Source organism: Ahaetulla prasina, chromosome 3 (assembly GCF_028640845.1).
Source record: "Ahaetulla prasina isolate Xishuangbanna chromosome 3, ASM2864084v1, whole genome shotgun sequence".
NCBI lineage: Eukaryota > Metazoa > Chordata > Lepidosauria > Squamata > Colubridae > Ahaetulla > Ahaetulla prasina.
The window spans coordinates 32902352-32974440 of NC_080541.1; the positions used below are offsets into that span (position 1 = coordinate 32902352).

Here is a 72089-nt window from a genome sequence, read left to right on the forward strand (position 1 = left end):
ATTGGCAGCAGCAAAGTTTGCTCATTCCTAGTCTATGTCCTTCTTAGCCTTCATTCTCTTCGTAGAAATCTCTTTGCGCCAGACCTTTCTTTCCCACCCACCCCTCAAAAAAGGCAATCCAAGGTTCCCCCTCCAAAATGACAGGTAGAGCAGTATAGCAATGTCCACAAGAATAACACTTTTTTAAAACAAATAATTCCACATTTAAAAAGTCATTCAAAAACAATCACAATGAACTGGATCGTACACTAATCTACAAACTTTTAAAATGGAATGAGGCAACAAGGGAGTCAGAAGGCAAGTCTAGAAATCTACAAATGGGAGCAATTCTGTGTCTTCCAGAATTCTCAGTATAAAGATAATAGCAGTGTATCTCTTCAATTCAGCAGCAGTGAAGAAAACACGTGGATCTGACAGATCTGATTCAGAATACACAGCTTCCTTTATTTCTAGCAGCCTAATTGCCGTGGAAAGTAAAGCACAAGTACATCATCCTTGCAGGCTAATGATGCTTTGAGGCAACGTATTTCATTAAAGCTAACCAATACAGAAAAGGCCATGAACGAAGAATCTGAAAAGTGGAACAAAACTTAACATGAAAGTGTCAGATCACAGATGTCCTTCCTGTCCCTGAAAAGAGTTAAGGAGTGTTCATCTACTCAGCTTTGTCATGCATCTTTTAACATGCCATATTTATATATTTTAAAAATATTTAGGCCAGAATCCAAGCTGCGCGCTGAAGCATAACAAGAATGTGGAGATGTGGTCACTGCTGATGGTCTTCCAAAGGCATATCCCCAGATCCAATATTGCAGGAATTAACCAAGAGATTGAAAAACGTATCCCCATACATGGAGCACTCCATCTCACATGTTAGAGAATATTAACACAAACTCTATTTTTGTAAGGTAGATATGGATGCCAATCCGGTGTGCAATAAAGATACCCATAAAGATATGTCATCTATCAGAGTTGTGTCTATGTATTAAACTCTGTTGTAAACCTAATGCCTAACTCTAGCAAGGTGAATAGGAATCTTATTATTGAGTTTAGCAGAGCCAGGATCCTGCAGGTTCCAGTATTTGTAAAACAAGAAAGGCTCTTTGAAAAAGTGAACATTATTAACCTCAAAATATATATATATTTTTGAAAAAGTTTCCAAGACGGTAAAATTGACCAGCTTTGGGTCTTGAATATAAAGGGAGGAAAACAAGTGGTCAGTCTTTCTGCAACTGACAAACAGTAAAAAAATGGAACTTAGTGAGGGAACCAATGTTTGAGAATTATGTAAATATGTGTATGGAATGATCAGTTCACAATTTTCAAAATATGAATGAGAAACAAGCTTCGGTTGAATCCCACTGCCCCGCCCCAACATGCACAGATTTAGCAGAGTTGCAGTAAATAGGTTAAAGCAGTTTTAATGCAAGGGTCACACATTTATGAGGGGTGGGGGGGGAGGGAGCTTTCCACAGCTTAGCAGCTGCAGTGTGATTTACTCAAAGAAGCAGCTCTTTTGTAGCACGTAAGGTGGTGCGGATTGTGGTGGCCTTTTTCTATGTACAGTCCTTTGATTTGTATGCTGACGCCTTTACAACAGATCAGAACTTGGGTGCGTAGCCTGTGGCACTCTCAAAGCTAGCAATACCTCCCAGACAATGGCAAAGGTGTGGGTTCTTGTTTAATTGATCACCATGGACAAGACTCTTGGCATCATCTGCCCCACAGCTCACATGGGACACACAAAGGAAGCCAAGGCAAAGAAAATGCAGAATTATTTCACTTCTGACACCTTAACATTTAATACTTCATTTCTTTTTCAGGCAATGTCTAAGAACTGACATTAAAAGTTTATTCGATTATTATTTCCTAAGAAACAAAGAGGAGGATTAAAAATGCCTAATTTAAAACTGTATTATGAAGCAGTTGTTCTTTTGGTAATAAGTGATTGGTTTAATTTGACGGAGGAAAGGATTTTGAATATAGAAGGTTATGATTTATTATATGGTTGGCATGCATATTTATTGTATGATAAGAAAGTAGATAAAGCTTTTAAGAATCATGTGTTGAGAATTTCTCTTCTGCATGTCTGGAAAAAATATTATTATAAGTTAAATTATAAAATTCCCATATGGGCAAGTCCTCGGCACGCAGTAGAGAATATAAATATAGAACAGGAACAAGAAATGATTACTTATAAAGATCTTTTATATAATGAGAGGGGAAATCTACAATTAAAATCTTTGGATACATTAAAAGAAGAAGGGAGGAATTATACTTGGTTTCAATATGGACAGTTAAAGGCTAGATGGAAAGAAGATCAGAAAATTGGTATTATTCAAAATGAAGAAAATTTGGTTAAACAAATTAGAAATCAAACCCAGGGGCATATAAAGAGATTGTATACTGTGTTGATAGAAATAGATTCTGAAAGAGATTTAATAAAGGATTGTATGATAAAATGGGCACAGAATATTCAAGAACCAATAATGTTGGAAACATAGGAAAAAATTTGGATTAGAAATTATTTCCTAAGAAACAAAAAGGGGGGGGGGGGAATCCAAGAAGACTCTGTGTGAGTTTGTATACAGTTCCTTGTTTTTCTTTTTTCTTTTTGCTTAAATAGCAATGCTGAATGGTGCTTTCCTGGAACAAGCACTTTATCAGGCCAAGGAGACTATTGTAAAAGTGTCAGCATGTATTTGGCTTCAAATCGAAGGTCAAGTTTTACTATTATTGGTCAGAAGGCCTACATAATATACTTCAAAGAAGGAACAATCTGTAAAATACTCTAGCCACCAGAAAACAAAGGGCTATACGCTTACATAAATACCTGTTCCTGTGTTAATAAGTACCGTATGGACACAATCCATACATAATAGGATTGTGAATTCAAGGCATTCAACAGAATTAAATATTATTTTAAAAACACTACAAAAATTTGGAATATGCTTTGTAATACTCAGCATATTCGGACTCAAAAATGGAAGTGCTGCTTGCTAAAACTGAATATAGCACAGAAGGGCTTAGTTACCAAAAAAAAAGCAAAGGCAGTATAGCAATCAAAAAGTTATGCTGAAGAACGCAAAAATACAAAACAAAGGTAAAAACATACAGCCACGGGCATATAAACCAACTGGCTGACAGTTAACTTTGGATCATACTTCTCAACTAAACCAAGATCTTCATAAGGCCTTCTCACCCTACCACAGGGCCCCTCCAGAGCAAGCAACTGCTTTGCCTTTGAAACCTTTTCAACTGTCGTGAGTGTCAAATGCAGAGAGTCAAGCCAATTAATGGCAAGGGACAGGCAGCTAATGATTTGCAATACACAGATGAATTCCCCCTTAACAAAGTCCAAGGCCTCCGATGACTGAAGAGTTTGTTTCCTTCAATCTCCTCCTCACAGCTTGTTGACCTTCAAGTAGGGAATTCAGATCCAGGCCCAGTCTTCCTTCTTTGCTCTTAGGCACGATTCTGGGAGAAATCTAGAAACTGACAAGTCTCTCTCGCTCTCTTTCTTTCTTTCTCTGTCTCTTTCTTTATCTCTTGCCAACCCCATTCGTTACTTTTGTTTTTGAATGACGATTTCTCCTCCTGGATGAATGGCTGTCACTGTTGCTTGAGTGTTTGGGTGGACTGTCTTCCATTCCTAACAAGTAATTGGGCACATAAGCAAAAGCACATAACAGATAATCACTTACTGGTTTGGTTTTTCAGTCAAGGGAAATTCTGGACTATGAACGCATATTGAAAGTTTAGTTGAAACCAACATGCCATCTAGTGGTTAAGCTGCCTTCTAACTAATTTTACAAGTCATTAAGTGAGCTACCTTTTAAGCAACAGCATGAAAGGTACCTTGAAAGGCCAAACTCCTGCTGGACAGATGTACTTGATGTAATTTTATATATTACCAAATTTTATATAATTTTAAATATCATGGTAATCTACATACATTTTAATTATTATCATATTTTTGTAATGTGTATGAAACAGTATATAACCTAGATATATTTTTCTCCTTTTAGACTTAACACACAGTTCTAGACAGGTTTTTTTATAGATGTGTTTTAAATATCATGTTAAGAATACATCAGTTCCATCACATATACACAGGAGAGCATCTTTGGAAAGATGCCACTGGCATCCTTCAACTATCCAGAAAGGCTGAAACAAAAGGTGAATTCTGGTACTCCCTTCCCTGCTCCTGTTAATGTAGATATGGAAAATGCTTGAATGCTATGATGTTGAGAAACTACTTTAATCATTCAAAGAAAATTTGAATATTTTTTCTCAGAGTTTTTCACATTGTTTTGGTGCAAAAACCTACTGCTGAAAACAGATCCTTCCACCTACTGAACATGGGGCTACAGCAACTATTTAAATTATTAAGTATATTTCTAGCACCTTCATTTATTACTGCATAAAAAGTTTGGGAGTCACAATAACTCCAAAAGCCATAGAATAAGGTTTCCATGCAGATGATAGGTCTGACTGACCAGGACCCACAAATGTTTACATAATAATACATTAACCTTTACAATTCCTCAAAATCTTCTGGAACAGACTGATCAGGACAGTCCTCTAAATTTTCTCAATAGATAAAATAATGCATAGTTAGATACAGCTCTTCTTAAATCCCTTTAATTCTTCAGATAATTACAATATATCCTAAGAATAATATAGAGATCATCAGGTAGCAAAGGGGGTATGAAAGCAGATTGTGTGAATTCACAAGTGATTCATGAAAGCTTGAATTAAATGGAATTCTGGTGTTATTGATATGATAAATAAATATACCAGAGCAAGCAACAGTACCTCTAGTGATTTTAGGGTTATGCCAGGAAGCATCCGGGATATACAAACTATCTTCACTTTCCGACAATGTCTGTTGAGATAAATATAATAAGATATGTTTGATAATACTTGTAGCAAAGAAACACTATCAGTTTAATAATTGAGATAACTAAGTTAATATTTGGAATTTACTTTTTTATTCCTTCTTCAATTATATAAATTTAATCAACAAGTGAGGAAGGAACCCTTGCTCTCATCTGTAACTGTATGCAGATGACCAGGTTGAGCCCGAGGGAGGGGTCAAGCACGTTATAAGTCATGAATCCCTTGCATGCTCACAAGAGATCTAAATCCAGCTCAACTTGAATGTCTTAATTCCTGCTCATTTCCCTTGACAGTTAGTAGCTCAGATTCATGTAGGAGCTTAAGCTTGCAATAAATCTTTATACTCATTTGAACTTGCCTGAATCTCCTCTTGACCACAATTCTGTTTGACATCTCCTTTTGCCCTTCTGTTCAAACACAAATCACTGATCATTTCCTCTCTAACTCTATTCTGCAGGAAAAAGTACGTGGAATGCAGAAAAAGACAACCAAGGACAGATTTAGACCTAAGAATTCTGCCTCAATCACAGAAGAGAGCTCAGAAATGGTGAATTTGCATGTTTGCACATCAACCAAATAACCATTTTCCTCCATTTTTGTAGTGCTTGGAACCATAAGCCTTCAGGAAGTTAAAAGCAGAGAATGAGAGCAATAGCCCTCTGACTATTGCTCCTCTGTTGCATATTGTTGCTGAACATTTTTATTTAATGCATGTATAATCTAGTCTCCCTTCCCCAAAATAGTAATAAAAATAAATTAAATTTAGTCAGAAATTATGTCTCTATATGAAAGTTCACCTAAATGTTGATAAATTATGGCTAACATGTTTACCCAGAGGGCAACAGTCTATCATGCAAGAAATCTCTTGAGCCAAGTTTAGCATTTCCGTAGATATTACCTTTTCTCGTCCATAATGGTCTGCATACCACACCATCCCATACAAACACAGAAAAGTAGTAACCGCCTATAACAGAAGAAAAAGAAGATGGCCTTGAGTTGCTCTTTTAATACTTATTTTTAAAAGGGAATTTATGCCCAACCTCTGATCGTATGACATGGCTTGCTAAAAGAGACAGTGGCGGTATTAAAAATGGAGGTCCTTTTCTACAGCAGTCGGAAAAGCCGCTAATATTGCAACAGTTTTTTTAAAAGAAATGTGCACTTTTCTTGTCTGACCTTGCTTTTACTAGGTAGTAAGGCTTCTGATGTATGTGTAGACCTATGTTTGAATCTAAGGTCATTTAAAACACTGAAACAAATACAGGACACTGTATTGCAACCCTTTATACTGACTTTAATATTGTCAGTTGATTTATGAGCACTGAGTTTTGTTCTCTGTGCCATGCAAATATATTTGGACAACTAGCTTTCTAAATAAGTTAGTCAAAATCAATGATTAGAACAGATTCAAGAAACTAACACAGATTAGAGCTTTGAAGACTGGTTGCAAATCTACTTTTTCAGCACAAGACAGTCATTAACAGAGGACTATCTGATTTCACAATGCTGGCAATTCTGTGCTTTGAATGCTCAACTGCTAAAATGAAGAATCCGACAAAGAGACTTCATAAGGTCAGCAATATGACGGAAGCTTTCTATTCAACTGCACCACTATGCAGATATTCAAGAAGGAAATCTGCAGATTGTGAGATCTGTACTGGAAACCAGAAGGAAAGATCTCATTTTCAATAAAGAAATCTCATTCTGATTTCCTGCTGGGTTTTAGTGCCAAATTTTGGAATGAATGCTCTCATTTATGCTCTCATAAAATGGCTACCAGGTTGGAATTAGTTTATCATGAAGAAACAATTTTTACAAAGCACAGATTTATCAGACTTCAGTAGTACCAATTTATTTTACTCCTGCTTATGTTATTACCTGAAAAAAAATAAAATTATGAATAGGTCTATGATTACATTTCATAAATTGTGTTGATCATGACTTCGATCCAAATAATTGATCACCCCTTTCATTGTAAAAATTTGCATTTTGGTCTGTAGACTGTTGCATTTTTAATTTTTGTTCTTATTTATTGTTTATTGTAAGCCACTCAAAATCTGCTTTGTGTTAGGATGTAAACATATAAATAAATATTGAAGAAATAAAGAAAATCTTTGTATACATAAATTTCTAGATCAGATATAAGCAGGTTTTTGTATTCTGGTTGTTTTGAACTCCCACAATTTCTATCCTGCCTGGAACTGTATCTGCAGGATTTATTGTCTTTCATCCTGTCACAAAGGTCTTTCCCCTGTTACGTGAGAGACTGAATATTTGGTGACAGAATGTGCCATTGTAATTGCTGGTCTATATTAAACATTACAATCCTATTATGAATTTGTCAGCATGTATTTAGTAAAATAAAATCTAGTTATTTTGCTATTTAGCCATCTTAATTAATGAAAGCAACTGAGAAAGATGCTATTGAAAAAGAAAAGTGTTATCTAAAATAGGTTATTGCTATCCTAGCAAAATTTGATATAACATTTTCCTATAGCAAGGGAATGAAAATAGCATTTTTCCTGGTTATCACAACCAAGGAGTTAAAAACAACTTGTCTTAAATAGGCATGTGATTTCTGGGAGGTATAATCCCACTAACTCTGCAAGATGCCAAGTTAAGAAACTGGGTTAAAATATAAATGTGTGCAATCTAAATGAAAAAAGATGCACTTACCACACAAAGAAGCCAAAATACAACATACAATATTTGTGTTTTGGAGAAGAGATCTTGACCAAATTTTATGCACACAATAGCTTCAAGGAAACCAATAACTCTAGAGGGATGACAAAAAAAATTAATCAAAATATATTTAATTTCTGTTTGAGACTCTATTTACCCTAACAATCTCAACTTGTTTTTGCCGTATTTTGAGAAACATTTTCTCATCATTTTCATGTTATAAATCAGAAAGTAAGATGCAGGGATCTCCTAAAAAAATACATCACACAACTAATTGGATCACAGTGTTTTATACTGAGCTGGCACTACCTTTTTTTCTTTCCTTTTTCTTCCACAACATACTTTCTCATACGTTTATGTTGGCCTCTTTCAGTGTTTTAGCAATGTAATATTTTCTCGCTCTGTAATGAAGCTAAACTATCTATACTGACCAGAATATTCATACCCATTTTTAAAACCTCTCTTCTTGATTTTCAACAGATGCCAATATAAAGAATCTGCTTTCCTTCTGATGATACAGTCTGACAGGACAATAAAATCAAAGGCAATAAAAAAAAAGTCTTGAGTTCTGTAGGCCATTTGTCACCATTTGTCCAGGAATTCCAATGCTTAGTGCAGTCTTGTTGTTGGCAAAGATCCCATCCAATATGGATTTCTGTAAATTATATCTCACCGTATTGTTTATGGGAGAGACACTCTTTACCTGACCCCTCTGATGTGACCTGCCCAGTATGGTTGAGCCTCTGGCATAACTCTCATCTACTTTACAGCAAAAAACCACTATCTCACTGGGAGATTACTGTTTAATAATTGATTTTAATCAATAAAAATTGATTGTTTTATCATATACGATGAGCTGCCAAGAGCCTGCTAATTAGACTGCCTCAACTGTCAAAACATTACTTTGATCTAGCACCTCTCCATTCTACATCATTTTAAAATCATTGATACTATCCAACAAAGATTCACTCCAGAAAGCAAGAATATTCTTTGACGGTGAGTCTTTTTTCTCTCTATCTTTTTTTGTCAGAAGAATGAGTAATAGCTATTCTGAATATACTGACAAAAGGCCCTGAGGGTAGATCAGAACAAAGCAAGTGATGACAGAAAAATGTTTCCAACTACCTCACGCCAGCTGAAGAAATCAGCATGTTTCTACCATATCTAGTGTGAAATAAGCTTTTCCAAAAAGCCAGAGCATGCTGATTTGAACCCTGCTATTTCTGTAACTTTATTATATGAAAATCTTTTGAAAGGCTAACGTATTTTAGATGGGTATTGTTTGCTTTCCTCTCTTGTATTTGCACGTAAAAAAGAGAATATTGGTTTTAAACAATTAGCCTGAAATAGATCTAGATATCACACAATTCAGCCCAAGCTTTCACATCTTTCTCCAACAAATGAGAGGACATTTGGCGATTCCAACAAGCAGCCAAAACCTATCCAGGTTATTGGGCTGCCCTCTTTAGCGATTGATGTGGTTCCAAAAAAGAGAGCCAAATCACATACTCTTGAAGTATATTTGGGAAACTAATTCTTCTTCAGTGCTCAAAGGGTGGGTTTTTATATTTTTGCTGAAATCAGAACACTGTTACAGTCCTCCTTACAAATGAGTACAGTACATGAAAGTTAACAACAGAAAGCCTACAAGTTTGAGAACCACATGCAGAAGTTTGAAAAGGGGGTTGGATCCTTCCTGCAGCCACTTACAGACATGGAAAACCATATCTGGAGAGTCAAATGACTCCTCAGCATGGTGTCCAATGGGGAATAGTAGCATGGAAAAAGGAAATTGCTCAAGCTCGAAACATATGCAAAAACACACGGTGAGTGTTATCCTATCTCTCCACATGCCTTAGAATTCCTTTATGCCATTGTAGGTCATACGGATACTACAAAATACATACAAGTAAAACGAAGTGAAGTATAGTGTGGTAAAATACTACTACAAAAAAAAAAATTCACAAGAAACTTTCTAACCACATGATTTGAGGGGAACTGTTTCCTCTTCTTAATTAAATAGATTCACAGATCATGAATTATTTTTAATTATCGTATATTAAATAAACTATCATTAGTAGTTTATAAACTATGTTTTCCAAACCGGAATGACCAAGCTTACACAACATGCTAAGCCAAAATCATCTGATCGCTTAAAACAATGCATGAAACCAGCCAGAAAGTCAGATAATCAGAATTTCAAGAATTCTATATTCAACAACTTACCCAAATACCCAGCACTGAGTTCCTACTCTTTTGCACTGTGTGTCTGTGAGATAAGCGTAGTACTGCCTGTAACGACAAAAACAATAATGTTTTAGGAAATAGACAATGGCATATTAACTGAAAATTATTTAACTGGTTGCCTGTAAATCTGTTTTACAGGTAAAATTACGACTATTTTTTCAGTGACTTTTCAAAATTACAGCCATGCTGAACAAATGGCACTTATGCCTAGTCCTGAAGGTATGGCTTTTGCAATGCCCCTGTGGTCACATGATCAAAATTTGGGGGCTTGGTGGTGCCCTGCAGGGACGCTTCAACTCTCCCACACATCTCCTCCCATCTCTGCCCTTTTGCCCCATACTGCAGCCAGCCACGACAATACTAAGTCCCTGCCGCTCCATCTTTCTACCTCTGCTGATGAGAAGCATCCAGATTGATCGTATGTGACGCCATTGCTGGCCTTTTTCCTTCCTTGTGTTGTTCTCCAAACAGCATGCCCCATTCTCTCACTTCAGAGAGTCTTCAGAATGCATCTGAAGTCTTCTGAAGCATCACAAGAATGGGATGTGCTATGTGGAATGCTAGGCTGCATTTATTTATAGGATCAAATCAAAGGTTAAAAATAAGGAACTATTAATGTTAGCCACCAAATTAATAACTGTGCAATGCTGAAAATGTCTAGATAACATAACAATTGAGTTGTGCATTAATAAGACCTCTTCAATTACTATATTAGGGGGGGAAATCAGACAAATTAATGAAACATTAGAGGCAAGAACCACAATTATATCAATCTTGGATGGTTTTTATGATTTATCTCAATAGCAGTAGACTATAATCTGGTATACGCCATACATATGGCAAATTTTCAATTGTATAATACCTGTCTCTTTATTTACATTCCAGTAGATCTCTTTGGCATTCTGGATATTTATGCTAAACCATCATTAATGTTTTTTTTTTCCTGTAGCATGCTTCCATCTCTACATATGAAGGAACTAGGTAAAGATTTACAGTGATGAACATAAAACAGCCAAAAATTACCTCACAGTTGGCGCTGTAATAATTCCAATGAAGAGAATCCTACACCAGCTTAAAGGGTGACTTGCTTGAAAAACAAATATATGTTTCAAGAAAAAGGTGTTCAACTCTGTCAACTAAAAAGAAAAGCAGAGAGAAAAATCAATATATTCATCTGGACAAACAAGATGAAAATAGAGCCATAGAACAAGTTTGACTTATTCCAGAACAATAATATATACTTAAATAATAAATGCATAGCTCTTTAATTATATAGTGACTTGGTTAGCTAAAATATGATATAAATGAAATCAACATATAAGCATTTATGTAGCAGCAAATGAAGAATTTGCATTTTATTTCTCTCCATTAGAAGAATGAGATTTTAAATAGTCCCATTTTACCCATAAAAGAAAACACATTCATTTTTCTGTTTTATTACTAAGGAATTGTGAAATTATAGATGTTCTGACACAATACAAAAATTCGCTGATATGGGGGGGGGGGGGAGGTATGTGCCAAAGACTGGAAGCCCCATCCAGGAGGGATGCAGGCAGCACACGAAACCACGCCCCCTCTGGTATATGGAAAAATTAAGATTAAGAATATAAATCTTCAATTTTTGCGTAATAAAAGTAGGAATAAATACACGCATGTGGAAAAAATAATAAACATTATTTTTAGGAAAATGCTAATGTTGTGACCTAGGCTTACTGAGTTATTATAATACACAATTAGTCCCAAAAATCCTATTTTATTGTAACAGCTGAGAATTATGTTCATTCCCAGCTGAGTCCCAAAATTAGTTGCAAAAAAAGTCCTTTGGAAGAAGTCTGTTGGGATAATTATCAATCTTTATCTTCTTTGACACCCTGTCAAGGCCTTACTTGGCAAAGCCCCACGGAGTTCAGAAAGAAACAAGAGATGCTGGAAACAGAGTTTGCAACTTTGCTTTCCTGCAAAAGGCCCAAGTGCCTTTGTTTCTCATTTAAGCTTTATGGGAGGAGCCAATCATCTCCTGGCCTTACTCCCGAGTCGTCCCTTTTGCTTTAGCTGCTCTTGCCTTCTGGAAGCTCTGCGCATGTTTGCATTAGAAACAGGCTCCTCCTGTTTCTCTGCCTCTCTGCTGTCCGACTCTGAGAGCTCCGGAATCCGTGCATCACTCCCAGATGGCCCTGGCCCCATCTCTGCCTCCGACGCAAAGCCCTGGGCCTTCCCCAGACTCCAGGACTGGCCTATGTTCCTCCCCAGTCTCCTCACTGTCCGACTCCGCTGCCAGCTCTGTGGCAGCAGGCTGCTGGCGGACCACAACAGCTAAGTAGTTGCATGTATTATGTAAGTACAGTATTTAAGTACAGGTAGCATTGCTTCCTGTATGAATAATTTGCATAGTTAGCTGACCAAGTTAGCAAATTATCTCACAAGGAGCTGATAATCTTATATCTTTTGTAAATACATTTCCCTTTGTATTTATCTGAAGATAATTCTCAGGCTTGAATCATTCCTTATATGCATATCTATGGCACTGCTGCTTTTTAAAAAATATATGTATATCTAGCAATTCCCTGGAATTCAAGACAGCAAATGATATTATTTCATTTGGTTATGCATTAACAAAACAAATATAATCTGCTTCCCTACAAAACATCAGCTAAAATTCCCTAAGTCTTCATTTGTATTTTACCTGCCATATGATCATGAAAAGGTATGTCCCAGCTACACGTTGAAAGGAGGACTTGGGATCAAACCAGCGAACGTAGGTCCAGCTTGCTGGAGTGAACTGTAAAACAGCTCTCTTGATTTTACCTGTGGTAGTGTGAATGTCCCTAAAAGCAGATAAGGAAGAGATAAATGATGCATTTTTGCTTAACAATCATAATTCAAAATGTTGTTATATATTGTGATATTATTGCAGACTTAGGTCCTTTAGTCCATTAAGCAAGCAGTTTTCGCAATAGAAATTTGCAATAAAATGCTCATTCGCACAAAGGCTTTCCTCCCTAAATGTATCAAAGCTGAAAGGACAGTCCCCTATGTTCCCCAAACAGACACTTCTACTAAACAATACCACCTTTTAAAAATTGCTTTCGAAGAAAAGATTTTGAAAATTCTAGGCTTTCCCACACAACTTTTATCATTTGACAGATGTTCTTAGAATTAAGAATTAGAATTAAGGATAAGTGAATAAAAAGTCAGTGATTATATCAATGCGAATGTTAGCATTTGCAGAAATTTCTGTTTGCTTTTTATGTACACAAACAATTTCCAAGTACATTTTAAAGAGCCATATGTGAGGTTCCATTTCTATTCTACAATGGCAACTTCTATTCTAGCCTCTTCCAATTCTATAGGACTTTCCAGTCCTGCATTCATATTCCTGATCCTGACGATCTGACATCCCCTGGAACAGCAACAGTATGGCTGAAGGAAGTGGAATTTCCTCTAAATTACCAGGATAAGAAACTTAAAAACATCCCTTCTTAATGTCTTTCACTATACCTGGGGCACAAAAATAACTAAGGATATCCATTATTATTTTTGTACTTGTCAAAATGGCATTCAGGGAAATTTCTCCCTCTTACTTCTAGCAGGACACAATCAATAATAAAACTTCAAACACTAATTTGAAAATCATCTTTCTGCATTCTAGCATCTACAACATGAAATCAATTTTACTTCAAGCTCTATGGATTTACTGTTACATGGATAAATGATTGTATACATAGTTGAGAAGTATATCAAGAAAGACAAATCTGTTCTTCAAATTCTATTGCCAGGATAAAATACAAGGATTGTAACCAGAAAGGAAAATAGATAAAACCAAGGATCATATAAATGGAAATCATTTTTTTCAGGCACAGCTCTCAGTAGATAGCACTAACTCACTTTTAAAAAAATGCTCTTACACCAAATTCAACATGGAAAGAAACAGGAAACTTGGGAAACCATTTCCCAACCCATTTCGTAATTTTACTCTTCAATGGTCTACTTAATAACAAGCAATATGAAAACAATTCATTTTCATGCTCCAATTCCAATCCCACAGAATTAATCACACAATAGAAAGGACTTCCTTGAGTCCAGTTAATGTTTGCCATTACCATCTCCTGCACGTGACGCATCCGGCCCGTGGGCCGCAAGTTTGACACCCCTGATCTAACTTCTAATAAATTAAAAACTAATAACAAAGGTTCTTTTTTCAAAATTTCTTAGATTACTCATGCAGATGAATCTGTAGGTGAGTCCATATCTCAACACCCACTAGTAGATATAACTGGAAAACTATTCCAAATTACAATTCCTAGGACAAGTACATGTAGTATTTTCAATAATATAACAAACATAAATATGAGCTTGAACACTTCTATTTAAGTGGCCTATAATTAAATTATCCTTGTAATTGGCAACTTTCACTATACTGGCAGTCCTCGACTTACAACAGTTTGTTCAGTGACCGTTCGAAGTTACAACAGCATTGAAAAATGTGACTTATGACTTTTTCACACTTATGACCATTGCCGCACCCCCATGGTCACGTGATCAAAATTCAGACACTTGGCAACTGGCTCATATTTATGACAGTTGCAGTGTCCTGGGGTCATGTGAACATTTTTTGCAACATTCTGACAAGCAAAATCAATGGAGAAGCCAGAGTCACTTAACAATTATGTTGCTAACTTAACAACTGCAGTGATTCACTTAACAACTGTGGGAAGAAAAGTTGTAAAATGGTGCAAACTCATGTAAGAAATGTCTCATTTAGCAACAGAAATTTTAGACTCAATTGTGGTCGTAAGTCGAGGACTACCTGTATTCCTATGAAACTCTGCTATATAATATCCCATTAAAACAATGTTCATTAGATAGTACTTGAGACCTACTTGAAGCTTGCCCAGTGATACGTCCTCATCTCCAACCAACGGCAAACCACCATGCCCAACCAGATGCCACCTCCATTACATAATAGGATGTCCAAAATAACTTGATCCCACCAGCATTCAGCAAAATTAGGCAGCAGATGCATGAAGAACAGCTACAGATTACAGCAGAAATTTTGATAAGAAATTCATTCTGATTCTTTTCAACATAAAAATACAGATTTTGACAATATGAGAAAGATTTTAATACAATAAATTAATATGACTAAAGGCCAGCCTATGATTTCAGAAATAAAGGAAACTTTATTATATTTGAATTTTAAAGACCCTACGTTCAAAAAAGACAACTGCTTCCGTTTCGCCTTTCAACTCCAATTCAGGAGCCCTCAGGCAGTCCCTTTCACGACAAACTATTTTGTACCAAATTTGTGTTTTGCTGATAAAGAAATAAAGGGAGACTAATACAGATCTATTTCAAGCTCTTTAGCTCTCATTTTTTATTTATTTATTTATTTTTAGCTCTCATCAGCTAGCCATACCCTTACTTGGATTCAAACTTGAACGAGCCCAAGTTCGAATCCAAGTAAGGGTACGGCTAGCTGATGAGAGCTAAATAGCTTGAAATAGATCTATACTAGTCTCCCTTTATCAGCAAAACACAAATTTGGTACTATATATATTTGTGTGTATACAAACAAACAACACACGACTGTATGTATATACATACAAACATGAATGTATGTATATATACGCATACATATGTTTAATTTTGCCATAAATTATTATATGATAGTGATAATTTATTTATTTAATGCCCGAAAGACAAATGTATTGTATTTTCAATAGTGTTCTATCCTTTTATCCATGGCATACAAGTAATTCACTGATTACTATGGAAAAGATTTGAAGGCTAGCAGCTGTATAAACCTGGACTTAATTCAATTAATTTAATATGCAGATGGATAACATAGAATATAATACTGAAGTAGATAACATTTCACCTCCTGTTTTAAGTCTCAATATGCTCTAGAAAATAAGATTTTAACAAGTATTCAGAAGAAAATATTGGGCACTTGGGAAGGGTGTGTCAGAAATCCTTATAATCTAGAGACACTGAGATTTTTTGAAAGATTATCCACCTCTGTTGGATAAAATCACATTCTTGCTGAGTTCAAGAATGAACTTGCTGAGTTGGCTTTAGTGTAATCTATCGGACTACACTAAGGCACTTTAGGATAGGACTGCCCTTGAAGAATACTCAGATCTGCAGTTAAGCCAATTCTACAGAAAAGATTTATTTATTTGCCACATAAACTAGCCGCAGGGACTTCACGTTTATGTCACATACATGCGTAGGTGTCATATATGAATTTCTTTTCTTTATAAATGAAAAAGTGGACACATTTTGCCACATCTGACTCAGGCTGCCAAATATATGTTCCTCCTAAAAGACAGGATAGATAGCAATAGCAATAGCACTTAAGACATATATACCTCTTCACAGTGCTTCAGAATAGAATAGAATAGAATAGAATAGAATTTTTTATTGGCCAAGTGTGATTGGACACACAAGGAATTTGTCTTGGTGCATATGCTCTCAGTGTACATAAAAGAAAAGATACGTTCATCAAGGTACACAGCCCTCTCTAAGCAGTTTACAGAGTCAGCGTATTGCCCCAACAATTTGAGTCCTCATTTTACCAACCTCAGAAAGATGGAAGGCTGAGTCAACCTTGAGCCTGGTGAGATTTGAACTGCCAAATTGCAGGCAGCCAGCAGGCAGCAGAAGTAGCCTGTAATACTGCACTCTAACCACTGCACCACCATGGCTCATGGCTCTAGATAGAGATTTCACTCCGAAGATATCCCTTTTATCCCAAAGGTGCTTTTCCATATACCTTTTATTTCTGAACACCACCACTGGGAAAGCCTAGTCTACAGTCTCAGTTGCAATGCAGCTCACAGGATTCTTTGGCACATTCAAACATCAAGTCATGGCAGGTGCCCCATGCATTTATCTTTTTTCAGTGCCTATTACCCACCTACCTCTGTCAGCTCCCAAGTGATGCTAATAGTCCAACACAATCCATAGCTGCGAATCAACAAAGCCTTCATCGCCCAGCCCCAGAAATGTCCAAAAGCAAATATGTCAAAATGACTTAGGATTCTCTCCCAGGTAATAACATGGCAATTCACAGCATAATCCTGTTGATGGTTACAGAGAAAGGATGTAGAGAAGAGAGACAAATAAGGCAACAGATTTATTTTAGAATAATTTTAGATGAAATAGAATGCGCTATTAAAATACATTCTTTTCTGTAGCTCAGCCTTGTTCAGAAGCTCAGCTATGTATTAGGATAACATCACAAACAATTAGACAAAACTGACTTAAGATGCCTCTTTATACAATATTAACTGACAAATTTGCTCACAAAATATAAACATGGCTTTAAAAGAAAAAGTGTGAGGATTAATCTAAATAATTCTGGCTATGACTAACGAAATTCACACCAGGATAAAGAATCTCGACCAAAAATAATTATTCTTATTCTTAGATAAGATTAGGTTGCAAGTCAACCCTGACAAGGCTGGGAGACTTTCCATCTTTTGGTCCAGGATGGCTAATACTGCCCTGTTCAGACTCAGTATGCAATCTGAAGGTTCTCCTGGACTCACAGCTCCTGCTCTTTGAGTGGGGAGTGGGGGCTTTGCACAACTGCATCACATGTACCACTTGTACCTATTCATGGCCTGCAAGGCCTTGCTTATGATCACTCTTGCCTAAGTCATCTACTGATTGGACTATTACAATGCACTCCATATGGAGCTGGTCTTAAGGATCATCCAGAAGCTTTAGCTGGTCCTGTAGGCATCGGCACAGGTAGTAATGGGCACAATTCTCTATACTCATGTGACACTTATATTCCATAAGATGCACTGGCTCCCAAAAGGTTTCAGAGTGAAATTCAAGGTGCTGATCACCTTTCCAGTCCTATATGGCAGAGCTGTCAAACTCCCAGCCTGCGGGCCGGATGCGTCACGTGCTGACCACGTCCATGCCCGGTTTAGTGAAGGAGGAAAAAGTCCCGATAAATCACGTGATGTCACCATGATGACATGAGTTTGACACCCCTGCTAAAAGGCATAGGACCAAATTACCAGCAGGGTCACCTGCTCCCAAGAACATCTGCCCAGCCTTATGCTCCCATAGGGAGGGCATGTTTCTCATGTGAGCATTGCTATTTAATGGGACCTAGGAAATGGGCCGTCTCAGTGGCTGCCCTTCTGCTCTGAAATTATATCTCCCCTTTGAGATATGACAAGCCCCAGCTATGTACATCTTTAGAGAAGCTGTTAAGATCTGACTTTTTCCCGGGTGTTTGGGTCCAATTCAGTGGAGTTGTATGGTTTGTTTGTTTTTACTGTTTGTTTATAGTACACCACTCAGAGTAACATTGTTTTATGTTGGGCAGCCCTATAAATAAAATAAAATAAAAAATTGTACCCAAACTGGCTACAAATAAACGTCTTTTTTCCTGCTTCCAGGTTGGCAGTCTTTAAACAGAGAAAGGCACTAAAGCTGCATGTATCAGAAATCTGGCTTCCAGTGGAATACCGCTACTAGGGCTTAGCAAAGATATGCAACAGGTGCCTTCCAAATGTGCTGCTTGAAGCACCAAGATGCTTGGTTCTCTTGAAGAGTGGGCACAGCTGCTTCAAAGGCCATCCCAAACATCTGTGCATAACTAAACATGCAAGGAACACATGAGAACTGGCCACAGTGGAACTATGAGAAGATGCAACACTTAAACACTTGCAGAAGTAGATTCAGAAGGATGCTTCACTTAGCCCCTGTAGACTTAGTTATTACTTTTATTAGACACAGCATGCCTTCAAGTCTACAATCCATTCATCAAAAAAATGCCAACCACATTTTGGTTTTGAAGACAGAGGAAATATTTGGCTTAGTCCACTGAATATGCTCCCAAGCTACTATTCTTCGTCTTTCCTCTGGTTTTAGTTATTCCTTCTGGAAATCCTTTGCATGAAAACAATACCACTAAATGTCTAGACCAGGGGTGTCAAACTCAAGACCCAGATTTGGCCTGTAGGACCAGCCTGGAAACAGCAAAGAACCGGCCCGCGGTGCCTCTGCCAGTGAAAATGGAGCTTGGGGGCCCCACGCACTGCACACGGCTCCGTTTTTATTGGCAGAGGGCTGCAGGAGGCCGTCGTGGCTGAAAACGGGGTGCGGGGAGGCCATGCGTGGTCCGCCCGGGTTCCGTTTTCCCTGGCAGAGGGCTATCAAAATAAATTAAAAACAAAATAAAAGGAGAAATGTTTCCTCTTTTACATTTGAGCATGCAAGAAGGGACAAAAAAGGAGAAAGGGAAAGAGGAAAGACAAAGAAAAAAAAGGGAAGATGGGAAGAGAGCAAGGAAGGAAAAATAAGGAAACGGGAAGGAAGAAGGAAGGAAAAGGAAGAGGCAAGGAAAAGGAAGGAAGGAAGATTATGAGAGTGAGTGAGGGTCTTAGGAAAGTCCTGCTTTAGCACTTGGCCACTACAGGTACCTTCAACACCAGTCCTGTGTCACGCCCACCCTGGCCACGGCCACCCCCAGTCCTCCGCGGTCAAACACAACCCTGATGCAGTCCTCAATGAAATTGAGTTTGACACCTCTGGTCTAGAGCCTCTAGACCTTCCACTACATTCTTTTTTTTTAATCAAATAATCAAAAGTCAACATGTGATATATAAACTGTTGTGAGGATTCTGAATTACTTCCTACTTCTTCCAAAAGATTCATGCGTATTTTGTATCTTATACAACCATAGAATTATAGAATTAGAAGAACTGGAAAGTCTTCTATCCAAAGACCTGCTGAGTACAGGATCCGCTCTTGCAGATGATTATACAACTTCTGTCTGAAGAGATTTTACCACTTTAGATGTGGCCTGACAGCTCATGCAGTCAGGAAGTTTCTCCTAATTCTAGCCTGATCTTGCTTCTTTGTAGTTTGAATCCAGGGGTTTTGGCTGCTCTTTGGGGAAATTAAGAATAATTCTTTCTTCTGTGCAACAACATTTCAGATATTTCAAGACTATCATTTCAAGACTATCATTTCTCTTCCTTAGTTGTTGTTTTTTGTAAACTAAACGAACACAAAACCTCTAATCACTCCTCATAAGTCTTGGTTCCTAGCCCTCCTTTGAATGCGATCCAATTTGTGACTGTCCTATTTGAATGGTGATGCTTCCAATTGAGTTTCACCAGGGCAGAACAGAGTAGAATAATTAACTTTCTGTAATTGGGACTCCATGTTCTTGTTAATTATCCCAAAATAGCATTTGCCTTTTTAGCAGCAACTTCAAACTACTGGGTCATGTTTGTTTACTGCTGCTAACTCACATGGTACTACAAAGTTCAAGACACCAAAACGTTCATTACACACTATCAGTGTACACACCATAATGTCTGCTTCTCTTGTCGCATATCGTAGGTTGGGATCCAACCAGTACATCACTGATTTCACTTGTTCAAAGTTAAGGAAGAGCAGGAATACCAGAAACAGAAAATAAAGTACACTCAAACCTAAAAGACAACAATACTTTTGGTGAGTGGCTATTTAATGTACCACATGCAAAAGTAATACACAAGCAAAGTTCATCAGGAAAAAAAAAGATAAAAATACCGTGCTTCCCCAAAAATAAGATTATATTTTTTGAACCCCGAAATAAGCACTTGGCCTTATTTTTGGGGAGGTCTTATTATTTGGGGCATGTGGAGCAAGACGGGGATCCTCTTGCCGTCTTACCTGATTTCCAGCTCTGTCTCCCTAACCCTAACCAGAGGAAATGGCAGGGACCAGCTGCACATGCGTTTAAATATTTTGGGGGGGAGGGCTTATTTTCGGGGTAGGTTTTATTTTCAGGGGGGGTCTTATTAACCACGGAGGTCTTATTTTGGGGAAAACACAGTATTTTACTGTCTTAAGGTTCCTGAATTAAGCGTCTGTATTTTTATACCAATTCTCAAGGTCACAGATTTTCTTTTCAATCTATATGCAATGTGAAAAGAAAATAAGAAAGAAAAGGGAGCTTAGCAAAACATACAGAAGTATGAGTACTAAGAGAAGAAAAAAGAAAGGGGGAAAGACAATATCAGGTAATAAGGGAAGACAGAAAAAGGCATTGACTTCCAATTCTTTTTAGCACAGTATAAGATAACAACATTACAACCTCAACTTTTTAGTTTTAACACTTTAGTAAATAACTAGCCATTTCTATAACAACAGATCTATCTAATCGGCAAAATCAAAGTCAAAGTTTCATTTTTTCATCACTAACATAAAATCCAGAAGTGATATTCAAATAAAAATAAATAAATATATTCTTCTCTTTGAATAGAACAACCAATTTAACCTTTACTCCTATTTTTATTTTTATCTGTATTTTATACATTGATAAAACAATAAAAGTTACATAAGGAAAAGAAGTATGAGCACTACTCTGATTATTTGTATAGCTTACTCATAGTCCCCAATCACATGACAATTCGGCTAGGTTGCTATCCAACCAATTACCATGGAGAAACTGGACAAGGTGAGAAGGATCAGATACAAATAGAAAGGCAAACATTTGGAACGAAAGAAGTCAAGAGCTATAATCCAGCTGTAGCTGTTTCCTTTGCCTGAAGATTATGTTCTTTCAAAAGGAACTTGACACTCAGCAGATCAAGTCCTATTTTCCAGTGTCCATTGCAAAATTCTCACTGAAGTGACAATAAATAAAAGCCTTCCTCTGCCATTTCTCTGTCTAACACTAATCCAGTATCATGTCCATTCTTTTTATTATTTCATGTCCAATGTTTCTTTTTAAGAAATCCAACATGCTCACATACAGTGATGCTTAAAAGTTTGTGATTCCTTCTGACCAATTATAATTAAAAAAATATCAATGTATAAATTAATCTCCATTTTTTTAACCCTTGCTACTCTTGGAGCTGAGTTTTATTTTAAATATTGGCTATATTGTGAACCACTTTTAAACATTTTTTACACTTAGACTTTAAGAAATTATGTTATGTTTCAATGATTATATTGCATGCCATTCGGTGAACTTTTAGAAGAGCCGAGTTCTTCTAAATTATTACTGTAATCTATAAAAATATTCAATAGAAATTAATGTGGGAATACAATATGTAAGTACCATCACAGTTTGAGCCTGCAAATTGTATTACTGGTATATGATTAATTATTTTAAAGCTCATTCCAAAAATTCTAATTGGTTTTATTTATTTATTTATTTATTAAATGACTTTATATAGCCACTCAACTCACACATTGGTGACTTCTTTTCTTAAAAACATTAAGATTTTAAAAAGGAAAAACTTTCTCACAATATCTGAATATTATAACATACCTCTGCAGTAACACGGAGAGCATAAAATATATTCTACTACAAAATTGATTGTTGAAAGAAGATACCCAGAGATCTGTAACAATTGAAAGTTATACCTTGAAAATGACTTACCAAATACCATGCGCCATAATGCAGGATGTGGACGGGTGAAAGGCCCTATAAAAAGAAGAGTGTGATTACTGAAAATGATCTGATGGTTAAGCATTGAAATAATACATCTAACATTAAGGCCTTTCCTCACAGCTTGATTGTCTTGGCGCAAAGACACCTTACTAACCATTTTGCGGAGATGTATGCTCATGACATCACTTCAATCTCATTTTCAGCCCATTGCTAAGGTACCTAAGGTTATTGATCATATTTATATAGCTGCCCATCTCACCAAAGGTGATTCTTGATGATGTACAATAGATAATACAGAAAATATTAAACATAACAATTATAAATATAAAAAACATAGTAATAAAGATCCTAAGAACAAACCATAAGAGAAGGAGAATAAGAAATGCTCCCCCCACCCATAACAATTTAGATACCCAGACAAATCTCTAGTTGTCTCCAAGATTCCATGGCATGGGACCGGGATATTTACGGGACCGCCTACTGCCGTCAGTAACCTCCCATCGACCTGTGCGCTCCCACAGAGAGGGCCTCCTCAGGGTGCCGTCAGCCAGACAATGTCTGCTGGCGACCCCCAGGGGGAGAGCGTTCTCTGTGGGAGCTCTGGCCCTGTGGAATGAACTACCCGTTGGGCTACGCCTTCTCCCTGATCTTCGGACCTTTAAGCGCGAGCTCAAAACTTTCTTTTTTCACCAAGCAGGGCTGGCCTGATACAATTTTAAATTGAACGTTTTAATGGGATTTTAAGGGGATTAATTTTATTTACTATTTTTATTCAAAAAATTTCAATTTTCAGCTTATCGAATTAGATTTTTAATGGTTTATTGTATTTTAAATTTTCTCGTTATTTATGTTTTATTTTTGCTGTACACCGCCCTGAGTCTTCGGAGAAGGGCAATATAAAAATATTCAATAGAAATTAATGTGGGAATACAATATGTAAGTACCATCACAGTTTGAGCCTGCAAATTGTATTACTGGTATATGATTAATTATTTTAAAGCTCATTCCAAAAATTCTAATTGGTTTTATTTATTTATTTATTTATTAAATGACTTTATATAGCCACTCAACTCACACATTGGTGACTTCTTTTCTTAAAAACATTAAGATTTTAAAAAGGAAAAACTTTCTCACAATATCTGAATATTATAACATACCTCTGCAGTAACACGGAGAGCATAAAATATATTCTACTACAAAATTGATTGTTGAAAGAAGATACCCAGAGATCTGTAACAATTGAAAGTTATACCTTGAAAATGACTTACCAAATACCATGCGCCATAATGCAGGATGTGGACGGGTGAAAGGCCCTATAAAAAGAAGAGTGTGATTACTGAAAATGATCTGATGGTTAAGCATTGAAATAATACATCTAACATTAAGGCCTTTCCTCACAGCTTGATTGTCTTGGCAAAGACACCTACTAACCATTTGGAGATGTATGCTCATGACATCACTTCAATCTCATTTTCAGCCCATTGCTAAGGTACCTAAGGTTATTGATCATATTTATATAGCTGCCCATCTCACCAAAGGTGATTCTTGATGATGTACAATAGATAATACAGAAAATATTAAACATAACAATTATAAATATAAAAAACATAGTAATAAAGATCCTAAGAACAAACCATAAGAGAAGGAGAATAAGAAATGCTCCCCCCACCCATAACAATTTAGATACCCAGACAAATCTCTAGTTGTCTCCAAGATTCCATGGCATGGGACCGGGATATTTACGGGACCGCCTACTGCCGTCAGTAACCTCCCATCGACCTGTGCGCTCCCACAGAGAGGGCCTCCTCAGGGTGCCGTCAGCCAGACAATGTCTGCTGGCGACCCCCAGGGGGAGAGCGTTCTCTGTGGGAGCTCTGGCCCTGTGGAATGAACTACCCGTTGGGCTACGCCTTCTCCCTGATCTTCGGACCTTTAAGCGCGAGCTCAAAACTTTCTTTTTTCACCAAGCAGGGCTGGCCTGATACAATTTTAAATTGAACGTTTTAATGGGATTTTAAGGGGATTAATTTTATTTACTATTTTTATTCAAAAAATTTCAATTTTCAGCTTATCGAATTAGATTTTTAATGGTTTATTGTATTTTAAATTTTCTCGTTATTTATGTTTTATTTTTGCTGTACACCGCCCTGAGTCTTCGGAGAAGGGCAATATAAAAATACGAATAATAAATAAATAAATAAATAAATAAATAAATAAAGATACCTAGGAGAGGAATCTACAGATGACAGAGCCATGAATAATAATCTGTTCACCTACATCTGGCCAAACAATTGCTGTGGGATCATTGCTTTCCTATCTTACTCAATTTCTGGTCACTGTATTCCTATTTCCATTTTGTCTTGATTGCACAGATGTTGGACAGTAAAATCCCACCATATTTAGTGTTTCCAATCAGCTGTTATTTCTCATCTCCCCCCCTTTTTTTCCCTTTTGATGTAGGGACAGGAGCAAATATATCAAGCATAGGAGTGGGGAAATAGCAGCCAAGATAATCAGGAACAGTTTCATTGGGAGAAAATCTCAGATCTGAAGTTAGAAAGCTCAGGACTGGGCTCAAGACCAAATCTTTCTGGATTTTCAAATATCTAGACAAATACACAGATGGTTCCAATTATGGGATGAGAAATTGGTATATCTGCCTTATATCTTAATGTGGTACATTTCCCTTGAAGATGTTTCTATTGACTTCTGGCAGAAACCCATGCTGATTTTGAATGACTTAAATATTTGACCTTGATCTTCATCTCTGATAACTCTTTATCATTCAAACTTTCATATCCTAAAGAAGACTGGGAATTTGACATTCCAACAGGAAGAAAGTAAACAAATGAGTAGTTTCCCAGAATCAACTGACTGCATTTCATAGATAGAAATTGGTGGAGGAGGGGGATTCTGCAAACAGTTAACACTGAGAATAGACCACTTACCACCAATTGCTTTCAGTGTCATGCACTAAAACTTTATGGATAATAATAGTGTCCAGCCTATTCCTGAGAATTAATAAAGAAAGTGGCAGCAACACAATTTAATGTGATATTCTTTCCTCATGACTCAAAGATGGGAGGAAATTATTATTAAAGCATATTAAAGAGGCTGCCTAGACAAACCCTTAGTTTGAAACTAGGGCAAACCTTAATAGCATATAAGATTCTCACTAAAGTGATTAAACAAATTCTATGGTTGCTAGCATATTCTTAAAATTTGTCAAAGACCTCTCAGAATTATTATGGTATCTAAATCCAAGACTTTTGGATCGTCATAATAATCATTAACAAGTTAAGATCTCATGAGGCAATAATCTGCAAAGAAGTGACAATTCATTGGAGAAGACTGGAATGCAGACGAGATCATTGTAGTAATACATTTAATGGTTGATTAGGCTAAACCATAAAAAAAAACTTATTAATGAAGCATCCATAACTATACTGAGGTCCATATGCATTGGTTGAGGTAAGACATACACTAAAAGAATTCTGCATATATATGCGAGCACCTAGATATAGATCTACTATATATCTCTGTATTTTTCATATAAAAATGCATTTATGAATCTATATATAATCCCTAGCCAAGATTTCTCTCTCTCTGTGTGTGTGTGTGTGTGTGTGTGTGTGTGTGTGTGTGTATATATGTTTTATTGGTACACTTTTTCTTTAAAAACATAAAAAATTCCATGTCTATCTGAACAGCCTTTTGTCTGGGCATAATTAATTTTGTGTAAAGGTACAACAATAATCATAATCATACTACTAATCTTAATAAACATATCAATATTAATCATAAAATAATAAAATAATTAATTTGTCCCTCTTGCAATATTTTTAATATAATTATTATCTCTGTTTCCATAGTTAAAGAGATATTATCAAATTTATCAATCTTATACTTGTCTCTATGAATGGCACATTAACCTTTTACAACCTGTTACTTTCCATTTATGTTTGGAATTCTACTTAGATAAAATTTTTGAGAATTGCAATCCCAATCCATTTGGAGAATGCCAGGGTAAAAAAGGTTGTGCCATATTTACTTTTGCCACAGTCATTCACTCACATGCTTGTTGAAGTGATACTTTTTTAAAATAATGGTCAGATTTTGACCTTGCTGTATCAAGGCTATAACTTGACTAGTCTACTAGTTTTGTCCTAAGGAACTCCTTTAACAACTCAGCTATTCCTTGTCAGCATGATCAAAGTGAAGGAATGTCAGAAATAAAATTTCTGTGACATCTGTAGGACATAGATTCTCTACTCCTACTCCAATCATTCCCTTTCTTTGTATGAAGATAGGTTACTTCTACTGTATATACAGTGATTCTTATCAATTTGTGAATCCTTTGGATTTCAATACTTATACATAAATATGATTTACATCTTGCCATACCTTCAAGAATGGTCGGTTGGGGCCGGTTTAGCTCAGGCTGGTAAGGCCTGTTATTAAGAACACAATAGCCTGCAATTACTGCAGGTTCGAGCCCGGCCCAAGGTTGACTCAGCCTTCCATCCTTTATAAGGTAGGTAAAATGAGGACCCAGATTGTTGGGGGGGCAATAAGTTGACTTTGTAAAAATATACAAATAGAATGAGACTATTGCCTTATACACTGTAAGCCGCCCTGAGTCTTCGGAGAAGGGCGGGGTATAAATGTAAAAAAAAAAAAAAAAAGAATACCAATCAACATACATAGCATTCACTCCCTTTATTTTCCACAGCAATCATACAGACATAGGTTGGGCTGAGTGAAATTGGCCCAAAGTCACCCAGCGATCTTCTATAACTGAGGGTGGATGTTTTCCTGATGCTAGTTGCGAAGTTAGAACTCCAAGCTCTAAAACTACACTTTCTAAGCAGATTAGAACCTGCTAAGAACTAAGAAGGAACAAACCACTACAAAGCAAAAACAATGAGGGCAGTTCTTTGCAAATTACTGAGCTATGTCTCTCAGCAGGACCCAGAGACCTTTTTGATGTGGTCATAGCATTATATACTAGCTGATGATTGAAATCCTGAACATAATTTAATTAATGAACAAATTTACCTTTTAGACACATTGGGGCTAAACTGTGAGAAAACACAGGATTGCATAGTAAAGGAAACAGCAATTTCATGCCAGGCTAATTTCATTATTACTTGTTCCCCTGAGTGTAGATGTCTATTTTCAACTCGTTTTTAGAGGTTTATTTCTCCTTAATTTGCTTTGTTCCAGTGATTGGAAAAGAACCAAGAGATTGGTGCTATTGACCGAAGGGCAAGAGAGTCAAATGGACCAGGTAAACTCTCAATAAACTGGACATCAGATATCCAACAGGCTATCAAATAGCATGCACATAGGCTGAATTTATTTGGAAAAGAATTCCTCTTGGCTGCAGAACTGAAATCAATACCTTTTAGACATACCACCAAGATCAGACATAAATCTAGATTATATGGCTCAAAGTAGATTAATTTAAATTCTGAAAGGGTTCCTGACCTACAAATACCCTGAACTGCTGAAAGAACACATCTACTTAGCTTTATAGTCTTTCCTTTAGTTTTATTTATGTCTGCCATAATCAGGCATCTGGTTTTGCAACATATACTTCAGAGGTCTCCTATAAAAAAAAATAGTGTACAAATTCCAACAAGACATGATTTAATGACCAATAATTTGAATAACAGCTAATGCTTCTATAAACCGCAGCTCTATCCTGAGGAAGTACTGCAAAGTGCTTATGCTGCAACTTAAATACCAAAGCCAAGAACCAGTAAAGTACCAACTATCATAGCAAGGGAACCCAGCCAATTTCAGAGGAATTGGAACAAGGGCACTTAACAGCAACCACACCTTCCATGGGAAACATCATCTGGAATTCAGTCCCTTCCTAAGAACAAACAGCTATAGCTTTTAGTCAGAAAAAACAATATAAACTGGTTTTGGTTTTTTTTTGGAAAAGAGCAATAACCATCCACCATAGATAATAATGGCTGAAAAGCTACCCATTCCTATACTAAACACAATGAGATCATATTTGTGAGTCAAAGAAGGACTGGAATTTTAAAATACTGAACAGCAAGTTAAGCAAGATTTATTGAATATGTTCCTTCCAAATCTGAGCTCATGACCACAAAACACTCTCTACATATGCTAAATTATTTTTCAGGCACTGTCCCAAACATGTAAGGGCTACAATTAGGGTCAAGTCTCCTCCAATCACATAAAGTCATATGGGCATTCAAGCATATATGGACAAACAGTGCTTCCACCCAGGGTGGAAGGCAATTGGTATGCTTGCCTCCATCCTGTGTTTTAGCACAGTTCATTCAGGAGGACACATGAACATGATTTTTATTTAGTGATAATAAGTAAAAGCCAAAAAATATTAACCTCCAAAGAAGAATACATCTTTAAACAAAAGCATTTTCTTTGGGCGATATTGGGAGATTGGGAGTACTAATTGATCAATTAAGTTACTGTATAATAAAAAAGTAAAACAAAATATAAAAGACATTTTAAATTTAATTCCTTTCAAATAGTAAGATTCATGCCTAAGTAAATATTTGTAAAATCAATCTGTCTTTCCAAGATTACAGTATTAGGAACTTAGCCTAAGTCTCAGTTATAACCAGAAAACTGCTACAGTTCAAAAGCACTAAATGTGCTTGTATGTAACGTGACAATTGTTTAATCCTTAGAATTTTCAATATAGGCTAGAACTCTGCTGCATATTTCAATAATTTAACACTTACAGAAAGTGTTTTTGTCATACATAAAGACTGAAGAATAAATAACTGGAATCCTAAAAATCTTTTCTTGCAGTAGTTGCCATAGATTTCAAAAGATTTCCTTTAAGTATACGTGCTGAATTAAACATTTAATTTCCTTTGATTAAGGGACTTCATTCTCTTTCTCAATTGTGCTAATGTCTGTGTCTATTCTATTTTGGGGGGGATGGGGAGTCTGAAAATGAACATCTTATATAAACCTTCAGTTCAATGTAATTCTTAAAAGAACAATGTTAAACACAGTACACATAATATCATTATAAAAATAACTCAATATTCATGGAAGCCACATACAGCGATGGTACTTACCATTGGGAAAAGCTAGAACACTGATGATTAGAAAGAAAAATATCACACAGAGAATGCCTTTCCAAATGTTATCTTCAGGGGTTGAATCATCTCTTTAAAAAAAAAGGCAAAGTAAAACATACAATTAAAACACTGCTGTTCATTTAAATTATTTTCAAGCTAAGTAACTTGTTTTGCCTTTTTGTACAAAAGCTAATCTATATAATCAATATATACATATTTTTCTAGTGCCTCAAAATTTACCTCTATAGAAATTCTCAATCATCCAGTTCACAGTTGTCTTACAGGTGCTTTTCTAAAAGCAACTGGCCTTCTTTTAAGGATTACACTGGAACTTGGGAAGTACTTAGATTGAGTTTGGAGAATAGTTTAATAGAGGTATATTTCCCAACCTTGTTTCTTTGGAAATTCTGTTCAGACATTTAAACTTATTCCCGTTAAATCCCTACAAATCCCTACAAAAATCCCTACAAAAGTTCAAGTGAAAAGACAAACCAACAAAGTTCAGTTGCCTTTTGAAAAGCACCTTTGGGACGACCATACTTGTTACTTAATTAATATATAGAGAAGTAAAGAATTGCTGACCAAAATAAAGATATTGACTGTAGTATCCAATCTGAAAAACAGAGAAGCACCTTAGGAACACCATAATCTGCTAACGTTGTTAAAAAAAATTCTTTATATTGCCCTTCTCTTATTTCCAACAAACAAAAACTGAATCTTTCTGCTAAATAAAAAGTTAGGTTTAATATATGTCTGTAACAAAGGATGGATTAGCTTTTTTTAATGATTTCATTGTAGATAAAAGGATGTTTTTTCTTTCTGCCTCAGTTCAAAAATATAAAAGATTTGTACCGTGTAATTATCAGCAATGCAATGACTGCATTCTGGTACCTTGAATCATTGTGCTAGTAGACATGAGTGAAAGCTGGAATAATAAATTTAAGTAATTCTATGCCAGAGTATGTGTCAGAGCAAGCAACAACATTAAATGAGGAAAATCCAATGAAATAATTATGATACACAAGCTAAAATTAAGAATAGAGAGTCCTTGAGTTGATGCATTATGATTGAGGCAAATGGAACTTATATTAATTTCTGCCATTAAGGCCAATGGCAGAAAATCCAAAAATCCAGCTCCTGTACACTAGATGATTTTTTCTCTAGACATAAGAGCCTTCATATGTACAACTCTGTACATTTAAAAGTAACTCTTTCTTATATATTGGATTATATGTATTTAGTTATCCAAAAGATTGATCACACTATTGTAAGAATCAGCACTTCAGCACATGGAATTTGACTTTGCATCTTCTGCTAATTATTTTTGGATGTATTTGTATTATTATTTAACTGTTCTATTTTGTATAGTTAGCATTTCTGTTTTCTATAGAAATAAAGCAGACCACTGTGATTTAGTTTCTTCAAATTCGCCTAGATTTACCTAAAGATTTACCACTTGTAGTCACTTCAGTACAATGACACACTAAAGGAATTAGCATAAATGACATGCATAGATGATGTGCATTTATGGATATGATACATGCGCATCTGTAAACACACATGCATAATTGTGTAAATTATCAATTAAATACAATTCATGCTAGTAAGGAAAGTATTTTTACATAAGAATTTGTAAAATTGTAAGGGCAATGACTATAGTCATAAATTTAAAAAAAATTAAGGCAAAGTTTTCCCCTGTCCAGTCATGTTCAACTCTAGGAGGTGATGCTCATCTCCGTTTCTTAGTTGAGAGAGCAAGTGTTGCCCGATCATGGGCATAACTGAAGGCACATGGAATAGTTACCTTCCCACCAAAGTGGTACCTACTTATCTACTTGCATTTGCATGCTTTGAAACTGCTAGATTGGCAGGAAAATTAAAATAACAAAGAATAAGAATTAATTCAGCAAGTGCATTGAATTACAAGAGATCTACTTGTGTGCATAATTATAGGAAAACTGACCAATATATTTTTTGGATGCTGTCAGCTATCTTGTTCCTTTTTTCCACCAATAGTGAGGTTATCTTTATTTTAGCTGCCTCATACTTTTCCCCTCTAAATGGATTAAGGTTATTGATCAATAGTTGACAGTTACCTCTATAAATTTATGTCATCACAATAAGGGTAACAAATGATTGCATCTGCAGCAGACAAAACTTTTGGAAAAGGAGATTTTAACATTACTGGCAACCAAACTAGGAACAAGAGCTGCTATCAGGTACATTTTTCCAGAACTGTTCCACAACATCTGGAAACTGGTGTTGTCAACTTTTAAAACTTTCACCGATTCTTACTTCTTTATGCGATACTCTGTACATGAACTCTTGCGCCTGCGAGGTGCCCCCGCCTCGCAGGAGTGGCCCGCTTCATTACCTAGGGCCAGCCTCAATGACGGGTCTTGGGACCTGCAGAGGTGGCATGCGTCGAGAAAGAGCCTCTGGGGATTTTTAGATAGGGAATTTTTAAGGGGAGGGAGGGTTAGGGCGGGTGTTGGGTGAAACCCGTCGGAGGGGGCCAGTTCCTGCGTGTGCTCGCGGCGTTCATTTCATAGGTTCGAAGGTTATGTGGGAGGATTGCGTTCCTTCTGGTGAGGGTGGTCTTATTTGCACGGTAAGTGGGAGGGGCAGATATGGCAGAAGTGAGGGATTGTATCGACTTTTGGGGGCGCGCGCTCGAAGTTTGAAGGCGATCGCGCGCCCCGATCCCTCAGACTTCTCCCGTTCCCTGGATGGTCAAGACCCTCAGAGCCTGGGCCTCCGGTTGATGTTGTGCAACGCACGGTCCGTGGTTAACAAGGCCCCCCTAATTTGTGATCTTATTCAGGGGGGTTCCGCGGACCTTATGGGCGTTACGGAAACCTGATTGGGCACAGAAGGGGGCGTCCCCCTTGTTGAAATGTGCCCACCGGGTTTCCGAGCATTCCATCAACCGAAGGCCCAAGGTAGGGGTGGGGGGGGGTGGTTGTTATTAAAGAGAGTCTAGAGCCGAGGGAGACCACTGTACCTCAGATTGCTGGCTGTGAATCCATCTTTGTGAGGTGGGGTCATAGGTGTCAGATGGGCTTGCTGGTCACGTACCTGGCTCCTTGCTGCGTGACAGCAGCCCTGCCCGAGCTCCTGGAGGTGCTTGCAGGAGTGGCGGTTGAGACCCCCAGACTTATGGTCATGGGGGACTTTAACCTGCCATCGACCGGCATGTCATCGACAGCAGCTCGGGAGTTCATGACGGCCTTGGACCTGACTCAAGTAGTCGATGACCCTACTCACATTGGGAGTGGCACGCTGGACTTGATCTTTATCTCTGGACAGTGGTTGAAGGATCTGGACTTGAGAGATTTAGTCATTGAACCTTTGTCATGGTCAGATCACTCTCTCCTTCGTTTAGACTTTCTGACTGCCACTCAACACCGCAGGGAGACGGGACCAATACATTGGTTCCGTCCCAGGCGCCTGATGGACCCGGAGAGGTTCCGGACGGAGCTTGGGCCGTTTCCTGAGGGTCTGGCTCACGGCACGGCTGAAGAACTAGTCGCGGCTTGGGAACTGGCCGCGACTGGGGCTCTAGACCGTGTCGTGCCTTTGCGGCCTCTGACCCGGCAAAGGTCTCAATCAGCTCCTTGGTTTTCCGAGGGGCTGAGGGAGATGAAACGCCGGAGAAGACGCCTAGAGAGTTCCTGGAGATCCAGTCATTTGGAGGCTGATCGGACACTAGTTAGGTCATATAACAGGACCTACCTAGTGGCACTGAGGGAAGCGAGACGTTGCTACGTCTCCTCCCTCATTGTGTCGGCAGATAACCGCCCGGCCGCCCTGTTTCGGGTGACCCGCTCTCTCCTTCAACAGGGGGAGCGGGATGACCCATTGCAGGGACGTGCTGTGGAGTTTAGTGGTTATCTATACGATAAAATCATTCAGCTTCGGGAAGGTCTGGATCAAAATTGGGTGGATCCAGGTGAGAGGTCGGAGAGCTGTCTTGTTGAGACTGTTTGGGATGAGTTTGACCTTGTGGCTCCCGAGGACATGGACAGGTTATTGGAGAGGTTGAATGCCACCACATGTTTACTGGACCCGTGCCCCTCCTGGCTGGTACTGGCCATGCAGGAGGTGACACGAGGCTGGCTCCAGGGGATTACTAATGCTTCTTTGTTGGAGGGGGTCTTTCCTGCCGCCTTGAAAGAGACCTCTCCTCAAGAAGCCTTCCCTGGACCCAGCTGTTTTAGGCAACTATCGTCCGGTCTCCAACCTTCGCTTTGTGGCGAAGGTTGTAGAGAGTGTGGTGGCACGTCAATTACCCCAGTACCTGGATGAAACCGTCTATCTAGACCCGTTCCAGTCCGGCTTTCGGCCCGGATACAGCACGGAGACGGCTTTGGTCGCGTTGGTGGATGATCTCTGGAGGGCCAGGGATAGGGGTTATTCCTCTGCCTTGGTCCTATTAGACCTCTCAGCGGCTTTTGATACCATCGACCATGGTATCTTGCTGCACCGGTTGGAGGGATTGGGAGTGGGAGGCACCGTTTATCGGTGGTTCTCCTCCTATCTCTCTGACCGGTCGCAGACAGTGTTGACAGGAGGGCAGAGGTCGACCCCGAGGCGCTTCACTTGTGGGGTGCCGCAGGGGTTGATTCTCTCGCCCCTACTGTTCAACATCTATATGAAGCCGCTGGGTGAGATCATCAGTGGTTTCGGTGTGAGGTACCAACTGTACGCTGATGATACTCAGCTGTACTTTTCCACACCGGGCCACCCCAACGAAGTTGTCGAAGTGCTGTCCCGGTGTCTGGAGGCCGTACGGGTCTGGATGGGGAGAAACAGGCTCAAGCTCAATCCCTCCAAGATGGAGTGGCTGTGGATGCCGGCACCCCGGTACAGTCAGCTGCAGCCGCGGCTGACTGTTGGGGGCGAGTCATTGGCCCCAATGGAAAGGGTGCGCAACTTGGGCGTTCTCCTGGATGGACGGCTGTCTTTTGAAGACCATTTGACGGCCGTCTCCAGGAGAGCTTTTACCAGGTTCGCCTGGTTCGCCAGTTGCGCCCCTTCCTAGACTGAGATGCCCTATGCACAGTCACTCATGCTCTCGTGACATCTCGCCTGGATTACTGCAATGCTCTCTACATGGGGCTTCCCTTGAGGAGCACCTGGAGGCTCCAGTTAGTCCAGAATGCAGCTGCGCGGGTGATAGAAGGAGCCCCTCGTGGCTCCCGTGTGACACCACTCCTGCGCAGACTGCACTGGCTACCTGTGGCCTTTCGGGTGCGCTTCAAGGTCTTGGTAACCATCTTGAAAGCGCTCCATGGCTTAGGGCCGGGTTACCTACGGGACCGTCTGCTGCCACCGACTGTGTCCCATCGACCCGTGTGCTCTCACAGGGACTCCTCGGGGTGCCGTCCGCCAGGCAGTGCCAACTGGCGACACCCAGGGAAAGGGCCTTCTCTGTGGGGGCTCCCACCCTCTGGAATGAACTTCCCCCGGGACTCCATCAACTTCCCGACCTTCGAACCTTTCGCCGCGAGCTTAAGACACATCTATTTATTTGCGCAGGACTGGACTAGGATTTTAATTTTAATTTAGTTTTTAACGGGGTTTTATTATTTTAATCATAATTTTAAATTCGGCCTTATTCAATAAGTTTTTTAATTAGTGTTTTACCTTGTATTTATATCTGTGTTTTTAATAGGCTGTAAACCGCCCTGAGTCCCTCGGGAGATAGGGTGGTATAAAAATGTGATTAAATAAATAAATAAATAAATAAATAAAACGAACCCAGGAAAAGCTAATTGTTAACAGAAATTTTTGATAAGAAAAGAGTAGGAAGAAAAATTCCAGACAGATCTTTAATTTTTTTAAATCTTACAATATTATCTGAGCGATATATATTAACCAACTAGGCCTTGATGTCAGATTGTATTCACTCATTTTCTTTTTCATTTCTCTCTTCCAAATTCCCTTTATTATCTGTCCCCATTGATTTTAGCTGTTATCATTTCTAAAACATCTTGATAGCTCCACCCTATCTAGACTTATACCACTAGAGAGAACAGAAGTTCTCATTGTTTTTGTTCGACAGTAGAATGAGTCACAAAAATTAAATATATACATCTTGACTTCCCACAAAAAAAAAAAAAAGTACAGCATAAGTTTGTGTCTCTCTACTCTGAAGTAAATGGATAGCCAAATATTATTTGATGTACTGTTCTTGCACGTAAGAAATTGAAGGCCTATAAACATTAACAAAGATGCTACTTACTCAGGATGATGCTTTTAGAGAAAGCACTTCAGTTTTTACTACTGTTGTTGCACTCTTCTTCTCTGATGAAGCTCAAGGCAACTAATGGTGGCCAATCTCCTAAACTGGCATTAGCCAGATCTAAAGTGCATCATTTCTGCAAGGCTGAAACACCCCGTTTCTTTAAACTTTTTGCCCTCACCTTCCCAATTACGGAGGTTATCTTTATCAGTATTTACCATATTCAAAATTAAAACTGACCCATTTATGAAATACTTATTTAACAAATCATGTAAAAGCAACAATATAAACTCATTAAATATGAATTGATGTTTTTTTTCATGAAAAACACCTGTATTTTTCAACGATTTTTTAAAAAATGAAAATACATTATTTTAAATTTTTTTTGCACATTTCTTCAGCAGATGGCAAATAATTTTGATTTTTGCAGACCCCTGAGAGGATATTAGGGGGATTATTCCCCCAGGGTTCCTGCGGACCACACGTTAGGAAACCCTGCATTAAGGCATATATTCGGAAAGCTGCAGCCCCGTAATGTTACAGGACGATGCTCCCCACAGCAGCGGCACTTGCACACATGCGGTCCCTTCTCCAGCGCCCAAACCGGGCTGGGAGAAAAAAAAACACCCTGCCACAAAGCTGTGCCGCTTTAAGGTCGCCCCATCCTGTGCCGAAAAGACCAGCAGATGGTCTCTGCGGCGGCTCGTCCTCGCACGACAGCCGGGCTGCCACCGCGCCCTGCCCCTGAACGGATCGCTCCGGTCCCGCCGATACCTGGTGAAGGCGAAGGCCATGAGGCTGAGGATGGTGAAGCTGAGCAGGGTGATGGTGTGGGGCCGGTAGAAGAACTCCAGCGTGATGTCCTCCACTTGCTGCTCGTTGATCATGCGGAAGTGCAGCCGGTAGTTCACATCGTCCTTGCTCAAAGTGCGACTCCCCACATACGACGCCATGGTTGCAGCGCCTTCCCTCCTCCTCCTCGGCGGCGATAGCGGGCCCACTCCCGGCCGCTCCCAACCCTCGCGGCTCAGCGAAAGGGAAGGGAAAAGCAGAAGGAGGCGCGCCAGCGGGCAGCCAGGAGGACGTAGCCGGGATGGGAGAAGGGGCGGCGCGTCGCTTTAGACGTAGCCGACAGCCGCCGCCGCCACGAGGAAGAGCGGCTTGGGGCCTCGCCTCCTGCTCTTTGCGTCAGGAGGAGCGTCGGGGAAGGCGACCCTCGTGAAGGCGCGGAGGGCTTCGCTGCAGCCGGGCAGGCGTGGGATTCCCCCCCGCCTTTCTTCAGGGTCCAGCGGGTCCTCGAAGGACAAAAAAACCTCCCGGGGGATCGACAGCTGCAGCTTTCCCTGGTGCGGGGTGCAGCCGGGTGAGTTGGTCGCTTCTGGTGGGTCCTTCCTCGGAAATAAGCCAGCGCCCCGGCTTTCTTCTGGGCTCGGTGCAATTTATTACAAGTCGTTTTGGGGAGGCTCTTAAGGGATCCTCTCGCCGTTCCTGGAGTATCCCGTCGGGGACACTCTGATGTAGTAGGCATCACCTAAAGGCGACCGATGTTGGAGTAAATATAGTGCAGGTAGTATTATATATTAATAATTAACAGGTTTGTGTACTTTTCTTCAGTGCCCTATCGGCTGCTCCTTCACCTTCAGCAAATGATTCTATGTCAGAGCAGATATATCCAGCCCACAGCCTATACAGCAGGAGTCAGCAACCTGCGGCCCTGGAGCCGCATATGGCTCTTTCACCCCTCTGCTGCAGCTCTCTGTCACTCAAAATATGCATGTAAAATGGGTACAAAATTTTCAACAACCTATAATGTTAGAAACATGGGGAAAAATTTGGGTGAGGAATGTTAAATTTACGCAAGCACAAAATTTAAGAGAAAATTTTTATAAAATGTTTTATAGATGGCATTTAGATCCTAAAAAACTGTCATGTATGTATCCAAATGTGAAAGCAAAATGTTGGAGATGTGATTGTGAGGATGCTACCTATTATCATATATGGTGGACTTGCAAAAAAGTTAAAGCCTTTTGGATTAAAATATGGTGGATTATGCAGAACATTTTGAAAAAGATCAGGTTTGTTCCACAGTTCTTTTTATTAGGAATAATTCCAGATTGCACTGTTATAGAGACAAAACTGATTTTGAATTTAATAACTGCTGCAAGACTATTGATTGCACAATATTGGAAGAAAGAAGACTTACCTACAATTGGAGAATGGATTAGTAAAGTATCAAATTTAGCAGAAATGCAAAAATTTCTGCCTACTTGAAAGACTGTACACAAGAAAAATATATTTTGGAATGGAGAAAGTGGATTGATTATATTCAAAATAGGTATCAGATTAAAAAATATCAATTAGTTTTTGAGTGAAGTTAGGAATTGACATGTATTAGAGTTTAAGAAAGAAGGGAATTGATAGTGTGATGGTTTGATGGTGTGAAATGGAATATGTTTTATGTTATATTTTAGATTATGTTTGTTAGTTACAATACCCTGTATTCTGTTCTGGGAAGTCTTGGGGGGTGGGAAATGAGGGGGGAAAGGGGAAGATTATAAGTTGATTGATTGCCATTGTACAGAAATAAGGGTAGAATTAAACAAGTTGGAATGGTGTAAAGTCGGGGCTACTCGGTAACCACTCCCGAACGGAGAGGGTAAGGAAAGAGGAGTAAAGAAGGAAGAAAGTAGGTAGGTAGGAAAGAAGGGAGGGAGAAGAAAGGATAGGAGAAGAAGGAGGAGAAGATAGAGGGTTAGAAAGGATGGTAGTGAGAAGTGGGAAAGAGGAGGGGAAGTAGGAAAGCGAGGAGAAGGATGGTGGGGAAAATCGAAGAAGGATGAGAAGGGTAGAAAGGATTAAGGGAGGGAGTTGTTAGATTCGGGCAATAACGAGGCAGGAGACCAGATGAGTGACAACAGCTCTTTAGTTTATAGTGAACCCAGCAGCGAACAACAGGCAAACCCCTCTTTATATACAGTTCAGTCGGAGGCAACAGCCAATCAGCAACGTGCTATTTCCCGCTCTAATTTCCCTCCAAAAACTCTTAAAGATACATTACACTCCTCCCCTCCCAGAAAACATTTTACCCCTATTAGCATCTTATTTCTCTACGTAGTCACGCAAGTAGACTGGGCGTCTCCTAACTCTTTCGGACCTGCGCAATTCATTCTCTGGGAGTGAGTCGAGCTGACCGGAGGGACTGTTTGTTCCTCTCAGCTCCTCCTCTAGGCCATCCGGCCCTGGATTATTTGCAGAATCGTCCCTGCTTCCTTCAGGATGGACCGGTTGGTGTCGCTGGACCTCATCGAACCCAGATAAGTCTCGCGTTTGCCCCGGGTTTGAGTCAGCTGTGAATTCAAACATTTGATAGTCAGGGCCTGTTTCTGGACTTTTGGTTGTTCTTTTTCTTAATTGGTCTATGTGGCGCTTCCAAACCCGGCCATCCTCTATCTCTACCCGATACGATTTGGGTCCGGTTATTTCAAGGACTGTCCCCCTTACCCAACTTGGGCCTTCTCCGTAATTGTGTGCCCATACTGGGCTTCCCACTGTCATTTCTCTTGTTTTACTGTTTGTCCCTTTATACCCGTCTGGGGTGTAGTTTGGGTTTAACCGGTCTAATGGGCACCTAAGCTTCCTGCCCATCAGTAGCTCTGCTGGGCTGCGGCCAGTTGCTACACAAGGGGTTCTGTGTTGTACTGCTAGGAAGGTGTCAATTTTTAATTGCCAATCGCCTGGCCTGATTCTGGACAATGCTTCCTTTGCACTCCGTACGAAACGTTCTGCAAGGCCGTTCGTCGCAGGGTGGAACGGCGCCGAGAGGACATGCCGGATGCCCTCTTCTGCCAAGTACCCCTCAAACAGTGTCGCTGTGAATTGAGGGCCGTTGTCGGAAACTAGGGTGTCGGGTAACCCGTGGGTTACAAATAGGCGCCGCAGGACTGAGATTACGGCCTCGGCTGTCATGGATCTCATAAGAATGATTTCCAGCCATTTGGAATATGCATCGACTACCACTAGGAATGTTTGCCCATGGAAGGGGACGGCAAAATCGATGTGGATCCTAGACCATGGGCCCTGGGGTCTCTCCCACTCCCGAGTTGGGGCCGTTGGTGGTAGTGGTCGGGACTCCTGGCAGGCTTGGCATTTTCCTACCCTGTCACTAATCTCCGTGTCCATTAAGGGCCACCACACATAGCTCCTTGCTAAACCCTTCATTCTCACGATCCCAGGGTGGCCCTCGTGCAGGAGTTCCAAAACTTTTTCCCTCAATTTCTCCGGGATCACCACTCTATCCCCCCAGAGCAGACACCCTCCTTGAGCCGACAACTCCCCGCGTTTCTTTACATAATCCTTAAACCGCTCGCCCGGCGCAGCGGGCCATCCTCTTTGCACCCAACCAATTACAGTTCTTATTGTAATGTCCTTGTAAGAAGCCCGAGCCACCTCCTTGGAAGTGACTGGACCCGAGTCCAAAGAGTCAATTAGCAGGACGGGTGTGCCTGGAGTGGGGTCTTCGATAGTCTCTGGTAGTGGGCATCTGCTCAAAGCGTCTGCATGCCCTAACTCTTTTCCTGGCCGATGCAACAATTTGTAGGAATACGCAGCCAGAAAGATAGTCCATCGGGTCAGTCTAGGCGAAAGTGCCACGGGCGTTGGGCGGTCGCCTACCAACAGACCTAGTAGGGGTCTATGGTCTGTGACGATTTCGAAATCCCGGCCAAATACATATTCATGGAACTTCTTTACTCCGGAAACTATGGCCAAAGCTTCTCTATCTAGCTGACTATAGTTTCTTTCAGCCGATGACATTGTTTGGGAGTAGAATGCTATAGGGGCTTCTGTGCCGTTTGGTAACCTGTGGCTGAGCACAGCCCCCACCCCGTAGGGAGATGCATCACAAACTAGCACCAATGGCAGCGTGCCATTGTATTGAATCAGTAGGCTATCGCTAGTCAGAAGGTTTTTTACTGCTTTGAATGCCCTAGCTTCCGCCTTTCCCCAAGACCACACAGCTGTCTTCGATAGTAATTTGTGTAGCGGTTCGGCTATGGTCGCCTTATTTTTTAAAAATACCGCGTAAAAGTTGACCAGACCTAAGAACGCCTGTAACTCCGTTTTGTTTTGGGGAGCTGGGGCCTTCCTGATTGCCCTAACCTTGCTCTCAGTGGGGTGGATTCCTTCCTTGTCTATTCGATAGCCCAGGAATTCCACGGATCCTACCCCTATCTGGCATTTATTCAGTTTGACTTTTAGACCGGCAGACCGGAAAATGCCCAGAACTTTTCTCAACCGTACCCCTAATTCTTCTAGATTTTCGGCGGATACCAGTACGTCGTCAAAGTACGGTACCACCCCGGGGAGTCCCTGCAATAGCCGCTCCATTAGGTTCTGAAATAACCCTGGAGCCACACTAACCCCAAACTGTAACCGGGTGCATTTAAAAGCACCCCTGTGCGTTACGATCGTTTGTGCTTCGGCCGTGTTGCTATCTACGGGTAACTGCTGATAGGCTTGGGCCAAATCTAGCTTGGCGAAGACCTGGCTGTGCCCCAAAGAGTGCAGTAAGTGTTGTACTACTGGGACGGGGTAGGCACTCTTCTGCAACGCTTTATTAAGCGTTGCCTTGTAGTCAGCACAAATCCGGACCGACCCGTCCGGTTTGATCGGGGTGACTATGGGTGTCTCCCACTTTGCATGGTCAACTGGCACTAGTATTCCCTGGCTTACTAGTTTGTCCAGTTCCCGGTCAATTTTGGGCTTTAGGCGAGCAGGACCCTCCTAGCCTTTAACCGGATCGGGGCAACCTGTGGGTCAAGGTTAAAGGAGATCGGGGTCCCCTCGTACTTGCCCAAACAGTCTTTGAAGACGTCCCCGAACTCCTTCATGAGTGCGTCCTTTAGGTCGACGTCGTTCCGAAAGACTCCGGTCACTCCCATGCCCAATGCCCGGAACCAGTCCAGTCCCAACAAGCTCGGCAAGGTTCCGTCGACTACGGTGATGGGCAGGGTCTTGTTGTGTTGTCCATATTTGACTTGGACGGACGTTACCCCTCGGACGGGGATGCGATTTCCTTGGTAATCTTGTACCCTTAGTTTCTGTGGTTGTAGCTTGCGCTTCGCGACGGCTGGCAAACGTTTCACGAGAGTGTCCCAGGACATGATCGTGATCGATGAACCGGTGTCCACTTCCATTCGGCATGGCACCCCTTCAATGTGCGTTTTCGTAAAAATCTTTTTTTCAAGGCGCGTGGTTGCTTGGCCTACTCTCACGGCAGTCTGATTAAGTTTCGTGCCTTTTTTGAATCGACCAATCACGGGCCTCTTCGTCGTTCCCACGCTCTGATTGGTCGGTTTGAATTTTTGGCGGGAAGGTTGGGGTGCTCGACAGGCCTGCGCTATGTTCCCCTTCCTTTCGCAACGCCGACAAGTCGCATCCTTAAATTTGCAGTCTTGTCGTTTGTGTTGTCCCCCGCAACTCGCGCATTCGTCCCGGTCGTCTTTCCTTGGCCTCTCGGTGTGGAAGACTTCTTCCTCTTCCTCGCCGTCCTCTTCGGCCTGGACTTCCTCATTGTGGACCGGGGTTGTTTTCGCCCCAGTCCCTTGCGCGATCGGTGTTTGCAGGGTTTCTGCCGCTTGGGTGGACATCTCGTGAGCCCTGGCCTCGTCCAAGGTGACGGCCAGTGTTAGGTTGCTTCTGGACAGCAGCCGCCGTCGCAATCGGATGTCTCTGACCCCGCAGATGAGTTGGTCGAGTAATGCGTCTTCCAAATCTCGGTATTCGCAATGGTTAGCGGCTTTTCTCAGCGCTGTCATGTATTCGCGAATCGATTCGCCCTCTCGTTGCATCCGTTGCCGCAATTCGAACCTTTGGACAAATTTTGAGGGCGTCGGTGCGTAGTGAGCCCGAAGGGCGGTCTGCAGGGTTTGCCACGGTACCGACTGTACCGGCGTTGGTTCCGAAAGCGACTCTGCGGTGTCGAAGACTTCCGAACCGCAGTGGCTTAGGAAGTATGCTCTCTTCCTGTTGTCGGAAACCCCCTGGAGTTCGTTTGCTTCGAGGAAACACTCGAAACGAGCCATGTATGACCCCCATTTTTCTTTGGCTGGGTCGAATGGCGCTGGCGGTGTATAGCTGGACATCGTTGCTATCCGCCCTTATTTTGCTGGGTTCGTTCCTGGCGCTCTTTTGCCTCGAAATCCCACCTTCGTCGCCAGTGTTAGATTCGGGCAATAACGAGGCAGGAGACCAGATGAGTGACAACAGCTCTTTAGTTTATAGTGAACCCAGCAGCGAACAACAGGCAAACCCCTCTTTATATACAGTTCAGTCGGAGGCAACAGCCAATCAGCAACGTGCTATTTCCCGCTCTAATTTCCCTCCAAAAACTCTTAAAGATACATTACAGGAGTGGCGGTCGAGTAGCCCGGATTGAGCATAAATTGAGTATAGGATCGATTTCATTGGGTTCACAACCCCTAGTGATCACAGAAAAGGAAGTGCAGGACCTATTTCACAGACAAAAGCCAGGAAAAGCTCCAGGCCCAGACAAGATAACTCCTTCTTGCTTAAAAGTCTGTGCTGACCAATTGGCCCCCATCTTCACCCATATTTTCAATAAATCACTAGAGATGTGCTATGTTCCTTCTTGCTTCAAACGCTCTACCATCATCCCAGTGCCGAAGAAGCCCACCATCAAGGAACTGAATGACTACAGACCAGTTGCTCTAACATCTGTAGTCATGAAAACCTTTGAAAGGCTAGTGCTTTCCTACCTGAAAACCATCAGGAATCCGCTCTTAGACCCCTTGCAATTTGCATACCGAGCAAATAGATCAACAGATGATGCTGTTAATATGGCTCTGCACTACATCCTACAACATCTTGAGTCTCCAAAGACCTATGCAAGGGTCCTCTTTGTAGACTTTAGTTCAGCATTCAATACCATCATTCCAGACATTCTTCTAACTAAGCTAAACCAGCTACAGGTACCGGAACAGACTTGTAAGTGGATCACAAGCTTCCTAACAAACAGGAAGCAGCAGGTGAAGCTAAGCAAGATCACATCAAATACCTGTACAATTAGCACAGGGCCCCCAAGGCTGTGTGCTCTCCCACTTCTCTTCTCTCTGTATACCAATGACTGCATCTCCAATGATCCATTTGTTAAGCTACTGAAGTTCGCAGATGACACAACAGTGATTGGTCTCATTCGAGACAATGACGAATCCGCATATAGACGAGAGGTCAACGACTAGCCTTGTGGTGCAACCAAAACAGTCTGGAACTGAACACACTCAACACCGTAGAAATGGTGGGAGACTTTAGGAAAAACCCTTCCATACTTCCACCTCTCACAATACTTGACAACACAGTATCAACAGTAGAAACCTTCAAATTTCTGGGTTCTATCATATCGCAAGATCTCAAATGGACAGCTAACATCAAAACATCATTAAAAAGGACAACAAAGAATGTTCTTTCTGCCAACTCAGTAAGCTCAAACTGCCCAAGGAGCTGCTGATCCAATTCTACAGAGGAATTATTGAGTCTGTCATTTGCACCTCTATAACTGTCTGGTTTGGTTCTGCAACCCAACAAGAAAAACACAGACTTCAGAGGATAATTAGAACTGCAGAAAAATAATTGCTACCAACTTGCCTTCCATTGAGGACCTGTATACTGCACGAATCAAGAAGAGGGCCGTGAAAATATTTGCAGATCCCTCGCATCCTGGACATAAACTGTTTCAACTCCTACCCTCAAACGACGCTATAGAGCACTGCACACCAGAACAACTAGACACAAGAACAGTTTTTTCCCAAAGGCCATCACTCTGCTAAACAAATAATCCCCTCAACACTGTCAGACTATTTACTGAATCTGCACTACTATTAATCGTTTCATAGTTCCCATCACCAATCTCTTTCCACTTATGACTGTATGACTATAACTTGTTGCTGGCAATCCTTATGATTTATATTGATATATTGATCATCAATTGTGTTGTAAATGTTGTACCTTGATGAACGTATCTTTTCTTTTATGTACACTGAGAGCATATGCACCAAGACAAATTCCTTGTGTGTCCAATCACACTTGGCCAATAAAATTCTATTCTATTCTATTCTATTCTATTCTATTGTTGTATAAGTGATTGTATTGTACACTGGTCAAATTGTGGGAATTATTATGGAAAAAAAATAAAAAAAATGTTGCCCTTAAAAAAAAAATATGCATCACAACCATCAATGTGTGACACCGACCGGGTTGTAATTGATTGAGGTTTTCAACTCCCGGTAGGCCAACCATGGATAAATCCAAGAAAAGTTTCAGAAGAAAACAGAACTTTAATTTAGCTACACATGCTAGTTTTGTGGCCACTCAAGAAATAAGCACAGGAAGGTTTTGTGGCTCCCGGTGTTTTCTTTTCTGTGGGAAACGGGTCTAAATGGCTCTTTGAGTGTTTAAGGTTGCAGAGCCCTGGCCTATGGGCTAAATGTGGACCTGGGCAGCTAGTAATGTAACCCACAACATACACACATATTTATATACATCAGCTGTATTATATATGTTATATGTGACCGAAGACAATTCCTGTTCATTCACTGTGGCCCAGGCAAGCCAAAAGGTTGGTCATGCCTCCTGGTATACAGCTACTTATCACTTGATTGCAGGGTGGATAAAAATTGATGTTTTAAAAAAAAAACTAAAAAATCAATTTTTTAAAATTTAAATCGGACATTTTTTTCATTAAATTGGATTTTTTTATTTTTATAAAATTTATTTTAATAAAATGCTTTTGGAGTAAAAATCTATCTAAAGATAGTTTTCTATTTAAAATATAGTAATAATTTAGTTTATTCAGCATTAAATGGAGCGTAGTTCTGTACCATGAGGCTCTATATTCTGCAATATTGGGACTGTCGGTGAGTCAACAGCAGGTCAGAGGAGGAGCTGCTGTAGGACCAAGATGACAGTTGCATTTCAAAAATTATGATTTAAATCAAGTTGATTTAAATCAAGCCTTTTTACTAGTGACTTAAATCGTTATTTAAATCAACTTGATTTAAATCAAATCCCCCCCTTGCTTGATTGGTTGATTGACTGAACTTTTATACCTGCCCATCTCACTTGCATCTGACTCTGAGTGGCATAAAAAATTAAAACAAAAGCTAAACAATCAATTCAACTATTAAAACCGATAAAAAACAGTTAAAAAGCTATAATAAGGGGGGGGGGAACAAGGAAGAGTGCAGTCCAAACTTACACCTTACAACTTCAAAAGACTGTGAAGCCTTTTCAAAAGACTCCACAGTTCCATGGGATCTCCATACTCCATGGCAAAATCAGGGTTTGAGAGCTTTCAAGGTTTCCTTTCCTTAGCATAATAACAGTTGTCAAACACAGGAAATCAGAAATCCAGGCAGTTCAAATGAATATAGGTTAATGCTCTATACAAGAATCTGAACTACTAACAGTCAAAGCAAATTTGTGATAGATAAGAGTCAAAGGAATTCAAAGTGGGCTGAACTTAGATCTCTTTTGAGCATGAAGCGATCGGAACTGATGACATGTTTGAACCCTCCATCAAGCACATCATCACTGCAAACCAGCATTACAAATCCTTATTCTGTCTAACAAATAAATGTAAATGTTCCTTTGGTATTTTCTTACAGATCTTAATCAGTAAGATGCCTTTGTGGACTCGACAGTTATCCAGATGCTGCTCTTTGTTAAATGCACACAGTATTATAAAGAGTACAGAGCTGAGAAAGCAATCAGTAAAAATGTGGACACGTTTTCTTGAACCATCAAAGTTACAGTGCTTTTGTCCTTACGGATATTATTGCCACATGCTGTTAAAAAACTTTAGAACTTTGCAACTGGAGAATCACAGGCAGGTCTGCAGCTCAAGTACTGAACCCCATCAGACTTCACTTTCTTTGATTGATAAGCCAAAACCCGAGATAGTACCTACTTTAGATCCCGAAGAATTGCTTCAAGGTAAGCAACAAATTACATTTATATGATGTTGAACATTATATATCGCAGCACTACATCTAAAATTTTTCAATTTTATTTCCTCTGCCTTCTCTATTAAAAAATGGTTTAGAATTTATTGTTTGCTATAGTATTTAAAATCACACCTTTTAACTGAGCCTGAGAAAATTATTTGGTAGAGTTGAGGATGAATCTTATACAGTTAGTTCCCAGTTAAGAACAGTAATTGAGACTGGAAAAGTAAGTCATCACATGACACGTGACAGCATTCCCCCTTGCCATTGTTAACCAAATCCCACCAATTGTTAAGTAAAGACCTAATCCGATCCAAGCTACTCCTGGATTGGTCCTTCTCAGCTCCGAACCTCCGCAAGGTAAGGGACTAACTCCAATGCACCTCACCCCTTACCTCCTTTCGTATCTCTGCCCTTTTGGCTGCCTTACATTCCACCAGCCCAGCTGGTCTTCATTGTCCTCTTCCTGTTAAGGCATGCCCATCTAGCCCTAGCATTCTTGTCCAAATCGTGTGTGGCCTTCCTGCAAGACTCTTTTATTTGTAGGGTAATAAAATATGTTATTCAGTATATGAGTTACCCTCAGCTTCAAAGCTATCTGGGTTCATTGCAAAAATACCTTTTTTTCCCTCACTTTATGCAATGTAATTAAAATTGTCTGATCTCAGCTTTGAGCAAGCCATAGTATACTATTTTATCTAAATTAGCAATGATTAATATCGCTTGTGCAGCTATAAATATGGCTTTAATATAATTATGCTAAATTTCCAATCTAAATCTAAATTTCCTATGGGGTTCACTCTTTACCCTAAGGTATAATATGGCTTGTTCAATTTTATTGTGTTGTGTAATCCCGGACAGTTAACAGTTTAATAGAGAGTGTGGGAATCTGACGTGGATGGGTGGGTGGGTAGGTATGGGTGGGTGTGTAGGAACAAATATGCAAGCATGAAACTTGTGACACTAATTGCTTGTAAAACCAAATTTGTAGAATATTTTGTAGGGTTATAACTTTCAGAAATGAGTTATAAGTTTCTTCTTCAGAGCCACAAATTTTGTGTGTGTGTGTGTGTATGTATGATTGTAAGCCACCAAGCATTGCCCTTTGATAAGATAGGTGGCTAATAAATTTTTATAAACAATAAAATGTGGAGATTCAATCAAACAAAAATGTATTATTTTGCTAGAGGTTAGGCATGAGTGCAGATTATTGTACCCACTGCCATTTTTATGTAAATAATTGGTAAATTATTCATTTATTTGTTTATTTATAAAATTTATTAACTACCCATCTTGCCACATGGTAACTGTGGGTGGCTTACAATATTGAAAGATAAAACTGTATAAAACTTAATAATATAAGAGATCCAGCCTTCGCCCACTGCTTTATGGGGTTCCGCAGGGCTCGGTACTCTCTCCGCTCGTATTCAACATTTATATGAAGCCACTGGGTGAGATCATCCGTCACCATGGACTGAGGTATCACCAATATGCTGATGATACTCAGTTGTATGTCTTGGTCTGTGGTGAATTAAATGATGCCATGTTTTTCCTCTCGCAGTGCCTAGAGGGAGCTGGATGGGGAGCAACGGGTTAAAACTAAACCCTTGCTAGACTGAGTGGCTCTGGGTTTGGAGTTTGTTGGCTCAGGGAAAATTGCCACCTTTGGTCTTGAATGGGGTGGCACTATCCCAAACAGACCATGTTGTAATCTAGAGGTTTTCCTGGACTCACGACTCCTGCTCGAAGAAACTAGTGGGTTGTGCGCTAGTTATGCCCATTCTTGAACCAACAGTCCCTACTCACAGTCACTCATGCCCTAGTCACTTCCCGTCTTGACTATTGCAACATGCTTTACATGGGTTGCCCTTGAAGAGCATCCAGAAGTTCCAGTTGATACAAATGCAGTGGCCCACATGGTTTTGTGTAGACCCTGGTGTGCACATGTATCACCTCTCCTGCGGGAGCTGCATTGGTTGCCGATTTGCTTCCAAGTGCAATTCTAGGTGCTGGTTGTCACCTTTAAAGCCATTCATGGCTTGGGACCAGATTATCTGAAAGACCGTCTCTTGCCGGTCACATCTACCCGACTCATCAGAGTGGTGAGGCAAGGAATGTTGCAGGTCCCATCTCCGAGGGAGATATTCCTGATGGGCCCCAGAAGAAGGGCCTTCTGCGTGGTGGCTCCCTCTCTCTGGAACATTCTCCCAGAGATTAGAATGGCCCTCACTGTAATTCTCTTCTGGAAGGTGCTGAAGACCTGGTTCTGCCAGCGGGCCTGGGGAATCCAGAGTGGGGTGGAGCCCATTAAATGGCTCGTGTGATCTGCTGTCGCTGGGGTGGGAGGTGGGGAATGATTTTGTTATATTGCACTATATTAATTTATTTTATTCTTTTTGTTAGTTTGCGTTGTTTTAAATGTGGTTTTATGTTCTGTAAACCACTTTGAGTCACCATGGGCGAATAGGTGGCAATAGAAATTCAAGGGGGGGGAGGGAGGGAGGGAGAGAGAGAGAGAGAGAAGGAAAGACACAATGCTATCAAATCAACCTAGCTAAAAAGATAAGGGGGAAATATTGTTGAGTTGAGCAAATATACTGGTAATCATATATAGCAAAATGGCAAAAACTATTGGGAATCTTTGAGACTCTAAATTGCACCGCATTCAGGTTTCATTGGATGCCATAAGAACAGAACTATCTAATAAAAACTGAGGAGGGGGGGAGATTCCTAAACAGTCATGGATCATCATCCTCAAAGATTTCATATGTTGTTATTGTTTTTGGGTTTCTCATTTTTAAAAAATAATAGTCTTCAATAGACTATTTAAAAGGCAGAATCTCCCTTTCCCTATATTTTGAAAGCAAATACTGTCATGAAATTAAAGGAATAATAATCAGTTTAATCCAGAATAATAAAAGAGTTCTCATTAGGGTTATTTATCAATAGCTAAGATAGCTCAGCTCTGCTCACCATATAAAAGCCATGTGTTTGGTATTCTATCACTGCCTTAATTTCAATTGTTTTTTTCACTTTAATGAACTTAAGATTTGGAAGATGACTTGCCTATATCACCCTTGGAGAAAATTTCAGAAGACGAGTCTCTTCAAATCAAAGCTGCACCACCACCTCCGTTAGAATCTTTCTCACTTAGAGATTATGTTGACCATTCAGAAACATTGCGCAAATTGGTGCTTCTAGGTAAGTATAGCTCCACTTGCTAGACACTTTCTGATATGCTGGAACTCTGTGATAACCATTCTTACTATATAACAACCAGTCGTATTTTCAGAATATATTTCTATCGTAAAACAGTAGATGGAAGGTATATTCTATTGCAGAAATATAATTAGGGCAGAAACCACTTTCTTTTGCACAATTTATTTGTGATAGAAGGATTCTTAAATACAAAAAATTCATGAAGCATTTGGAAAACAACTTCTTTAGAACTATTATTTATCTACATGTACCTCAGGATGTATACAGTATTACTTATTATCTTTACAATCAATATCATATTAACATTTCTGTATCTGTATCATATTAAATTATTTGGTGCCAGTAATCAATATTCTTCTGAGACCTTTAAAGAATGGAGCTGATCTGCTAATTTTACCAGAATGATAGGAAACGCTTTCTACCACAATCCTTCATGATTTAGCGTTGCTATCTATGTTTACTCAATCACATTAAAACTGACTATAAATCAAAGATTGTGCAGTGGAACTCAAAATTGTTAAACATCAGGGGTGGATTCAGATAATGATCAGACTTAGAATAAACCTGTTGATGTCAATGTGACTTAAGATAGTAAATGTGAACCTTAATATTTCAGTGGGGTTGTTCCAAGTACAATATTTATATCTAAAGTAGAAGACATAGCTTTTACTGTCTGCATGTACAAAATTGGGCACACAACAGGACAAATATTTATTTTCACTGAATGGTTATTTACTCAGTTTTTGAATTTCCTGCAGGAGTCAACTTGTCCATGTTGGAAAAACATCCAAATGCAGGCCAGCTTCTTGTAAAACTCGATTTTGAAACTGATATTAAAAAAATCCTTCTATTTCTTAATGATATTGGTTTGGAAGATACACAATTTGGGACATTTCTCACTAAAAATCCTTATATTCTCAACGAAGAGGTGGAAGATCTAAAAACAAGGTAAGGACATCTGGGCATTCCAACTCCCTCATCCACTAAACCTCAGATATTTAAACCTGCATTGGGTTGGAAGTCCTTGGATTTCTTGTTTGCTCCAGTGACACCACTTTAGAATGGTAGGTTTGGTATGGTAACAGGAGCTAAGACATTCTAAACAGCACTGCTGGCATGAAGAATAAAAGCTGATGAGAAAGGGAGGAATACATGAATTCTTAAGTCTGTATTGGACAGTAGATGATTCATATCAAAGTATAGTCTTTTGGGTTGGTAGGTTACTAAGCTTGCTATTTTCCAAATGGATTTTGTGTAGCTGGCCGAAGTTTTTCCAGTCACAAATTGAACATACCGATAATCCTCATTTAGCAATCATTCACAGCTGCAGTGGTGATGAAAAAGTAACTTTGTGACCAACCCTCGCATTTACAACTTTCACAGGTCTGTAAAGCAAAGGAAAGCTGATGTAAGATCATAAACACAATCATGGTTTCACTTAGCAACCAATTCACTTAACCAAGTCGCCAGCCCCAATTGTGGTTGCTCAGTAAGGGCTATTTGTAATTTCAACTGAATGGCTTAAACAAGTACAGCAGCTGCTATTTAGAAAGAATGCCAAGTTCTGTTCATTATTACACATGATTCCTTCCCAAATAGAGTCCAATAAAATGTATGCATTGAATTTTCATGGAGGTTTTCCTGAAGTTGGAAAAAAGAGATTTTTGTTTATTTTCAGTAAAATTTGTAATGCATTCTGAATTGTAGGGACAGAATTTGATTGTTGAGACTTCACCAAACACAGACATGTGTTTTTCATTATGGGGCAAAATTAAAATTCCTTGTCAGTAGATAGAAATGAAAAAATAGAGGGTTGATTAGAGATTCAATTCCTTTTACTTGCCATTTTCTTAAAGGCTTATTATTAATCACATATTCTAGTTGAAGGGAAAATCTAGCCTTTTATCAACAGAGGAAATATTTCCGCAATTACATCTTCAGTATAATATAATTAAAATTGCTTGAAAAGAGATTTAGTATACAATAACATTATTGAAGTTCGAAATATCTAAGAAAATCGAATTTTAAGTTTTGCTAAAAGTTATATTTATGATCAACTAAGGAATTCTGTAAACCTCATGCAGTCTTTTTGTGATAACCTGCTCAAGGGAAATGATTACCTCTAGCAGCAGATATGAAAAATGTTTTTTAAAAACATGGAATCTGAAATAGGAGTGCCATAACAGCCCATTGAAGATGGATAATTCTTAATTGGGCTACAATGCTGGTTGGCTGTTGGTGGCAGAGAAATTGAAACACTTTCTAGAAGCTTAACTTCACATTACAATATTTATGTGTCTTATTAATGGAAGATGTAAAAATGACCTGGATTTTAAATCGATTCAAGCGCAAGACCAGTATCTCTTAAGTTTCCAGAAGACTTTGTATAGCAGTGTTTTAAAAAGGCACCCATGGTAGAAAAATTTACCGTCACTTCAGATGCTGCTGAATTATGACTGTAAGCCCTAAATCACTCACTTGTGTGCAAAGAATCCATAATTAAAAACCTAATTTCCCAGATTTCTCAGCATTACAAGGGAGTATTAAAATCAAAGGAAACATCGTTTTTTTCTCCCTTCTAGCACACAAAAGAGAAGAAAGATTAAGCGTCACTACAATTGCTAAAAACATGGTTTCTGTTATATCTGAATGGAATCAGATTGTGAATACTATTTAAAGCAGGTTCTGGTAAAATGGTAGATTCAGAAATGGGATAAAAGTTAAGTAATTATAAGACTCTTTTAACATAATGTTAGTTTAAAAAAGTGGGAGAATGGAAGGAAATGAAATGAAATGCAATAAATAACAATTCTCTTATATAATCTTCCTTCTCCCAATCTTCCAAATTTTGATGAGCATGAAAAGCCTGTAGATTGTTTCTGTGTAATATTTGGGGAATATCCTACCTACATTTGGGGGAAGTTAATTAAAACAAAAAGATGAGAACATTACAGTTGGTTCTTTATGTGTCAGTTGGCAATACTAAGAACATGTTAATTTTGGGATCCTTTTCAAGTTAATTCATTTCACTGTCCCTTTTGTAGGTACATTATAATGGAAATGTTTATCCAAGTATATTAGGCCAGTTTACCCTCAATGCTTTCTGAGATTCACAATTGACCTTCTGTCCAGAAAGCCTGCCTCCCCCACAAACAGTTTTCATGAACTGAATAGTATTAAGGCTTCTATTTTAAGAAATAGGCTAGAAGAACAATAAATGTCCAAGATGAATTCCCAGCTCTTTTTTCCATGGTTATGTCTTCTTGGCAGAGAAAGAATGTAAATCTTTAGAGCCACTGTTTGATAACCTTTCTTGATTTATTTAAACACGCCATTTAAGTTCATTAAGAGCTTTTCCTTAAAATCAAAATATATTTGCATTCACTTGCAAAAATATATTTTTGCATGCTTGTTTTAGTGTTAGCCATATGGGATACTAAGAGCACATCGCAAAGCTCAGCTAGTATTGACAGAACTTTTATTTAAATGCATCTGGAAATTGTTAACTAATTATTTTTTACATTATGGATTTATTCTCATTAATTGGGAATTGTGGTATTTTGCTTTAGTCAATTCTTTTCCACCTTTCATTTTAGCTGCTTTGCTTGTTAATATTATTGAAATATCTGCTACTTTGATAGATAATGCCGGGGATGTGATCATTTGGATAAATGATTGCCACTTCGCTTTCTTTCATTATAAATGAATGTATTCCCCTATTTTCCAGGGTCAACTATCTAATATCAAAAAAATTTCCCAAAGAAGCAGTTACACAAATGGTCTTAAGGGCTCCAGATTTACTCCTTCTTTCTGTGGAAAATCTGGATGATAGATTGGGTTTCTTCCAAAATGTACTTGGACTAAATCCAAGAAAGGTACCTTTTGCTTTTCTTTACAGACCACTCTAGATTGAAATGAGCACTGTGTAGCAATGTTTGGAATTCAGCAACAACTAGAGAGATATTGATAATTTCTTCTTTGATTACAGTATATATTTGCCCACAATATGTGAAAATATAATTGAAAAAAAATCATCAAAAATCATAAACAGATAGTAAGAATCTTTTTCATCATAAGAATTTAAAACTTCCTATTAGATAAATATTTATCTAGATGGCAGAAATAGCCATATTATACCCAGTTTTCTGAAAAGAATGTATATGGTATAATATTGTCATAGGTTAGTTAAAAAATCCATTGCCATGGAAGGTGAAGTAATTGAGTCATGATGTTCAACATATGTGTATAAATTGTTGAATCTGAAATCCTGTTAAGATTTTATCTATATTATAAAATACATTCCTATATTAGTCACAGTCTGGGTGGTATATCTGGCAGATTTTTCCTTACATAATCATAACACCCAAATAAGAAAATCTGTGTCTATAATTCCATAGCTGAGGCCTAATAGCTTCCCATGAATATGGCTGCCACTTTAAACACAAGCATGAGCATAAATAGAAGATATATCACTGCTTGCTTTTAAAATTAAATGTTTGGGAAACTGCCTATATATTAAAGTAAATTGTTTTCCAATGTGATTTTACTATACTATATGTTCATATTTTTTTCAGCTAGAATCATGTTGCCTATTTATAAATACAATATATTCTGCCAATGAAATACAAATGTTTATTTTAATCTAAATAGCTATTATTTAATATATTTTATTTGTTTTTGAATTTAGACTAGAAATCTGGTAACCCGTCTTCCAAGATTGCTGACAGGCGAACTTGAACCAATCGAAGAAAATCTTGCAGTAAGTCTCCTTCTTTTAGCAATTATTGTAAAATCATTATTTCGCTTCATAAAAGTTGTTAAGAGTCATGCAGGATAGCAACTGGAGCAGTTTTCACAAGTTCCAATTCTGCTTTATACTTAACATATAACAGAAATATATGTAAAGTGTTTTGCACAAGACCTGTGACTTTGAAACTAATAAGTTTAAGTTCTTTATAAATACAGAAATATGATGAAAAGCTAGTGTGAGGTAGTGCTTTGTATAATAATTTGTGTCTTGTTGCTCACAAACCACAAATAGAGGGGGCTGTATGTTTAATGAAGTGTGTGAACCTCATTATGGGTTAGGTTTATATGAAATAGGCTACATTTTTTCCTTTTTTTAGCACGGCATTGTATTATGTGTAAACTCCAGCAGTTTTATACCTTATACTTTTTTTAGCACGGCATTGTATTATGTGTAAACTCCAGCAGTTTTATACCTTATACAGTGTACAAGTGTAATAAATGAATGTTAGAAAATTTTTAATGCTCAATAACAGTAATTAATAGTAATTAACATTGTGTGTCTGTTGAAAGCTGGGACTTTATTTTCTGTTTCAATATTCTAAAGACACTGAGGATACAAATCACACAAGGATTTTGGAAAGATATTGTAACTTGTTTTGTTTTGGCCAATCCACAGAACTGTGTTGAACGTAATATTTTTTAAAAATTGTGGGGGGGGGGGAATAAATGCTTCATTTTCCCCCTGAAAATATTGTCCCAATATCATCTGTTTCTTTGACTTCTTTCAAATTTCAAAATTGATTCATAGAAATTGCTCTCTTTTTCAGGTGTATGAGCAAGAACTTGGATTTAGTAAGAATGAAATCCGCCATATTGCACACACAGTCCCTAAAAACTTAAGTATAGGCAAAAAGAAGTTAACACAGATTTTTGATTATGTGCATAATGTAATGGGCATTTCCCACAAACTTATGGTACATTTTCCTCAGGTAAGATTCTTGAAATGCATGTAATTACTAGTCATTGGAGCACAAAATGTACAAAGTAGCTTAAGGGGAACTCAAGCAGATTGTACATCAACATGATAGATTTAATAGATTTATATGGCCACCATCTCATATATGTATCTCTGAGTAGTTCACAATCAAAAACAATAAAAACAGTGAAGAAATAACATAAAATAGCATAGCAGCCAAAACCACTCAGTTAGCATAACCACTATCAAGAAACAGGCTCATCCAATTCTCAAGATGCAAAGATATTGATTAATGTATTTTAAAAAGTAAATGAAATTGTCTTGCACATGTCACTAGTTTTAATGACCTGTTGTTCAATGCCATATTGAACCAAAGACAAATTCCTTGTGTTTCCAGTCACACTTAGCCAATATTCTATTCTATTCTATTTGCTCAGAACTGTATGCCACTGATGTCAGTATAACTTGTTCCCAAAAAATATACATTTCAATTTTTTTTCTATTTTAGATTTTTAATGGAAAGTTATTACGAATCAAAGAAAGACATCTATTTCTTAAGTTCCTGGGAAGGGCCCAATATGATCCGGAGCAACCAAACTACATCTCCTTGGAAAAATTGATAGCCATGCCAGATGATGTGTTTTGCGCTGAAGTTGCTAAAGCAGAAGTAACAGACTTTGAAAAATTTTTGAAAACGCTGTAAAGAGGAACTTTAAAAAAAAAATACAAAACATACTTCTAACTGCAAATTTTGATAAAACTTTGTCAATAAGTAAAATTACTTCTAAATATGCAAACAAATTTAGAAATAAGATACAACTTATATCCAAGCGAGCTGATAAATGTTAAGAAAACCAAGCATCCTAAACCAAATATAAGGATGATTAAGCATTTATAGTGATGAGTGCAGCCACTAGTGTTTCCCACCAGTGACCTAGATGTAATGTTTACCTAACAATATCTGTTTTTAGATTTATTCCATAGTGAATAAATCAACATTATTACATACAATAGAGAAGTCTGGTAGCATCTTTTCAGACACATAAATGTGAGATACAGCTCACTTCATCAGATGCAAGATTCAAACTGGGAAGAGATGGAGGAAGGAGAAGTTGTTATGCAAGTGCAGGTTACATTCAAGACAAATTAAAATTTCCCTATTAAATATACTGTGTATACAGTATACTTAGTATACTATGTAAATATACTGTGTATATTTATTAATTAAATATACTATAATTTAATTAAACACATAATTATAAATCACCTCAACCAAAAGTTTGTTTTTCATCCATTTTAGAGGCTGTATTCATCTCAGGTCTGTCTATGTTTTGCATAACTGCATTCTACAATTGCATAATTTTGTGGCATATTCCAACCCCTGCCGCAGAAACTTTAAGGGGAAAAAACTTTACTTGATGATTAATGAGAGTTCTTCATTGCAGTGAATATAAGTGAGATATTCTCTTTAACATTTAAGCATTTAATATGAAAATTAAAAGTATATGGAGATAAGAGTATGTCACAAAAACGACATGGTGTGTCACCTGCAGCATGCATCTCATAGGTTAGTCATCAACGGTCTAGAGACAATGGATTTCTTTATGCACTTTCATCTCACTCTCAACTCTTGCATTGCAAGGAATTGTAGTGATTTACTGACTTTAGTTTTTATGCATGTGAATTTTGTATCTACAACTCTATTCTAGGTCATATTTGATATGATCTTAGGATCACAACGGAATCAGTGCAGAATAAATCTACATGTCCAATGAAGAAATTATAACTGCAGTTGGGTTGCTTCCTAGGATGTCCATGGTGTACGAAGTCACCATCTGTATTTTAAATGGAAAAGCAGAGCCTTCAAGAGACTTTTTTCCTTAATTCTTATACCCTCTACTTCTTCCCAATTGAGTAGTCAAATTTTGTGAAGTTCTTAGAATTTTCTCAGCACTATTATTAGTCTGAGAGGAGCCAAGCAAATGTACTTCCTGAAGCTGATGTACACCTTTTTTTGCTAGTGGATAAATGACAATAAAAGGTGTCTTGTGGCAATGTTTTTGCTGCTTCATTTTGCTGTGTGATTGGATTGGTTCCCTAAAGTGTGGATGAAAATGGAGAAATGATTTCCATATTTAAGAAATCAAGTTCAACTAGACAACTTGGGTTGTTATTGTGTGAGCTACACCATGGTTCTGCGCTTTACAGGCAATTTGATTTGACTAATTCCAAGATACATTTTCACATTAAACTATTCTAATAAATAGTAATCCAAATTATTGTGGAGGTTAATTCAGAAGGAAAATGGAAACGTAATATTTGGATACAGTACTTTCTAAAATATAGCATGAAGTTATAATTTAGTTTACTTGTATACCACCCAGAATCCCTCTGTGAGGGAGATGGGCAGTTTCTATAGTTGATAAGTAAATAAATAAATAAATAAATATGAACAGTTGTGGATTTTTTTTGGTTTTTCATATTGGTATTGATTCATAGTACAAAGATGCACAAAGGAATGTGTTTCGTTCAGTCTGCTCATTTACTCTGTGGGAATTCAGTACTTTGCCAGCATTCAACTTGATTATAGTCTGGATCATTTTTAAACACTCTTACTTGGTGGATATTTTATTCATATATTAGATTTTTATCCCACCTTTAATAACTTTATAAATAACACTTTACATACAGTATATGCATGGGTATATAATACAACAAAACAGCAAGGATCTAAAAGCAGAAATCAACTTGAATTTGATCTCAAATGATATTCAAGATACAGTGTGAGATGTATATCGCTGAATTAATTTGAAACATCTGCTCTTGATAAAAAGATAAATCTAGAATGACAAAAGTTGGCTCCTGGAGAATTAAGTCCTGCCTTGCAAAACATTCTTCATGGTTGCTTTGGAGTTAAATTTCAGACAGTTGACTTGCTGAAATATTCAGCCTTTTATCAGTTTTCATGGTCTTCACAGCATGACAGGATCTTTTCCAGCTTTCACAACCTGAGATAGAATGGAGATTCATCGAAAGATAACACTGAAAATTTTCTCAATGTTTAAACATTCTCAAGAGCTGTAATGCATATCACTGTTGACAAAATATTTAAATAAAGGCTTTTTCTGCTCTGTGCCAGGAAAAATAATATATCATACAAATGAATAATAATCTTGGCTTTCATTTTAGAGCTGTTCGAAGCTACTCTCTTAAACCTCCATTACTCCATCTGCCAAATATAACAGACTCAATTTTTAAAAGTCGTCTTGGCTACCCATTTCCCACTGTCGGCAGCAGCCCTGTTCACTGTCCATTGTCAGCAAACAATGAAGCGCAATTCCTTTTGCAACACATCTTATTGCTTTAAAATAACAAAACACCCATATTTCTTGTATAAAAAGAAATTTGCCCTTCACGCTTCGATTGTACGCGGCAGGGAAAAGGACACACCGCTGCGGACCGTCTTTAAGCGTTAACATTTGAAGCCGGGCAGAACAACGTGCCGTAGACGCCGTTAGCGTCACGTGACCATGCGGGGGGGAAGGGGGGCTGTGAGCACGTGGTTTAAAGACGCCGCTCCTTTTTCCCGAGAGGCGTTGCGGGTTTTGCAGAGGTGAAAATGGCGGGCAGGGCACCCGGTACGTAAGTAAAAAAAAAAAAAAAAAGGATCATTTTTAACCCGGGCTGTTTAAACCGTCGAAGGAGGCGGCGTATTTGAGGTTGTGTCGTTTTTGTGACCCAGACAAGCCTGGTTTTAATCTGTAGTGATGGTAAGAGGACGTAGACATGATAAGGGGCTTTAGGAGAAGGGGCTCAGGAAGGTTCTCGACCACTCGTGTGTGTGTGTGTGTGTGTATGTGTGTACAGCATCGCTTTTGTACGTGGCTCCTTTGAAGAAAAAAAATCCTTTGAATTTTGCTGTGCTTTGAACTCTGGAAGAAGAGCATATAAGAAAGGGCCGTCCTCCCGCCGTCCTCAATCAGGGCTCTCCAACCTTGGCAACTTGAAGACTTGTGGACTTCAACTCCCAGAGTTCCTCAGCCAGCTTTGCTGGCTGAGGAATTCTGGGAGTTGAAGTCCACAAGTCTTCAAGTTGCCAAGGTTTGGAGAACCTTGCTCCAGATGATAATATCTGTCCCCGGATTAGGGGAGGCCCCTGTATATTGGTTATTTTTCTTGGGGTTTTTTTTTAATGTATGCCTAATTTTTTTTAACAGTCGTTTATTTTATTTTTTTTAACTACGCCGCCCAGAGTCAACTTTATGAGAAGGATGGATAGGAGCTGTATAAATTTGCTTAAATAGACAGTTTCGCCAGCCAAAAGACTAGTCCTTTCTAGTCGTTGATGGAGAAATTTGTTCTTTTATGTCGCCTCTGTCCTGCCAGCTTCTAAATAAGGTTGTTGGTTTTACTGGAAGGGGCTACGGAGGTTCTGACTCCAAAAGATTCTTCTGTCAAGCAATTTTTTAAAAAAAGGTTTTGATGAAAAAATAACTTTGGGGCTTTGTTGGGATTATCCTCCTCTTCTGAAACGCTTGGATGTGAAAAGGAACTCTAAAAAGATCTTTAGGGCAGCAACTAAGAGCACATATTTCTGTCCTCTCCTTTTTGACTTTCAAGTCAAAAGGGCCTCTGGTGGCTCAGCAGACTAAGTCTGTCTGTTATTAACACAGCTGCTTGCAATTACTGCAAGTTCAAGTCCCACCAGGCCCTACCTTCCATCCTTTATAAGGTAGGTAAAATGAGGACCCAGATTGTTGGGGGCAATAAAGTTGACTTTGTATATAATATACAAATGGATGAAGACTATTGCTATTGCTTAACATAGTGTAAGCCGCCCTGAATCTTTGGAGAAGGGCGGGATATAAATTCAAATTAAAAAAAAGTCTCTGTCTTCTCTGATTAGACTATATGCCAGAGTTGCTAGTCATCTATGAAGTTTTTAGTGGTTTCTGAAAGTATATGGCTGCTTAGTTGGGGGGTAGTTTGAAAAAAATGTATACTGTACATCCGTCGTAGAGGAAGAGGAAGAGGGTAGAAATATAAGATTTGTTTCAGTTCTCTTGAACTTGATATTGGTGTTTAGTGTCCCCAGGAGTTTTCTTAGTAGGGGAAGAAGTAGATAACTCATCTATTTTATCAGTCTGTAATCAAAGGGGCTTTTTTCCCATCACTGTTTTGTATCTGTTTCCTAAATTTGAGAATACAAAAATGCTGCTAGATTCATTTGGTTCCCAAAGTTTTCCCCTTTTCTAATTCCAACTTTATCCTGTACAGTTTTAAAATAAATATTCTACAGTATAACCAATGTGGTTAGTGTTTTGTATAGGCACAAAATATAATACCTAAGTTATATGGGGAATTATATAAAGGAAGTCTGATAAGAGAATATGCATTATTCTATGTACTAATATACATTAATTAGGGTATATATGTACTTCAAATATGTATTCAGTACTTTAATTTAGTTCAGAACCGAGCATGTGTACTTGAGCATGTGTGTTTCACAGTTTTTAGAATAGTGTTGATCTTAGCTCATTGTAAATCTGGACGATTCACACATATTTTAATTTCAGCATAAAGAGTTAAGGAAGTAGAACAACAATATTCAGATTGGAATACAGTAAAAGCATTACAGGTGTTGTTACTAGGGGTTCTTTTTATACTGCAGTAAGTGAAGTATTTACCATACTTCTCATATTGTTCTTGCAGTTGTATTATTTTAAGGTTTCTAAATTATCATTCTGCACATCCTTAATGCACTCCAATCTTTTGAATTATTGGTCTTCAATTGTAATCACTAATTCACTTGAAATTATATGGCACAAAGTGGAAGAAAATATTTTAATCTATAAAATGTGTTAACTAGCATTGTCTGTTGAAGCCAACAGTTTTACTCTTCTGAATACAGTTAAAATTATGCATACATTAAAGGTAATGGTCATAAATGTAACAAAGTTTATTAATAATATTCTGTCTGAACTTGTATATCGAAAAGTCTTTTTACTTACACCCAAATATGATATACATGTATGCAGATTCTTCTTTCTCAGAAATATTGTAGTCTTTGGCTTACTTTTGAATTTTTCTGGGCTGATAATCCTATTTTCTAGGATTGAAAGTGTTACAGCCCTATAACTGCATCTTACTGTATTTGTAATTCTGACAGTGTTGGGGTCTGGATAGGGAACAGGTGTGTACCATCTTAGGTTAACTGATTCATACTTCTAGTTTCAGCTGGCAGTCGTCTGTTTGAGGGATTTCGCAAATGGTATTACAATGCACAAGGATTCAACAAATACGGTGGGCATTTTAATATTTTTAAACTATAAATTTTATTTGCTAATGTGTTACTGATGTATAAGTTCTTTATTGAATTGAAACAGAGTATTTTCAATTAAATCAACATGTACACCATAAAAATATAGAAAATTGTCATTCATTGTTTTAGTCACAAAATAGATGATAAAAATTAAAATAGATGATAAAAATTAAAATACTTTTATTTTGTGACTTTAAAAAGCAACTACTAATAATTTACATATTAGTCAGTTTGGCCACATTGTCAATTGGTTGTGTATATTTGACTAATGTAAAATAGCAAATTGCTCCAACTATATGGGCATCAACTTTTTTTTTTTTATTTCACTATGTCATCAATTTGGATAGGTTGTAAGGCTGCTGACTTCCAAGCAATCGGATATAAATGTGTTACTGCCAACTATAGCTATAGGCATCACTGAAAATAAGCAATATGATAAACTGTCTACTTGTGCATGTTTATTCAGAAATGAATTATGTTACAATTAAATGTTAAGATGCCTGTGCTCACACAATAACTAAAGTCATCAGTAACAAGATTCATGATTTTCTATTCCTTGCTGGAGTAATGGTATCCTCTTCTTCATGAATTTATGCACTTTCTGCCTATGTAGAAATTGATTCAGGCTATTGAAATTTCTCATAATTTCTGCTAGATCAAAGATTAATACACAGTATAGATTTATACATGTCTTTTCAGAATAAGCCCCATTAGGGTCAGTAAGACAAACTACCATATAAGTATATTCAAAATCATTGCTTTACTTTTTATTAAACTCATTGGAAAAGGGTGGCACATTAAAAACAGCTAGTGAAGTATTAATATATTTTTAATTTTGGTGGTTTTGTTTTAATGTTATTCCAAGAGGAGTGGTTCAGAAACTCCAGGTAAGGGGCTTTTGAATGGTGATGCCATGCAACCATCATGAAAACATTTAAAAGGGTCTTTTAGTTATGCTGGAGTTGGAGGTAGAATGCTGGAGTGACTCATCTATGATCCATTGTCCAGATACTTTTAACAAAGCTACAAAAATTAATTTCTTGATATCCTATCCAGCAGTTAATTGCACAAGGAGTTGCCAAACTCAAACTTCAAGACATTAGTATGCTTTAAATGCTAAATATTTTTTTCATCTAATTTATTGGCTGGTATTTTAGCTAATGTGAGAAATATTTTTCTGTCGCAGGATTAAGGCGTGATGATATACTAGATGAAACTGATGTTGTCAAAGAAGCAGTAAAGAGACTTCCGGAAGATGTATATTATGAGAGAATATTTCGCCTCAAGAGAGCAGCCCAGTTGAGTCTGACACATGAAATCCTTCCTAAAGATCAGTGGACAAAATATGAAGAGGTATGAATTCTTGAATGCATATTAATAAAAGGAATCCATTGTATAGGGAAGATTGGTTCAAAACAGGCAGGAATATCAGTGTCCTTGTAGAAATTAAATGTTTAAGACATTTAAAACCTTCATTTTATAGTAAAATCCTCCCCAAAACATTTCTGCTAATCTGAAAAGAATGAATGTGTGAGAGAGATTATAAATAAGTATATCTGAATTTAATAATTATCCAATGCAATGCATGAGACTCTAGTACAGTGTTTCTCAATCTTGGAAACTTTTAAGTTGTATGGACCATCTCCCATGCTGTCTACGCTATTCTGGAAAATGAAGTCCGCATATCTTAAAATTGCCAAGGTTGAGAAACACTGTTGTAGTACATGAGGTCTCTCCATTCTACTTACTGGTTAACGTTCCTCATTTCTAAAAATTTCATCCCTCTTAGGGAAGACTATGAAGTAAAGGCATTCTTTACTCTCAATAGTCATGGCTGTACCTAGCTCTTTTGAATTCTGCCAGTAATCAATAAATCAAGATTAAGACAAGCTATGGTGTAATGCAGTGTGTGAAGCCAGTCACAGAATGGTTTGACCCCAGAAATATGTTGGGGGAGGGGAAGGGTTCTACCATTAGCATCATCAGAAGGACAGTTTCAATAAGCTCGCCTGGTGTAGAATTAATTTAAATATTATATATAGAATAACAATGTCATGCTTAAAACAAGTGAACTACAAAATGCTGATATAAAGCTGTGTGGATAAAAGCAAAATTAGTTCACTTTGCTTTTCATTTTGTGAACTAAACAATTTTGATGAAGGAACAAAAGATCTACTTTATATCTTGGAATTGCTGGAGATGAAAAGCAAAGCTGGCCTTAAACAGTGTCACCCTATACCAAAAATCCAGCTTTGAGATCTTTCACCCACCTTAGCTGTATAACAAAAAGTGACATAGGAGACCAATATACAGTCACGGCCAAAAGTGTTGGAACCCCAGAAATTTTTCCAGAAAATCAAGTATTTCTCATAGAAAAGTATTGCATTAACACATGTTTTGCTATACACATGTTTATTCCCTTTGTGTGTATTAGAACAAAACAAAAAAAGGCAGGAAAAAAAGCAAATTGGACATAATGTCACACAAAACTCCAAAAATGGGCTGGACAAAATTATTGGCACCCTTAACTTAATATTTGGTTGCACACCCTTTGGAAAAAATAACTGAAATCAGTTGCTTCCTATAACCATCAATAAGCTTCTTATACCTCTCACCCGGAATTTTGGACCACTCTTCCTTTGCAAACTGCTCCAGGTCTCTCTTATTGGAAGGGTGCCTTTTCCCAACAGCAATTTTAAGATCTCTCCACAGGTGTTCAATGGGATTTAGATCTGGACTCATTGCTAGCCACTTCAGAACTCTCCAGCGCTTTGTTGCCATCCATTTCTGGGTGCTTTTTGATGTATATTTGGGGTCATTGTCCTTGTCACTGTCCTACTGGAAGACCTAAGACTCAAGACGCAAACCCAGCTTTCTGACACTGGGCTCTACAGTGCGACCCAAAATCCTTTGGTAATCCTCAGATTTCATGATGCCTTGCACACAGTGCCAGAGGCAACAAAACAACCCCAAAACATCATTGAACCTCCACCATATTTCACTGTAGGTACTGTGTTCTTTTCTTTGTAGGCCTCATTCCATTTTCGGTAAACAGTAGAATGATGTGCTTTACCAAAAAGCTCTATCTTGGTGTCATCTGTCCACAAGATGTTTTCCCAGAAGGATTTTGGCTTACCCAAGTACATTTTGGCAAACTGTAGTCTTGCTTTTTTATGTTTCTGTGTCAGCAGTGGGGTCCTCCTGGGTCTCCTGCCATAGCGTTTCATTTCATTTGAATGTCGACGGATAGTTCGCGCTGACGCTGATGCTTCCTGAGTCTGCAGGACAGCTTGAATTTCTTTGGAACTTGTTTGGGGCCGCTTATCCACTATCCAGACTATCCTGCGTTGCAAACTTTCATCAATTTTTCTCTTCCGTTCACGCCCAGGGAGATTAGCTACAGTGCCATGGGTTGCAAACTTCTTGATAATGTTGCGCACTGTGGACAAAGGCAAATCTAGATCTCTGGAGATGGACTTGTAACCTTGAGATTGTTGATATTTTTCCACAATTTTGGTTCTCAAGTCCTCAGACTGTTCTCTTCTCCTCTTTCTGTTGTCCATGCTTAGTGTGGCAGACCCAGATACACAATGCCAAGACTAAGTGAACTTCTCTCCTTTTTATCTGCTTTCAGGTGTGATTTTTATATTGCCCACACCTGTTACTTGCCCCAGGTGAGTTTAAAGGAGCATCACATGCTTGAAACAATTTTATTTATCCACAGTTTTGAAAGGCTGCCAATAATTTTGTCCAGCCCATTTTTGGAATTTTGCGTGACATTATGTCCAATTTGCTTTTTTTCCTAACTTTTTTGTTTTGTTCCAATACACACAAAGGAAATAAACATGTATATAGCAAAACATGTGTTAATGCAATACTTTTCTGTGAGAAATACTTGATTTTCTGGAAAAATTTCTGAGGTGCCAACACTTTCGGCCATGACTGTAATGCTTCAATACATATTCTTTCAGATTAGAGAAAGGTACTGTGCCCTGTGCATAGATCTGCAGGTCAGTAAATAAAGTACAAGAGAACCATGAAAAAGAGTCTTTTGCTAGCTGATAAGTGCTTAGTGAAATATCTACCATAAGTTTAATAGATTTAATATTTTATAATACCCTAAAAGACAAATAGATGTATTGCATATCCTCTGTTAAGTCATCCTAGTCGTGTAATTAATTCGGAAGATTTTAAAGGATAAAGTACAAAGGTAAAATACTTAGACTTTTCTTTGGGAACTAATTTGACAAGCAATTTGAAAAAAGTCATTTTTTTCATATATGACAATTGCCGCAAAACTATTATAATCACATAAGTGGAAAGGTTTGACACTTGAATGATTTGATTAGAGATAAACCAGTATCTAACATTTATGGTTGACTATAAACTCCTTATAGACTTTTTGCATGAAATAGAAAAAAATGTACTTATGACATGTGATTTTATGATTAGAAAAAAATTGAATAATAGAAAAAAGAGGTTTTTTTTCTAATCATAGAGTAAGAGACAGCTTTGTAAATGTATTTATATGTGCTACAAAGGAAATCAGAATCAAAAGCTTCTTTTTTCTGCATTTTTCCTCTTTTTTCTTTACTGCTTCTGCTATTAGCTTGTATTAATTTTTATGTGTTTTGTAAAACTTTAATAAAAATATCTTCTGTCTTAATTTTTTAGGATAAGCCTTATCTTTGGCCACATGTGGTGGAAGTCATGCGTGAAAGACGTGAAAAAAAAGAATTCAGAGATAAATAATTTTCTGCCATTTATTTAAGCAAATATTTTCTTTAGAATGTAATTTGTTTGGGCAGAGATTTTGAATATTTCGAATGCTGAGCAAGAATTCTTTGCTTAGTAATACTTGGTCATCCGGTTCAAATAAACTTTACCAAACCTTTTTGGAATCCTGTTTCCTAAGGTGCAAAGAATTGCTTACAACCTTTTCAGCCACGTTACATGTTAACATGATGATCTGCAATCTTCATTCCAGTTGTTTGAGTAATTCTTTTTGTCATAATACAGATGTTTCCTGCAGTTGGGAGAATAGATAAGCAACTATCCCTTTCTGTTTGTTTCTGCTATCCAACTCTTTTTAAAAAAGAGGTGTTTGCGTGCATAATGACTGTATATATTTAGCTCCTGGAGATGGAAATAGAGGCATAAAAATTATGTCAGTGATGCAAAATCAGGATCACATTCTTTCCATCATAGCTTCCCAGAAAGATGGAATGTTCTATTGATATGTTTTTGAAATCTGTAGTTCCTTCCAAATTTTAAATCCAATCATATCACATCATCTGAATTAGTCATTTGATGAATTTACTAAATAGTTGAATGTAACTTCAGTCTTGACAGATTGAACAAACATACCATCTTGGGTTCATTTTGAGGAAAGATCCCATTAAACTCAGTCCATGTTTATTTATTTGTTTAGTTATTTATTATTTACATTTCTATACCGCCCTTCTCCGAAGACTCAGGGCGGTTTACAGCCAAGTTAAAAAGACATATACAAAAATTAAAACACAATATTTGAATTTAAAAATCTGAATCCATAGGCCGAATATTAAAATAACAAGTAATAAAACCACCCATTAAAAATTACCCTTAGGCCAACCCTGCTCGGTGAAACAAAAAGGTCTTGAGCTCACGCTTAAAAGGCCTGGAGGCAAATGTTTTTCAATGTTGGCATTGAAAAATTTCAAAATTGGTTTATTAAAGTTGAAACTTGTACTGAATAAAAGATTGGTCTCCCACTGGCAGTAAGTTATTGTTTGCATTGGGGTAAACTCTAAACATGAATGAAAATACTTGTTTTCTGTTCAGATTCCTTGTAAATGGGAGAAAAACAGGAATGTATTTCCCCATTTTTTCTAATGCCTACATTATGATTAACAAACACCAATGGAATTTGGCATTTACATATCTGTTGAACATTCCTTCAACTGACTCATTACAAATTGTCATAGTAGAAGTGCAAATTAAGTATGTGCCCCCTGGTTAAATATGAATTTATTATGCAAAAAGCCATTTCAGATACCTCCTTTTATTTTATTTTTTTAAAAATAAGAGTATTCTGTCAAATTAGGGCCTAGTTCTGTAATAAATAGGGTATAGATTTTCATCCAGTGGGTATACATAGATCCATCAGAATCAGTCTCTGAACTACAAAACAGCTTGTTTAAAAGTGGGAATTAGGTATTGCAATATGCTTCCAAGGGTTACCTGGGTTATGAAATCTTTATTTTTTGGAGAAATATACTGTATGATACTGCTTAGCTATAAAAATTAAGTATTGTTATTTTAAGCTTATATAAATTGGATTTTATTTGTCTAAGTAAAGGATTTGCTTGTTAATGTGTTGTATTAGTATAACTCAACATAGCTTTAATAATAATTGACTGGAATTTAATAATTATGAAATGTAATAATGTTGCTTCAAATATTTATTCAATTCTGTTACATCTAGCTTAGTATAGGTTTTGCTGCACTATAAGCACTTACTCAGAGAGTTTCTTGGCAAGAAAAAGGAGGAAAAAAATTGTTAAGTGATGTCAGTGGGAAAGTAAATCCAGACAATATAGGTGTTACTAATTTCCTTAGTAGGGGGTCATTTATCAAACATGCACATAACCTCATCCTGGTTTTTAATATTGCTAATATGGATATCAACTTTGTGTTTATTTTTTTGACACCCAATTCTTAATCCTATGAAGAGAGAAATTGCAGGATTAGATTAGATTAGCGTACACATCAAGGTATATTTATTCGATTGAATCGGATAACAAAACATCAGCTCAAATCTTCAAAAATAGGATCATCCTCACAACAACTTTTGCATTTCAAATTCATGGCTTTCAAAGCACAATTGCCCTGATGCCTTGGTACGAAGAAATCACCTAAGATATTTTTTTCAAATGCCCAAGATAACACAATTTATTACAAAACTATCTGTATGTTAGAAGATACTTCCATGATGGGTGCATTGCTGGAAGACTTGAATGGCCAGGTAATTGATATTGATTTGATGGCCTCTAATTAAAACCTGTTAATGCAATCAAAAACTGTACTTGCCTTTTCTACAGCCATGTCAACTTCCTGCTTATAGTTAGTGAACAATCACAATTTTAAGATTATATCGTCTAGATATCCCCCCATTCTATAGCTGTGCATTTCTTTGGCCAGGAGCGGAACTTTGTATTTGTCACTTAGGTTTCTTCTTGTTGTTTTGTTTTCAATTGTTTTCTGTAAGATATCAAGAGCATTTTCAAACTTTGCTTCCATCTTTTAGGAATTTAGCCTAAGTTGTTGCACTCCCATCATACAATCCTAAGAAAAAATGCAGCTTTTTAAAGAAAGTGCAATAGGTGTTATATATATATATTTCCACACCTGCCCAGAAACATCCTTGAATCCAAAACATTGTACAGTCTTAATATTTGCTTAGCTATTTTAAACATAGCTATTAACTATGTTTAACTAGTGGCCGTTGTAAAATGTGTGGATTTCATGCTGGTTGGGGAATTCTGGAAGTTAAAGTCCAGATGTCTTAATATAGCCGAGGTTGTGAAACACTGAACTAGAAGACATCAATTAAAAAAAAGAAAAACAAGATTGTGGAAATTCTATATTTTTCAATAACAATTAGCACATTTGTGATAAAGATAATGAAGTGAATGATATGGCTTCCAGGTGTCATGACTTATTATCATGAGACAATATGAATAAGAGATGAGATATTGAATGCATAACAAGCAGCTTCTTACTGTATATACACATTCTTAATTCTGATATTAGCCAGACGTATACTTTGAATCAACAAAGCAGTCCATCAGCTACTATGAGTTTAAACACATACACGTTCTGCAAGATGACAGCACCCTCAGAGTTTATGACCCACAGGTGAATTTACAATTAAATTGTATATTGATGTAAAGAAATCTCATGCAAAATGAATTATGGGATACTGTTTCCTTTCGGGACCTTTTTTCTTTAATCACTTGTAATTTTTTTCTTTTATTGCTTAGCCTTTAAGTAAATCAGATGACTAACAAACTTAGTAAAATCTGGAACTGTTAAGACATGGGTATTATTTTAGATACTTAGTATAATTTTCAAATTAAAACCACATTCTCATTACAGTGTTAATGATTCGTGAAGTTATGAAAGTTAAATAGAATAGAATAGAATAGAATTTTTTATTGGCCAAGTGTGATTGGACACACAAGGAATTTGTCTTGGTGCATATGCTCTCAGTGTACATAAAAGAAAAGATACGTTCATCAAGGTACAACATTTACAACCCAAATGATGATCAATATATCAATATAAATCATAAGGATTGCCAGCAACAAAGTTACAGTCATAAGTGGAAAGAGATTGGTGATGGGAACGATGAGAAGATTAATAGTAGTGCAGATTTAGTCAATAGTTCGACAGTGTTGAGGGAATTATTTGTTTAGCAGAGTGATGGCCTTCGGGAAAAAACTGTTCTTGTGTCTTGTTGTTCTGGTGTGCAGTGCTCTATAGCGTCGTTTTGAGGGTAGGAGTTGAAACAGTTTATGTCCTGGATGTGAGGGATCTATAAATATTTCCACGGCCCTCTTCTTGATTCATGCAGTATACAGGTCCTCAGTGGAAGGCAGGTTGGTAGCAATTTTTTTTTCTGCAGTTCTAATTATCCTCTGAAGTCTGTGTCTTTCTTGTTGGGTTGCAAATAACACATTGTCTCCAATGAGAATTATCTTTATAAATCTTGTCTCAGTATTTAGAGTTACTTAAGGGGGGGGGAGGTTTCTACTGGAGTAGTTTAATATGTATTTTTCACGCAGATATTTGCCATGTCTAATTTATCTTTGAAATATGATATCATTATTGATTCTGGCCTATTGAAGAAAGCCAAGGCAAAAGTTAGGATAGGTTAAGCTTTGTAGATATGTTAAGGGAATGTTGACTTTTATAATAGCTATGTTATCACCAACGTTACTTAGCTCACATAAGATCTATGGGGACTAACAGTAAATTTGAACAATTGCATTGTTATGGGAAAGATGATCATGGGATGCATTTCATTTTGGAAGAACATGAGAAAGGCCATATCAACCACTGCTAGCATTATTCTTGAAAGCATCATATATGACCCTGTAAACGTCCTCCTGAAATACAGCCAAGGGGCCTTCATATGCAAAAGACAATAAAGGTCAAGAGTAGGAGAAGAGGCAGTGACATTCTGGGAAGAGATTATCAGTCACATAGCTGGATAGATCAAGACTGATTTGGTCACAAAGCAGGTGTGTATGTGTGCTTATTTGTGTCACCTGCACATACACATACATATACACACTGTATGCTATATATGGCTTTGTTTCTAAGGCTGTTGGGACGCAATGACTTAGTGGTTAGGATGCTAAGACCACTAAAGATCTACAGTTTTGCAGTTTGAAACTGTAAAAAAAAAGTGTAAAAAAAAACTGTGCTGCGAGACCAGGAGCCCCCATCACTTGTCCCAAATCCTGCCAAACTAGCAGTTCAAAAGCAGGCAATGCTGGCTCCCTGGCTTAAGAAACGGAGATGAGCACCACCCCCTTAAAATCAGGCACACGTCTATCAGGATAAAACCCGTGGAGACACCTTTACTTTTTTTTTTATTAACCTAAGGCTAAGTGACCTCAAAATTTTGATGCAACAGACTAAATTATGGGTTTGGGAGTGTATTCTACCCAAACAGAACTGAGCCTGCCTATTATTTAAAGGTCAAGCAGGAAACAATCACTTCAGGTTTTTATTGAATTTTTGTGCCAATAAGTCTACCTCAAAGGAGCTGTAGCTTGAAACAATTCAGAGAGCCAAGGTCTACAAAGGTAAAGCAGAATTTGATCTGATCTTAACTTTTCCAGAACCGACTCCTCTCTTACATAAAGTGCACTCTGTATTCAGATCACCTTTCAGTCATGCCAGGAAGGGAATTGAATTTGGCCTCAAGATTAGCATTACAATGGAAATGATTTACACACCCTGAGCTGCATAGACATGGGTGTAGTCCAGCCAAAGCAATTGTTGCTATCACTGGCATGAATTCCACTAATTATTGGCTACAGTTATTTCACATATTTTCAAGGAAGGGAGTCCTTGCGGATATCACTATAGGTTTTCTACTGAAAATATATACTGCAAATATATTTTTCCATTAGCAGACTTTCTTTGCATTTATATCAT

The 72089-nt window shown here is 38.2% G+C and overlaps 3 protein-coding genes across 5 annotated transcripts; 2 read left to right on the forward strand and 1 right to left on the reverse strand.

Moving 5' to 3' along the window:
- Positions 1 to 1118: 1118 nt before the first annotated feature.
- On the reverse strand, positions 1119 to 36687 carry PTDSS1 (phosphatidylserine synthase 1). 2 transcript variants are annotated; one of them, XM_058174426.1, is made up of 13 exons: positions 36368 to 36687; positions 29344 to 29435; positions 22241 to 22285; positions 20176 to 20300; positions 16755 to 16913; positions 14712 to 14863; positions 12515 to 12656; positions 10855 to 10967; positions 9811 to 9876; positions 7579 to 7678; positions 5801 to 5866; positions 4819 to 4888; positions 1119 to 3652 (listed from the first exon to the last, which is right to left on the reverse strand). In XM_058174426.1, the coding sequence occupies exons 1-13, from the start codon at positions 36544 to 36546 to the stop codon at positions 3543 to 3545; spliced, it is 1419 nt and encodes a 472-aa protein (XP_058030409.1). In that variant the 5' UTR covers positions 36547 to 36687; the 3' UTR covers positions 1119 to 3542. The 2 variants fall into 2 exon arrangements, with proteins under 2 accessions (XP_058030409.1, XP_058030408.1); XM_058174425.1 differs by lacking the exon at positions 22241 to 22285 and adding an exon at positions 23521 to 23565.
- A 12-nt stretch (positions 36688 to 36699) lies between these two features.
- Positions 36700 to 58008, forward strand: MTERF3 (mitochondrial transcription termination factor 3). Of its 2 annotated transcripts, XM_058174427.1 has the most exons (8): positions 36702 to 36956; positions 46273 to 46600; positions 49660 to 49812; positions 50589 to 50778; positions 53558 to 53705; positions 54518 to 54589; positions 55407 to 55568; positions 56064 to 58008. In XM_058174427.1, the coding sequence occupies exons 2-8, from the start codon at positions 46288 to 46290 to the stop codon at positions 56256 to 56258; spliced, it is 1233 nt and encodes a 410-aa protein (XP_058030410.1). In that variant the 5' UTR covers positions 36702 to 36956; positions 46273 to 46287; the 3' UTR covers positions 56259 to 58008. The 2 variants fall into 2 exon arrangements, with proteins under 2 accessions (XP_058030411.1, XP_058030410.1); XM_058174428.1 differs by lacking the exon at positions 55407 to 55568 and having other exon boundaries at positions 36700 to 36956.
- Positions 58009 to 59103: 1095 nt separating this feature from the next.
- Positions 59104 to 66771, forward strand: LOC131193955 (cytochrome b-c1 complex subunit 7). Its single transcript, XM_058174429.1, has 4 exons — positions 59104 to 59193; positions 61787 to 61858; positions 63064 to 63230; positions 66552 to 66771. The coding sequence occupies exons 1-4, from the start codon at positions 59175 to 59177 to the stop codon at positions 66627 to 66629; spliced, it is 336 nt and encodes a 111-aa protein (XP_058030412.1). The 5' UTR covers positions 59104 to 59174; the 3' UTR covers positions 66630 to 66771.
- Positions 66772 to 72089: the final 5318 nt, after the last annotated feature.

Bases quoted from the DNA above. Each gene is read 5' to 3' on its own strand.
- LOC131193955 (XM_058174429.1), top strand. The intron at 61,859-63,063 runs GTGGGCATTTTA...TTTCTGTCGCAG, and splicing joins ACAAGGATTCAACAAATACG to GATTAAGGCGTGATGATATA. The intron at 63,231-66,551 runs GTATGAATTCTT...TTAATTTTTTAG, and splicing joins AGTGGACAAAATATGAAGAG to GATAAGCCTTATCTTTGGCC.
- PTDSS1 (XM_058174426.1), bottom strand. From the start codon at position 36,546: ATGGCGTCGTATGTGGGGAGTCGCACTTTGAGCAAGGACGATGTGAAC. The intron at 12,657-14,711 runs GTAGGTCTCAAG...ATCTGCTTTTAG, and splicing joins TATCACTGGGCAAGCTTCAA to GGACATTCACACTACCACAG. The intron at 9,877-10,854 runs GTAATTTTTGGC...TTGTCGTTACAG, and splicing joins ATTACAGCGCCAACTGTGAG to GCAGTACTACGCTTATCTCA.
- MTERF3 (XM_058174427.1), top strand. From the start codon at position 46,288: ATGCCTTTGTGGACTCGACAGTTATCCAGATGCTGCTCTTTGTTAAAT. The intron at 50,779-53,557 runs GTAAGGACATCT...CCTATTTTCCAG, and splicing joins GTGGAAGATCTAAAAACAAG to GGTCAACTATCTAATATCAA. The intron at 53,706-54,517 runs GTACCTTTTGCT...TTTTGAATTTAG, and splicing joins TTGGACTAAATCCAAGAAAG to ACTAGAAATCTGGTAACCCG.